This window comes from Erythranthe guttata, chromosome 2 (assembly GCF_056151865.1).
Source record: "Erythranthe guttata isolate IM_541 chromosome 2, IM_541, whole genome shotgun sequence".
NCBI classification, from domain to species: domain Eukaryota; kingdom Viridiplantae; phylum Streptophyta; class Magnoliopsida; order Lamiales; family Phrymaceae; genus Erythranthe; species Erythranthe guttata.
Window position 1 is genome coordinate 4007472 of NC_142534.1, and position 71894 is coordinate 4079365.

Consider the following 71894-nt stretch of genomic DNA (forward strand, 5'->3'; position numbering starts at 1 on the left):
ATACTGATACTAATACTAATACTCATACTAATACTAATGCTAATATTAATATTAATATTAATACTAATACTAAGACTAATGCTAATGCTAATGCTAATGCTAATGGTAATGCAAATACGCCAAGACTAATATGAATTTATAATAATAATATTAATAATGATAATAATAATAATAATAATAATAATAATAATAATAATAATAATAATAATAATAATAATAATAATAATAATAATAATAATAAAAAATAATAATAATAATAATAATAATAATAATAATAATAATAATAATAATAATAATAATAATAATGATAATAATAATAATAATAATCATGATAATGATAATAATGATAATAATCATGATAATGATAATAATAATAATAATAATAATAATAATGATAATAATAATAATAATAATAATAATAATAATAATAATAATAATAATAATAATAATAATAATAATAATAATAATAATAATAATAATAATAATAATAATAATAATAATAATAATAATAATAATAATAATAATAATAATAATAATAATAATAATAATAATAATAATAATAATAATAATAATAATAATAATAATAATAATAATAATAATAATAATAATAATAATAATAATAATAATAATAATAATAATAATAATAATAATAATAATAATAATAATAATAATAATAATAATAATAATAATAATAATAATAATAATAATAATAATAATAATGATAATGATAATAATAATGATAATAACTATGATAATAATATTGATATCGATACTGATAATGATATACTACTACTGATATTAATACTGATACTAATACTAATACACATATTAATACACATACACGTATTGATACTGATATTAATACCGATACCGATACTGATACGGATACCCATACTAATATTAATACCAATACTAATACCAATATTAATATTCATACCAATAGTCATACCAATACTCATACATATATTGATACATACATTGATACTGATACTGATACTCATATTCATACTCATACTGATACTGAGACTCATGTTGTTATTGATAATGATATTAATACTAATAGTGATACTGATACTAATACTGATATTGATAGCAATACTGATACTGATACTAATACTAATATCATACTAATACTAATACTTATACTAATACTAATACTAATATTAATATTGATACAAATATTAATACTACTATTAATACTAATACTGATACTGATACTGATACTATTACTAATACTTATATTAATAGTAATACTAATACTAATACTAATACAACGATAAATATTAATACTAATACTAATACTAATACATTGTTCTAGTACTTCACCCGTGCGTTGCACGGGGTATTCATCGTAAAAATAAATATTTTATTTAAAAAATAGTCCTCGAAATAGTAAGATCAATGATATGCAATACAAATTAGTAGAAAGTAAAAGAAAATAAAAAAAATTATTCTATATTGTGTAAGTAATGAATACCAGTACCAGTACCAGTACCAATATGAATACAAATACCAATACTATTACCGTTATCATTACCATCACCAATATCAATACCATTACTATGACCATTACCATTGCAGTTACCGTCATCAATACCAATACCATTACCATTTCCATTACTAATGCTAAAACTAATACTAATATGATAATAATACTATTATTATTAGTGTTAGTAATTCTAATGTTATTGCTAATCCTAATCCTAGTATTAACTATAATCTTAATTCTAATACTAATCTCAATCATTGTTCTAATCCAAATTGTAATCCTAATGGTAATGCCAATCTTAATCTTAACACTAATTTTAATCATAATCTTAATCCTAATAATAATAAGAATCATAATTCTAATCCCTATAAAAATGCAAATAATGCTAATGCTAACAGTAATCTTAATACCAATCTTTATATGCTAATGCTAATGGTAATGCAAATCCTAATTCTAATTATAATCATAATCATAATGCCGATATTAATATTAATTCTAATGATAATGCTAATTTGAATACTAATATTCATAAAAATATCAATTCTAATATGTTAATACTAATTCTAATCTTAATCATAATACTAAGTAATACTAATACTAATCCTAATATACTAATACTATTACTAATATTAATTCGCTAATGTTAATATTAATATACAAATGCTAATACTAATACTAATACTAAGATAATAATACTAATACTAATATACTAATACTAAAATACTAATATTGATACTAATATACTAATACTAATACTAATACTAATACTAATACTAATACTAATACTAATACTAATACTAATACTAATGCTAATACTAATACTAATACTAATACTAATACTAATACTACTAATACTAATACTAATACTTATACTAATACTAATATACTAATACCAATACTAATATACCAATACCAATATGTACCAATACCAATATCAATACTAATATCAATACCAATACCAATACCAATACCAATACCAATACCAATACCAATACCAATACCAATACCAATACCAATACCAATACACATACCAATACCAATACCAATACCAATACCAATACCAATACCAATACCAATACCAATACCAATACCAATACCAATACCAATACCAATACCAATACCAATACCAATACCAATACCAATACCAATACCAATACCAATACCAATACCAATACCGATACAATTATCAATACCAATATATACCAATACCAATACCAATATCAATATCAATACAAATTCAATTCCAATAACATTACCGATACTAATACCAATATCAATAAAAATACTAATATCGATACCAATACCAATACCATTATCAATACCATTATCATTACAATTATCATTACAATTATCATTACAATTATCGTTATCATTACTGTTACCATTACCATTCCCATCACCAATACTAATATCATTACTGTTACCATTGCCATTACCATCACCAATACTAATATCATTAGCATTACCATTATCATTACCATTACCATTACCAATACTAACATCAATACCAGGATCAATATCAATATTATAGGACCAATATCAATATTGATACCAATATCAATCATTACCATTACCATTACTAATACTAATAGTAATATACTAATATTAAGACTAATATGATAATAATACTATTAGTAATTGACAATCCTAATCATAGTACTAAAATTAATCATAATCCTAACAACAATACTAATACTAACCCCAATTGTAATCCTAATATTAATTTCAATCATAATTTTAATCCTAATCATAATCTTAATCATAATCCTAATGGTAATGCAAATCTTAATTATAATATTAATTCTAATTATAATCTTAATTCTAATATTAATTCTAATTATAAATCCTAATTCTAATAATAATACGAATCATAATTCTAATCATTATAGAAATGCAAATATGCTAATGCTAACACTAATTTTAATATTATTCCTAATATGCTAATGCTAAGGGCAATGCTAATGCTAATGTTAATTTTCAATAATAATTCTAATCATAATGCTAATACTAATATGGACCATAATCATAATGCTAATATTCATACTAATATGCATATTGATATTCATACTAATATTAATTGTAATATGCTAACGATAATGTTAATGCTAATCATAATCTTAATCCTAATGCTAATACAAATATTAGTATTAATAATAATACTAAACTAATACTTATATGTTAATTCTAATGCCAATACTAATGTTAATCCTAATATACTAATGCTAATGTTAATCCAAATATACTAATTCTAATCTTAATATACCAATGCTAATTATAATTCTAATTCTACTGCTACTGCTAATGGTAATGCTACTACTAATACTGATGCAACTCAAATAATGATACTAATATAATTATGACCGAAAATGAAGGGTAAATAAAAAGTAATTATATGGAAATTATTAAACAAAAAATCATTACAAAAACAATAATAAACCATCTACCAATTATTACCAATAATAGATTTTTCTACCCCTTTAGATTTTGGAATAATCTAAGAAACTATAAAAAAATATAGTTGAAAACATTATTGATTTAGTTTGATGGAAGTAATTTGTATGAAGATTATGAGGAGTAATTAAAATTAGGTCATAAAGCTATCCAAAATTTTAGTAATTAATTTCATATATAAAAACGAATTGCATAAAATTAGGGGATATGTATCCAACTAATAAAAATTTATAGCGATGAAACATGCGTAGTGCCATGAGTTGAAAAATGCGTACAAAAAAAGGTTTTACTTGATGTTTTAATATTTTATTTAAATTAAGCTTGAAACTGGATCTAATTTTATAAAATATCGGATCCTACAACTATAAATCTCATTTCAATAAAAAAAACATTAAAATTTAAAAGAAACGTGAGGAATATTAATGATATGTATTTGGATCGAGTGCGTGTTGAGGAAAAAAAATGGAACAAAAGAAGGTGGAGGTTCGAGTGCTGAAAATTACATATAATTATTAAAACTAGAAGACAATTACATATGATAATATGATGTAGATCATCATATGAAGTAGTTGGATCAAGTGCAATCACATTGTTGTGGGAAATTATATAGCATGGATTATTACGTAACTATGGAAATATTTTAAAATTTCAAAATTTGAATTCTAAAATGAGTGACAATCTAAAATTTTGAAATCATTGATTATATAATGAAATGATTTGATTTGAATTGATTTGGAAATAGTTAATCATGGCAGTTAATAAATATGTATTAAGTTAATTTGAAAATAATTAATTTTGATTGACAACTAATTGAACCACCTAATCCGAGAAAATTTAAGCCACAATAAAAGACATAATTTATCCTATTTTATGATGCATATAATATGGGAAAAAATATAATTATGAAAAAATGTAAAAATTGTCATGATTTGATATATACAGATAATCTTGAACAAAAATTAAAAAATAAAGTTGATTTGAATGAATCATATCTTAAAATAGAGATAATTGAATATATATATATATATATATATATATATATATATATATATATATATATATATATATATATTTGTTCATCTTCCATGGGATATTTGTTCATGTCCCAATCGAGATTAAATTATAACCTCTCCCTGTGTAAGATTGATTTTTTCACATAATTGTTTTTTTTTTTTTTTAAATTATAAGATTGATTGTTTTTTAGTACATATAACTCTGAGGACAATTGATAAACTTTAAAAAGATTTAAGACACTTGCCAACTTTAGAAAGAGAACAAAAAAAGATATATGTTAGTATTAAATTACTGGTAATACGAAAACCTTCTATTTTTCAAAACAAATTAGTATATAATATACCTAATGACGGATTATTAATAAATAAATAAATAAAGGATCAATGATTAAGTGGGTTTTTTTTAATATAAAAAAAGACTCAAAATCATAAATAATTGATGTGTAATTATCAAATGACCAAAATTAAGGAAACACATTTGCAAATGACCTTTTTCTTCCCGGGGAATATGACATAATTTGCTTGAATAATGAATCGCTGTCTGCCATAAAAAAAGGTGTTGACTCTTGACTCTTGAGTCTTGACTAATGGTCATTATTAAGCTAATAATAATTAATTATTTTAATTATTGAGCTTCCATCACTTCTAAATCTTTTCATCACTTCTAAATCATTATTTTAATACCTTCATATGCATGCTTTAATTTCTTCTATTAGATATACTCTTGATGAACTTTATCTAGTTATATTCTATCGTTGGTGATACGGGCCATTATGACGAGATGAACAAAATGCAAATTGAGAGAAGACAAGTTATTATAAGGCCCGATGTCGGACAGCGACCTCCGAACAACGAGCCGGCAATACCATGACTCGTATTCCAGTATAAACCCGACTTGGAGTAGGCCCAATAAGAGAGGCCCAAACATTTGACTTGAGAGGGGAGCAAACCCTAAAAAGGAAACCTTGGAGGCCAAGATTTCCTCATCTATAAATAGAAGGATCATCAAACACACACAGACAAGGATATACATTAATTACTGTTACATTGCATACACTTTTTCTCTCTTCTGATCACTGACTTGATCGTCGGAGCTCTCCCGCCGGGGACCCCTCCCGGCGTTGCAGGTATCTTCACCGGAGCACGGACCAAGTTGACTTGAAGGAGACGGAAGTCCCACGGACCAAATCAAGTGGCGCCGTCTGTGGGAAAGATCTAGAAATCTTGGAAACAGCTTCCGGGAAAATATCAGATCTACCCCTGGAAGTCCAGATCTGAGCTATCAACGTAGAGAACAATGGAAAAAGATTGCCGAAATCAGGTTAAGTCCTAAATTGATGAGATCAAAGGACGACCACCCATGCGGGTCCTGAAAAGATTCAACTCAAGTTCAGAAAGTACTTTGCTAAAATTCACTAAAGTAAAAGCAGCCCCGGCACACATGAAAAACAAAATTGAAACAAATAAACTTTCTGATACATTGAAACGCAAAAAGCGAAATAAGTTGTTCGGAATATATAAAGGAAAAATACGAGTACATGGTACAAGAAATAAGATACAAAAACGGGCGAAAACAAAGAGAAACTGGCTAAGCATTCTCGGACGGCACCACCCCGGTTTCGCTTTGATCCCCGGCGGGCGGAAGAGGAGATGAGGTAAGGTTGGGCGGTGTCTTGTTGAGATTCGCCATTGCATCAATGGTTTCGACATCTCCAACAAGATCGGTGATGATCACCGAGGAGCTTCCTTGACGAGAGAAGTCTTCAACTAACTCTCGATGCACCTGCCTCCACCACTCCAGGTCGGGGTCCTCGTTCACGTCCCCTTCAAAACCCGGAATCACGTCATCAGGCAAGTCCTCGGCAAGCTCATTTTTCAGCCAAGGGGAACTCAATACCAGCACCACTTAATCGTTTCCGGACAGCCTTCACTGCTTCCGAGAAAAAGAAGCGAGCTAAGCCAGATGCTTGTCGGGTGAACGTCGTCGAACGCCATAGCCGATCGAAAAAACGACTGACGAACGCCTCCATAAAACGCAGACCCTCGGAGGAACCCGGGAATAGCCTGTGTCCTTCCTTCACTCCCTCGGTGAAGTTAGAAGATGCCTGCACCCCGGCCGCAAATAGCTCGTTAGAAAGCCCTTTCGTTTTTTCCTCCAAGCTCGCATTATGAGATGCTAAGGAGTCCTTCTCTGCTTGCAAAATCTTCTCCCTCTCTTGCAGCCTCCTCACCTCGGCGAACAACCCCTCATTCGCCGACTCGGACATCGCCAAACTCTCCTTTAGACCTCGGACCTCTTTTCGAAGCTGGGTGACCTCCTTCTTCTGATTATCATACGCCTCACGAGAGACGTCATCCCACCCCAAAGGGCCCGAAAAAGCGATAGCGAATTGCTACACATACAAGAGACTTAAGTTAAACCAATTGTGACTAAGAGACGTAAAAACTAACTCATGTGTGCGAGATAAAACAAACCTGCGTTATGTTATGTAGAAGCAACTCGAGCCGATCACCCTTGCTCATTTGCCCGAAGTGAGCAACGTCTCGAGGAAGCGCCATAGCTCGGCAAGCAGCAATGGCATTCTCTGCGTTCTGGCAGAGATGAAGTGCAAAGTTAGGGGGCAGAGATGACCCAACTTGCCCCGAAGCTGACCCGGTCTGCCCAGGAGTTGACCCAACCAACCCAAGGGCCAGATCAGCCTTTCTTTTCTTCGAGGTGGGCTCTTTTTCTACCACTTCTTCGGCTGAGGAGGGTGGCGGAGAAGAAACTGCAACTATGGCCGAGGACCGACGAGGAAGCTCGGGATCCTCAGCATGTGGGCCACTTCGGGGGCGCGAAGCCCCAACATTCTTCTTAGAGGGTCTCTGCCTTAGAGCCCCCTCTTATGAGGACCGTTTCTCGGATTCAGCGGCTGTAGGGCGCTGAAACTCGGATGCCTGGAATTCCGGCTCCGATTCGGATGGGCGAGTTGCCGGCTTGTCACCTCGGAACATCCTCTTCATCCTTAAGTCTGTTCGTGGGATTAAGGAAAATGTGGTGAGCAAGTAGGCAATACATCAACAAACATAAAATATAGTCAAACGAAGAACAACAGCCCGAAATGAAAGCCAAACCAATACAGAAAATTGATATCGTATTTAAACCCACCTAAATCCTCTTGAGTTAGGGGATGAGTGCCGTTGTCATGGAAATAAAAATGACGAAGTATCGGCGGAAAACTTGTGAGATTCTCGGGCATACCATAACTTGGTTGAAAGTGAACAATCATTTTCAGAAGCCACTCATCGACCGCTAGAGGTTTCCCCCTCTTTTTCTCGGGCAAGGTGGCAAACCAAGGACACAAATAAGGAGTGTCAGTGGGGTCCCTCGCGAAAAAATAATGGCCCTGCCACCCGTCGGTTTTATTGGGAGGCATCAATATCTTGAAGCCCGGACGAGCCGAGATGGAAACATGGTAGGGGCTGGAGTTTTTTAATACCATAATACTTCGAAACCGGGCCGGAGTAGGGATTACACCCGACCAAGCACAGAGCATGCGAAACCCGGTCATAATGATTATGGCGTGAGGGTGAAACTGATTAAGGGATATGTTGCATATTTAGGCAATCTCGGAGAACCATGGCGAGATGGGGAAAGAAAGGCCGAAATAGAACTGCTCAGAAAACCAAGTGCTAAAACCTGGAGGGGGGTTTAGGGGGCGCTGATCTCGAGAAGGTAAGATCAGTTCGATGTCGGTAGGAAGACCTATATCGCGAACTAAGTTAGCTAGGTCTATATCGCTTAAAGTACTGGGCCCCCATTGATCGTCCTGATCTCGCCCCCCAGACAACGAAGGAGAGCCACTCCTCGCGGAAGACAGAACGTCGTCTCTCCCCCTTTTCTTAGATTTTTTCAGTAATTTACCCGAAGGGGAAAAGAAGGGCCCCTCCTCCGGAGAAGAAGAGAGGGTGAGGGTAGGATATTCGTCTCCCTCTCTGGAAGGCATTTTCTGACCAAAAGGGTCGAGGGAATTGGAAGACATAGGTTAAGGACAGTAAAAAGCAGGGGAGAAATGGAGTACCTTTGTCGAAGAAGAAAACAAGCACGGGATGGAAAGAACTCGATTCTCGGAAAAACAAAGTCGCCGGAGGTAAACAAAGACAAGGAGAGCACAGGAGTGAAGAAGAGGAAAAAATTTGAAAATTCGTAGAAGTCAGATACTTATAGGAGAAAGAAAGGAGGAAAATTCGATCGTGACCGTCTAATCGGACGGGCGAGATTCAAAGTAGATCACCTCGAATCCGGCGCAAGGGGTGTCGATTGGAATCCCTCAGTAATGACCTAGGGAAGAGGGGAAATCAATCATAACCGTCTCTTCGGGCGGATGGGATTTAATACCGGGCGTCTCGAATCCGGCGCATAAAGCACTGATTTGAAATTTCCTCATGATAACTTAGGGAACTCGAATCGACCACACGGGATGTCAGAATCATTAAATGGAGGAAAAAGTGAAAAGATCGAGTACATCGGACAGATATGAACCAAGGTCCAAGCCTACACCTCGTACTCCGTACTTATAAAACGAGGTAAGGAAAAACCAACTCATCTTATAAATAAGGAGTAGGGGGGAGTAGTTGATACGGGCCATTATGACGAGATGAACAAAATGCAAATTGAGAGAAGACAAGTTATTATAAGGCCCGATGTCGGACAGCGACCTCCGAACAACGAGCCGGCAATACCATGACTCGTATTCCAGTATAAACCCGACCTGGAGTAGGCCCAATAAGAGAGGCCCAAACATTTGACTTGAGAGGGGAGCAAACCCTAAAAAGGAAACCTTGGAGGCCAAGATTTCCTCATCTATAAATAGAAGGATCATCAAACACACACAGACAAGGATATACATTAATTACTGTTACATTGCATACACTTTTTCTCTCTTCTGATCACTGACTTGATCGTCGGAGCTCTCCCGCCGGGGACCCCTCCTGGCGTTGCAGGTATCTTCACCGGAGCACGGACCAAGTTGACTTGAAGGAGACGGAAGCCCCACGGACCAAATCAGTTGGCTATATTCTGCTGAACTTTATCGAATTATATTCTATCATGCACGTGTATAGATTATGGTGATGTATATAAACATTTAATTTATATGTAAATAATTAAAGATAAAAAAAAAGTTACCCAAGTGTAACAATTATAAGAATCACATGCATGCATATTCTATAAATCTCCACAATAAAATATAATAGCAATCCCTTTTAATTTGTCCCAAATTCATCATGTACCCAAATTTTGGAATATTGAAAATTCTTGTTATTAGCATGAGATTCAGATTTCTCAAGAAATTGTGAGATTTCTCGTATAATTTATTACTCTTTCGGTACCAAAATATTCATCGCTTTGAGTTGTTGCATACATATTAGCAAAACCAACAAATGCATATTAATTACAGCTAAAAATATTAATAAATTTTCATCTATTTCTATTTGAGTTATACAAGGCAAAAATAAGAAAACTGCAATTAATAGTATCGTCGAGGAATTTTTAACCGACAAATAAATTAGTTGAACAAAAAAAGGTAAATTACGGCAAATCCCCTTAAGTTAAGGTCAAATTACGAAATCCCCTTTTCTATTGGGTAATTACAATCACCCCTTGATTATGTATTATTATTTTACATGTCCATTCTTACGGTATCAAATTTAACCTACTGATTGAGGGTTTTTTTCTCCTCTTAATTGCAATTATCTAAACGTTATTTTTTTTCTCCTAATTTAACCTTCTCTCAGAGAGCTGAACGTAATTTACCAGAAAAAAAAAATTTGTGCAACCGCAAACATTTGGCATGTAAAGAAAGAGTGTAGGTTTACCCAATGCACCTATATTTGGTAAGGGTGGCCTAGCGGTTGGAGCAAGGGAGTTTGAGTCAATTGACCCAAGTTCGAATCCCCTTGTCAACGGTCGCTAGGTCGAGCTTGTCACACATGGTTAGCCTAGTGTGGTTTACATCTCTCGTATGGTTTGCAAGCTATTATACGAGAGTGTAGGTTTACCCCAGTGCACCTATATGGTTGGCTGCGGGTTCCTGCATTACCAAAAAAAAAAAAAAAAAAAAAAAAAAAAGAGTAACTCGATCTTATCTAAACTGGCAAAAAAAATCATATATAGTCCAAACACAAAATCTCATCCTCTCAATTTTCTTCAATGATTAATCATTTATTAATGATTGTGTGCATTTATTTAGTAGTCAAACACAACAAAATATTTTCTACACTTTTTCTCTCTAAAATCCATCCATAAAACCAAGAAAGCTAGAGAGAGAGAAAGATAAATAAAAGAATCATCATGAGTGGTTACATCAAGATCAAAACCTTAAACACCATTAATGAATCATCATCTTCATCAACATCAGATTCTGTTTCTCTCACTAGAACAACCAAACACAAGATCGACGACGAGCCGTCTTCGGAAAACGATTCGACGGAGAAGGTGTTCGATTTCGGTGCACCGAAGTTCGACAGAAACTCTTCGGTGTCTTGTTCTAAATCGAGGCACGTATCTTCGTCTGTGAAAAAGGTTTTCTCAATGAGGAGATCTTCGTCTGTTTCCGAGAGGTATTGTCGGATCCATGACCAGCATGTAACTTTAGCAGATGAAAAATTTGAATTTGGTCGTAATAATACCAATACTAATAATACTAATAATAATAATAAACGTGGAGGGATCTTCAAATTATGTAAGCGCGTTTTCGGAATCTAAAATTGTCGCACCATGCTTTATGATTTTTCGTTTCTTTCTTGGATGTCGAATTGCGATTTTGGACTTTGTTCGATAATCAAAGTCGTCGTCATCCAATGTTGAATGACCAGATCATCTAAAAGTTTAAGTCGTTAGTAATTTGAATCATTTAATGTTTTATATATAAATAAATAAATAACACCACCAGAAAATTAATAAATAAAAAATCCCTGCAATTGAGCAATCAATCTCATAAAAAAAATGGCAGAAAATTATTACAAGCAAATATGTTTCAGCTAAATTACCAGCAGGCCCTTCTTCTTTTTGCTTTTTACATAATTAGCCCCTCGCATTTCTAGTTCCACTTACATGTAATCCTTTAATTTACCAATCACAATTCAGATCAGAGTTTAATTAATTCTTGTGGTCAATCCAACAAGGATGATCTCAGCTGTACAAATCTCTCAGCCTCCTCCGTTCGACCCAAACGAGTGAGAAGATCAACGATGCTACCGTAATGTTCTTCCGACGCTTTAATTCTATATTTCCGACTCATTAAACTGAAAAACCTCAGTGCATCTTCGGCAAATCCACCTCGTTCGCAAATACGTAGCACCACTTTAAAAGTGAACTGGTTTGGCGAGAAATCATCCGACACCATTTTCTTGAAAATCCGTATAGCTTCTTCATATTCGCCGTTGCACCCGTAAGCCTCGATAACCGCAGTCCACGTCATCGACCCTTTAACCGGAACTGCATCGAAAACCAACTTCGCCTTACTAATTGCACCGCAGTTTCCGTACATTCTCACTATTTCTGCAGAAACGAAAGGGATCGAAGTCAAATCCTTCTTCAAAGCCTGTCCGTGGATTTCTCTCCCGAGCTTTTCGTTTTTCAGCTGGCCACAAACGCTCGATATTCTCGATATCGTGACAGAGTCCGCCCTGTGCTTAGACAATTGCATTAATCGAAAAACACCAAGTGCTTCGTTCAAGCACCGACTTTCCATATAGCATTCAATCATGGCAGTCCATGCAATCACATTCTTCCTCTCCATATTATCGAACACTCTTAAACTGTAGTCCAACGCACCGCACTTCGAGTACATCATCATCAAAGAAGTTGAAACAGACACGTAGGGAAGAATCCCGTTTTTAACCGAATAAGCGTGAATTTCCTTGCCTTGTTTCGACGCCCTCAATTTCCCACAAACTGGAAGAACTGTAGCAACTGTCACGATATCAGGTTTGAAACCTTCTTGTTGCATCCAAACAATCGATCTTAACGCCTGCTCGAGCCTCCCGTTTGCTACGTAACCGGATAAAAGAGCGGTCCACGAAATAGTGTTTCTCACAGCTGTCCCGTAAAATACCTTCCGACCTGAAATCATATCTCTGCACTTGCAATACATGTCGACCAACGCAGACTGAACAAACGAATGCTCCGAGTACGCTTTTGTTTTTATCACGTAAGCGTGAACCTCCTGCCCTATTCTCCGAGCAAGAACTTCTCCAATAACCGAGAGAATGCTCGTCACTATAACGGAATTTACTCGAATGCCCTCCCTTACCATCCATCTCGTGTATTCGAGTGCCTCCCATTGCAACCTATTATGAGCAAACCCTGCTATCATTGCTCCCCATACCACCACATCTCTTTCCTCGACATCCTCAAACACGGCATGCGCCAGCTTAACCTTGCCGCATTTGAAATACATATCAATCAAACTAGTCTTGAGTATGTCACTCTGCATTAAACCATTCTTTATCAAGATACCGTGCGTTTTCAGGCCCTGCCTCAGAGCTCGATTTCCAGCCAGGCTCTTGATCAAGCAAGAAAAGCTGTAAACATTCAACTCCACACCAGAAGCCTGCATTTCCAAGAACGAACCCAACACTTCACCGGAATTGCGATGGCCCAACGTCACCTTACCCTTGAGCAGTGCATTCCACGGGTACACGCTTCTCACAGACATATCGTCGAACACCTTCTTCGCATCCTCAATCGACCCACAACCCGCGTACATGTTGACTAGCTTCGTCTGCAGGAACTCGTTCTCGACGAGGCCGTTTATTCGTATGTGCGCGTGGACCTGTCTCGCAGCCTCGATCGATTTCGCTCTCGTGCAAGCGGAAATCAAGGAGGAGAATGTGGTGACATTGGTCGGAATGCCACGGTGGTCTAGGTAATCCAATATAGCAAGAGCTTCCTTGAGCTTGTTTTCAATGGCGAATTTCTGGATATCTCTGTAAATGGCGTGTGGGTTTTTTCTGTGGATGGGTATGGAGTTTGGGAATGTATCTTTTTCGTGGAATTTTTTCGGTTTCTTCTTCGGAGATGCGAGTGGGTAGATTGGCGCCGGTGATGAATTGATTTTGAAAGAATCATTTTCGAGGGTTTTAATTAGGGTTTGGTGGAGAGGGTGAAGCAAATTTGGAGGCTTTGGTCGGGGTTTGGAGGTGAAGTTGCAGCTGCTCATAGCATCCATGGCAAATCAACAATGTTTCTGCAAAAATTGAATATATTATTTGAATTGCTTTTCTCGTCGATAAAGGAACAAACATAAGCAGTGAGTAATGGAAATACTTGAGAGTGAGCGACGGCAAATCGGCGGCGGACCGCCGGAATTTGAAGAAGAGAGCGGCGGAGAGGAATGCGAGCGCGAATTTCAGATAAGATATGAAATGCAGTGTGGATATTCTGATTTTAATGACGTAGCCTTTGTATTAAATATTAAATTCTTTTTAATGTTTTAAAAAATAATAAGATATTGCTTTTTAATCATTGTTATTAATTTGCAAAGTCTTTGTTGTTGTTGTCGTTGTTTTCGATACGTTTTATAATCAATTTCTTTTTTTCCCGTTTATTTTTAGGGATGATGATTCAATGAGGATTAGAGAAGGATCCTCTTCCACTTCAATGGAAACCTCCACTTGAGAGTTCAATAAAGGTAAACTTCGATGCGGCATTACCCTACGGAGAGAACTATCATGCAGTTTCAATGATTGCACCGATCGGAAGTTTTCGGACAACCACATGCGGTAGATTGTGAAGCGTAAGCGGCGCTTGAAACTATCTCGTGTTTTTTCTGTAGATCTTTGTGCCTTTTTCTTTTGTCAAGCAAAGTAGTAATTTAATGGCACACATTCTTGTGACGAAATTTGGAACAATCTCCAATGGAAGAATTCTTCTTCTCTATGATCTGCCCTATTTGGCCTAGTAAATCCATTCTGGCTAAAAAAAAATGGTGTTAATTGATTCATATTGCCGGCGAGTATTTACCAATTAGAGGTTACATCATAAAAGTATTTGGAATTAGCTTTTATTAGAACCAACCATCATTTCGAGAAAAAGGTAGATAGAATGATGGATATATGATCTAAACCATGGTAGTTAATCTCGCGATATACCGCGATATATATCGCGATACGGTATGGTTCCAATTAAAACGATACAACTCGGGTTATGTATCGCCGATTGATAAATAACGTTAAATATCGCGAGATATCGTATCGTGTCGCTGTATCATGATACGATATGATATTGACGATATTAGTCAACCTTTAAAAAAATGAAAAATACGAAGAAAAAGAAGAAGAAATGCAGTCTCTGAAAAACGATTTAGAACAGATTTCTTCAATATCCCAACCTTAAGTCACATTTTTCTCTTCAATTTCTTCACCAAAACTCATAATATTACAACCCTAATTCAATTTCTATAGATTCTTGCGATTCAAGACCAATTTGAGGCGTTTTTTTTTTTTGCTGGATTTTGCGATTGATGATGATGAATGCAATCGTTTAAAATTGGTAGATGATGACGATTTAAGTGACATTGATCTTCAAAATTATGAGAATCGTATATCTTAGAAATTAGGTATTCGGATGTGAACTTACGGACAATTTGGTTAGGCTTATTTTACACAGTTGATAAACTCTTACATTTGATAAGTTGTTTTAAGAGCTGATAAGTTGTTACGTCTTACTTTTAAAATTATTTTATTCAAGTGTTTGGATAGTGATCTTACAAGCTATTTTACTTATTATATGACCTTAAATAAATAGGTGGGTAAAAGTACTTTTAAAAAAAATATTATTTGCTCTCCAGTAGCCTATAATATTTTGACTTTTTAAGATATTTTAAAAAAAATTACCTAACACACTAGATAACTCTTAAACATCTTATAAACTCGTTTTAACGTCTTATAAGTCTAGCCAAACACCCTCTTAGATGATGTTATTTGATGAACATATATGATTTTTGTCATGTTTTATAATATGATGTTGAAACTTGAATTTACACCTATTTTGAAATAAGTAGTTATATTAAATTTTACATATTTATAATATTTTTATAATGTAGATATATATTTTGTACTAATTTAATAGTTGGTTAAATATCTTACGATACGGTACGATAACGATACGATACGAGACATGGAGAAAAACGATACGAGTTATTTTTACGATCCGATAACCATGGACTAACACTTTTGAAAGAAAAAAACTTCAATAAGTGAAAACTAATTTCCATTTCGTTTAAAAAAAACTCAAAAAAAATTGAAAATTGAAATGAAAAGGCTTGTTCGGAAATCTGAAACTCTTGGATCGGGATTGACGGATTTTGAAAAATTCAAATTTTTTTTAGTCATTTTAAATATTAAATACATAATAAAATTAATATTATAAGTGTAATTTTCGGAAAAAAAATGGATTGGAAACTAAGTCGGATCGATAAACGAAATTCAATTCCACTATAAAAAATAAAAAAAGAATAAAAAAATTCGTTCCTAAATAGGGAAAACTTCGGACCAAAATCAGCATAAGTCAGAAAATTTCAAACAAAAATCAGAATAAATTGAAAATTTCGTTCCATGGTAAATAAAAAGAATTAAAGAATATTTTTTTATTAAATAAGGAAAAAATCCTCTTTAATTTTGGTTCTTACTTCTTGCCCGTTGGATAAGCCTTGAATGTATAGAATTTACTGATCTGCCCTTATATTTTCCCTCTTAATTGCAATTTGCAATACCTAGGGTTTTTACAATATCCCGCCATCATCTTCCCATTCCCAACGAAGCGGCGCAACATCTTTTACTCCCACACTCTGCAGTAAAAAATGGAAGGTAAATCTAATATTCTTATCCAATTTCAGTTTTAATATATTATTAATTGAATCAAACACAATAAATAGATTTTTTGTTTGTTTTTTTTTTTTTTTTGGTTCATATTTTCTAGAGTATATTACACCTGCACTAAATGAAAAAATCAAAAGTGCGGAGGAAGAACTGGCTGCATTTCGCCACCATGATTTTGAACTGCGGAAAACGCGCAACGAAATCACGCTTTCTTTGAAAAAAAATTTAGCGGTGGGTATGGCCATCGTTACCGGCGCGTGGTATTTGGCGTCGGCGCGTCTGCCGGTTCATCTCCGCTACCGTGCGGTTGTTCCACCTGCATTTTCGTTCGTCTGCGTATATTCATTGTGGGCTTACTTGGCCTTTCAGAAAATGAGGCGGGCGGGATACCATATGCGGGTGCACATTTGGAGAAGAACGGTTGTTGCGCGCGTGATCGGTTCTCTGACTGAGGAATTTGATCGAACGGTTGGCGTGCAGTTGGATCCTCTCTTCCCGTCGATGGTTCGTCTCCCCAAAGCTAGAGCTCGAGTGGCTGACATGGCGGAGGAAATCAATGCTGCTCTTCAACTCCCTTCTCCTAGTACAAGATTGCACATGTTTGATTTGATTATCACTTCTGTAGTTGCTTTGCTGTTTATCGTAATCGTCGTATGCTCGACGTGTATTCAAGGTATGTTTTTTTTTTAATTATTGTTATTAATTTGCAAAGTCTTCATTATTGTTGTTTTTGATACATTTTATGATCGACTTTTTTTTCCGTTTATTGCTAGGGATGATGTTTAGAGGAGGCCGATATGCGGAGACTACCTAAACGGTATACATTTCTATTAATTTGAGTTGTAAGCATTTCTTTTATTCCCGTGTCAATAGACAATAGTAGGTGGTGTTCGATGTTCTATCGTATTTCAGAGGCAACTAAGAAAAAACGAACTTTTAATTTTATTTTTCAATTTTATTTGAGTACATCATGATATCTTTCTGGTTCTAAACTTTCAATCCTCTTCCAATTTCAGATTACGGAGGGCGCGGCGAAACTTTTGAGCTAATCCAACCGATGCCACTTTTTGTGTGTAGATTGATTACATTTCTAACTCTTTACTCGGCAACTTTTGACGGATGGAAATAGCAATTAATTGACGACGCAGTTTGCTACTTGCTACTCTTTTTGTATGTGAATGTAGTTGTAAAACTTTCCTTTCTCCACATGTGGTTGGGGTGAAGTAGTTGAATACTTTGCTACTTGTTTTGTTTGTGAATTGTGATGCTTTAATGAAATAGCAGACTTCTTCATGGAACAAATTATCTAACAATACTTGCACTCAAGTGAATGAAACTCCTGCAAACGGGGAAAGTGTTTGCAAAATTCAAGGTGGCAATAGAAGATTGATTTTTGGTAGGTGATGCATGTTGATCAAACGAATCGTTAGATCGATTTGTCAAAATTTAATATTAGGCTATTCGTGGAGAAGGCCTACCGAGGCTATTTACTACTAGAACCAGTTTAAGTTGGTACGACGTAGAATGCTGTAGATGATCCTTAATAGAATGCCTAGCAATACTTTAAGAGCATTCAAAAGAAGTTTATCCTCGAATATTTATTACTTCACGAGTTTGCAGTTCATGCATATGAAAACGGACTCTTAGTCCACAAGCAACATAGGGTCCTGTTTACCGGCTTTTGTCGGTGGAGTAGCAACATTTCTCAAGGTAACGATGATTATGCCAAAGAACTTCGTCGAAGATCTTGTTGCAAGATTATTTCAGGCATGCGCAAGTTCTACGTTTTACACACACGACACAGTAAAAAAATTCGGGTTTTTTTTCCCAAGTCAGCTAAAGTGAAAGCTTAATTTCTAGCAGGAGAGACCTTCCTAAAATACCTTAACAAAGTTGATATTAGACTATTCACGGAAAATACGACCTGCTCAGAAAATTACTATGATTACCACTACAAATATATTGAAGCTGTTATAACCTATAATGCTCTAGATGATCCTTAACGGCCTTTGTCCGTATATTTCTGAAACAAATAGTCCATGATATATCAGATGAATCAAGGAACGGAGTTTCCCAAGAAGCAACAAGTAAAATCAAGAAGCAGTAATAACATAAGCATGAAACACTTCCCGTTTCAAGCAAAACATCAAATTCAGAATTGTCACCCCACGAACGAAAATACAAATTGAATAACAGACCACTTAAAAATCAGGATTCATTTGCATAATGGTCATATCCACGGGGTCATATTTTTCTCTACAATTTTATCAGCACATGTATATATGGATATCCTATGCAAGTGGAAATCAGCAAGTAAATGTTCAGTTAACCTTTATTATATAAGAAAATTGACAGATTACCTACAAATCGATCCAAGGTAGCTCGTTAAGTTGGTGGCGACATCGTGACAAATCCCTTGGTACCCGAGTTGAAGAACCAAAACACCAATGCAGCAAATACCCCCATCGTAACAATCAGCGAGACCAGATTGCCCTTGTTGGACGCAAGTTTATCGAGCCATTCGTTTTCTTCGTACAGACCACCATAGAACTCTTGAATGACAGTCTTTATCATGGCATCCAGAAGCTTCTTTGAAGGGCCCAAATCTTTCGATTTCATAACCTGAATTCGAGCTTCTCTCAGATGCTTTATCACTACCTCTGCTTCATAAGACTCTATCTTGAGGTCAGAACCTATTTCAGCATCTTCAAGTTTGGTGTCTCTGGCATTAGTCAAGATATGCTTGTCGGAAGTAATTTCGGAGGATGGGGATGAGGTCAGATCCGAGATAGCAACTGTTTTCAATGAATGAGTGTCGACTGGATATGCTGCAATGAAGTTCTGAGAGCAGAAACATACCGTTTACTTAGATAAGCATCAAAATGAGAAAATTATGTTCTGTAACAGAGTGAACGATCTATAATCCAACATGGAAAATTTCTTAACTTCCTAAACTGAATCATCAAAGAACAATCAAATAAAATTATATAAGCTTCCTACTGGGCAGAATCATTTCATAAAAACTGAAGCAAAACCCTTCGATTTGATCTCTAAAAACACAAACAGATGGAATTGAAGAATCACGGCAAAATCCAAAGCAGGAACGAGAATTTTTCGCCATGGAAATTAGTTTTAAAAATTCTCTACAGAAAGAAATAAACAAGTGATGCATATAATCAGAAGATTAGTCAAACGAAGATCATTCCAAATTGAAATCAAATTGAAAAATTACCTCAGATAAAGCATCAAAAGAGAAAATTATGTTCTCCAACAGACTGAACGATCTACAATCCCACACGAAAATAACTTCCTAACTGAATCATCAAAGAACAATCAGGTAAAATTATACAAGCTTCCTACTCAGCAGAATCATTTCATGAGAAACCGAAGCAAAAATCCTTCTATTTGATCTCTAAAAACACAAACAGGTGGAATTGGAGAATTACGGCAAAAATCCAAAACGTGAATGAGAATTCCGGTATGGAAATGAGTTTAAAAATTTCTCTACAGAAATCAATAAACAAGAGATGCATATAATCAGAAGATAATTCAAACGAAGATCATTCCAAATCAGACGAAAAAACAAATCGAAAAATTACGGCAAAGTCCAAATCACAAATGAGAATTTCAAAAAAAACTTAATTTAAGACCTTCTCAACAGAAATAAATAAACAAGAGATGCATATAATCAGAAGATAAGTCGAACGAAGATCATTCCAAATCAGACGAAAAACCAAATCGGAAAATTACCTCAGCGGATTCACCGAACTGATCGTTAACCGAAACCTCAGGAAATTCCTTCAGAAACTCCGTCACAGTGAGATCTTCCTCCGAAACAGCTTTGAATGCAGGATTCAGACACTTCTTCATGGCCTAAAAAACACCATTAAAATGAGTTCAGAAACCTAATTTCATCAAATCGATGTTGAATTAGGCAGATTTGTTACGTTTTCCATGATTTAGATCCTTACTTTGCGCGGATCTGAACTGAGATTGGAAGAAGATTTGGATTTGGTTGAGCGATTTGCAGAAGATTGGTCTCTCTGTGGTGTTTGAATTTCTCTCATTTTTTCTTCACTGTGTATTCAGCAAATGGGCGGGTCAAAGTTCGAAGTGCACCCCCTTTATATAGAGATAAATAAAATTAAATATTTTTAAGTTCCCGCTCGTGTGAAAAATGAAAATGTCACCCGTGTGTGTAATTCAAATTTTCTGATGAGTAACAATTTCCAACGGCAAAAAAAAAATTTAGTGGAAAATATATATAAAACAAACACGTTTTTGAGCAGCAAACGCAAATAATTTTATATGAAGTCAAGATCAAGAGTATGGTTCCTTTGTTTAATGGTAAATTTCGAAAAACCCCTAAACGTAGGCTAAATAACAAAAAACACTTCTACATATTCGTAATTAATTACCAAAAATCCTCTCTGATCTAATTTTTTAACAGAAAATGTACAGTCTATTATACCTTTTATTAAATAGTTGAGAAATAAATGAAAATATATGAAATTGTGTAAATTCTAATTCCGCGAATAAAAAATCCGTGAAGAGTCATACTGTAAGGGGATTGGTGTAAGACATAAACAAACCTTAGGGGAGTTTTGGTAATTATGAATATGTTTGGGTATTTTTTGTTATTTAACCTAAGTTCGGGATGATTTACTTAATTTAGTCTTGTTTTAATAATCATGCTTCATTTTTTGAGAGGGTGTTTTGAGTAATTTTAGCAGCTTTGATAGGATCAGGGCTAGTCCAACCCATGATTAAGATGGACTCAAACCCCCATCAATTACTAATTATTTCATTATATTATTTTTAGCCAATTTTTATTATTTAGTTAACTTAAAATTCAAAATATACTAAAAAAAATATGCATTTGAATTTTGAACCAAATAAACTATTTTTTACATTAAACACTAATATTTTATTTGAAGAGAACAAAGTAGGAGAATGAAGAAAGAAACAAATCTAATAAAGATATAACTAGTTAACTCATAAGGTTAGGGGGGTGCTCAATCTCATCAATTCAATAAACTCATCGAACCAAACTTAAAATCCAGTCTGTGCGAAATACCGAAAAAAAAACTCAGTTCAATTTTCGTAATTTCTTTTTCTCAAAATTTAGGTATTCGGTACGTTAATGATAATTTATTACAGTTTACTGTACCGCACCGAATACAAAAATTATATACATTAGTATATTATACAATTTCAAATATGTAGTTTATAATAAATATATAAGGTCTGGGTCCTTTTCTTTTAAAGTGAAAGTACAAGGACTTGATGATAAAGAGAAAAAAACGCAAGGACTTATTTGCAATTTTAATACGTTACAAGAGCTTCTTTCATCTCTCTTTATACTACCAGTAGCTACCACCAACTTCCGCCGTCACCAGTTCTACTGAGTCACCAGAATATTCCATTAATCGAGCCATCATCGAAGAATTCGTTTACTTACTGTTTGCTGAGTTCTTTTCTTTGGACCACCCAAATGTAATTTTTTTTTTCCAAAATTTCAAGATTTTATTAATCTTATCCGACCGGTGATTAATAATTTGCTGTTAATCTCTCTTTCTAGTCACGGAAATATGATTCTGTTTCGTGTGTATCTTCGGAGATGGTGAGTTTTGAAGGAGAAATGCGCCGTTTGTTGTTTAACAACGCATTGCACTGAACCTGTTTGATGAAATGCCTAGGAGGCAGTTGACATGAGTATTCTGCATTGATAAGACATTTTCTTTCTATCTTGATTTTTCTTGGGTTTTTTTGACTCCATCGTCGTTTTCGGATCGAATATGGGAGGTAAAATTAACTGTTCTTTTACCTCAATTTTTCATTTTTACTGTTTTACTTTTAGAAACCAGAGATGATAAAGAATGTATTTTTTTTTTAAAGATTATGTGGCGCCCATCCTACACGAACGCATCAAACGGGTTGAGGCTCAATGGACTTCTTTTCAACGATTTGAGGTTGAAGTGAAGAAAAATTGTCTCGGAGAAACAACTATTTTGTTCAAAAAATTTTCAATGAGTATGGTGATAATGGCTTGGGGAACAATTTGGTGGATAGCTCGTGTGCCGCATTGTTTCTACGAAGTTCTCGTAGTTTTTTCACTCGTATTCTCCGGTTTCATGGGAGCATCTTGTCGTTCTGCGTACAAGGAAATATCGAGGATGCAAGAGATGATAAAAGTAGACAGTTGGAGAAGAACGAGACTGATGGAGGCACTAAGCAATTTGGGTGAGGAATTGGATCGAACGCCCGGCGTGCCGTTCGATGCTCGGAAGCCGATGGTTAGACTTGCCAACGCTAGGGATCGAGTGTGGGATATGAAATATTCAATTCGTCTTCCTTTGGAAGTTTACCTGAGTATCGTCATTGGCATTCTCGGATTTTCTTCGATGTTTCTCATATTGTTCGTATGTCTCACTGTTTTCGGAAGTATGGTTTTATTTTTCCCCTAAATATTGCTCTTTCGTGAATTTTGTCTTGTGATTTAGTATTAATCTGCAATTTTTTTTTTTTTTTTTGATAGAGGATGAGTTGCTGGTGTCTATGGGAGTCGAATATACTCCTGCACGCAAGGTATGTATGAATTTGAGTGTTTGGTTCGTATGTTATTTGTTTAATCCAATTAGCTATATGAATTTAAATATAAGAACGAAATTCGACATTTTATTGGATTAATTGCTTATTCTATTTTTTTAAATAATTCCAGTGCCGCATGATGGTTTCTAAACTATAAATCCTCTTTCAATTTCAGATTATGGAGGTACCGACGTGAAGAATGTAGTCTTTTGGTGGTACATGTTGCTACGAAACTTTATTGAGCTAACCTAATCGATGTCACCTTTTGTATGTAGTGTACATTTCTAACTCTTGTTCGACAACTTTTGGCGAATGCAATCGGAAATTAATCAACTATGTAGTTTTGCTCTTGCAAATTCGGTTTCCACACGTGGTTGTAATGAAGTAATCGAACTTCTTGTTTTTGTTTGTGATGCGTTAATGAAATAGCCGAACGCATTCCGTTAATTTGTGTGTCGTTTGCTTTGACTAAAAGGTGGCATGAAAGTTTGCTTTTGGTTGTTTTAACTTTTGATAATTAAGAATAGGTGGGGGTATATTTAGCTTAAGTTCTGGGAGGTTTTCGTAATTTACCATTTTATAAAATATCTCAAATGTCCTTTTAAAAACCCTAAAAAAATTTAAAACCTACAAAAAAAGTTGTTGCCTGAATACTTTAGAGATTATAGGTTATAGTTAACTAGGGTAAATTACAACTGTCCTGTTGAGTTAAGGTTTATTTATAAACCTCCCTCATCTTTTCATAATTACATCCATCCCTGCAAATTTTAAATTTCTTACATTAACACCCTTTTTGTAGGGGGTTGTTGTAACAAATTTACAAACTGCAGGGGTGGATGTAATTTTTCTCAAAATGAGGTTTTTTTTTTTTCGTAAATAGACTTTACCTCAGTTTGGTGGTTGTTGTAATTTAGGGCCCGTTTGGTTAAACTTATTTTAAAAAGCCGATAAGCTCTTACGCATGTTAAGATGTTTTAAGAGCCGATAAACTGTTACATCTTATTTTTAATTTTTAAAGTGTTTGGATGATGATCTTATAAGCTAGTTTTACTCATTATAAGATCTTGAATAAAATGGTAAATTACGAAGCCCCCATGAACTTAAGCTAAATAACGAAAAACACCCCACCTATTCCCCTGAGGTTTGTTTTCGTTTGACACCAACCACCGTACAGTGTGACTTTTCACGTATTTTTTTTGATTTCACGGTATAGACTTTACACAATCTCATATACTTTCTTTTATTTCTCACCTATTTAGCAGAAGGTATAAAATAGACTATACACATTTTCTGTTAAAAAACTCGATCAACGGTTAATCAGAGGGGGATTTTAGTTATTACATATAGGTGGGGTGTTTTTCGTTATTTAGCCTGAGTTATGGGGATTAATTTATCCTAAAAAAAACTTAAAACACGAATTATAATAAAAAAAACACACCATCTCTTACAAGCCCAATATTTATCGGCCCGGCCCAATATTTATCAGCCCGGCCCAATATAATATGTCAAACTGATTTCAGCTCTAAATCTCCTTCCCTAAAACCCCCACACACTGTAAGCCGCCTCTCTCTCACACACTCCCTTCGGTTCCAATGGCTCCCACCGCCGAAACCGCCGCCGCCGCCGCCGCCGCTCCCATCACCGCATCAAGGGTGGAGCAATCAAAAATCACCGCCGCCGTAACAGCCCTGCTGAAGCACAAAGCCGCCGCCGCCGCCACCTCCGACAAGCTCCAGCTCCTCCCGCAAGACGACTACATCTACCTTAACCTAACCCTAAAGAAAATCCCAACAAACCCTAGCACGAAGCCGTTCAAAATCCCGCTCACCCACCCAACCCTCGACCCGAATTCCCAGGTGTGCCTAATCATCGACGACAGGCCGCAAACCCCGACCCCGCCCTCCGACCAAATCAAGAAGCTAATCAAATCTCAGTGCATCCCCATCTCGAAAGTGGTGAAGCTATCGAAGCTGAAGACCAACTACAAGCCGTTCGAGGCGAAGAGGAAGCTCTGCGACAGCTTCGACATGTTCCTCGTCGACAAGCGGATTGTCCACTTCTTGCCGAAGCTGATCGGAAAGGAGTTTTTCAAGAAGAAGAAGCTGCCTTTGGGTGTCGATTTGGGGAAGAAGAATTTGAAGGCGCAGGTGGAGAATGCGTTGGGGAGTGCGCTTTTGTATCTGAGGAGTGGGACTTGCTCGGTGACGAAAGTCGGTAGGGTTGATATGGAGAAGGATGCGATTGTCGAGAATGTGTTGGATGCGATTAATGGGGCGGTCGATAGGGTTTCGAAGAAGTGGGATGGTGTGAGGAGTCTGCATTTGAAGTTTAGTGATTCGGTTGCGTTGCCTGTTTATCAGGCGATGCCGGATGTGAAGTTGAAAATCGAGGGTTTGAAGGAGAGCGAGAAGAGAGCTGAGGTGGCGGCGGCGAAGAGTGGCGATCACGAGAGTGTAGAGGTTGAGGGAGTGGTTAGTGGGAAGACGGAGGGTAAAAGTGGAAAGAGGAAGAAGGGTAGGATGCACGAGGTTCGTTATATGGATGTTGGAGAGAAGGAGGGTGACGAGAGTGAGGAAAAATCGGAAGCGAATTTGATGGAGGAAGTTGACGATGAGGTTGAGAATAAACCGAAGGCGAAGAAAAGGAGCAAGGTTAAAAAAGATTCGAAGGAGGATGTTTTAGTGGTGTTGAATGAAGAGAAATTGGTGAAGAAAAAGACAAAGAAGCCAACGAAGGGCGAGAAAACGAAGGACGAGACAATGAAGAGCGAGAAAACGAAGAGCAAGAAAGCGAGCGAAAGTGTTGTCAAGGTTAAGGATGGGAAAAGCAAGAAGAGGGGTTCGGCGAAATGACGATCGAGAAAGGTATTTTTGAGTTGTTTTTTTCGTGGATTAATTGCGGTGTGTGTGTGTGGTGGTGGTGAAAAATGGCTATAAATTTTTGTTCGTTCGTTGCGTAGGGGTAACTATAACTACTAGTGTTTCGATTGTTTTGGAGAATTTTTATTTACTTTTTTGTCATTAATGGTTAATGTTGTTGAATCAATATGAAACATTCGTCTTCGTTTTATATGCACTATAAATTTCGAGTCTTGAATTTTGTGGATTTTGGCTATTACTAATATTGCACGTATTTTCTTTTACGACTGTTGATCCCTTCTACAGTGCAGTGCTTTAAATAATTTAACTTCATAATTTGTTGAACAATGCGAGTGCTTTTTCATTCGGTTTGCGTGTTTGCGTTTGGGCTCGTAGATAAATGCGTTTGTGCTCGTATGTAAACGCGCTTGTCATTAAAGGTTAATGTTGTTGAATCAATCTTTGGGTAGTTTATGAAACATTCGTCTTCCTTTTATATGCATTATAAATTTGGAGTCTTGAATTTTCTCGATTTTGGCTATTTCTAACATTGCATGTATTTTTATTTACGACTGCTAATCGCTTGTACTGTGTTGTGCTTTAAATAATTTAACTTCATAATTTGTTGAATAATGCAAGTGCTTTTTCATTGGGTTCGCATGTTTGCGTTTGTGCTCGTAAATGTACACATTTGTATTGCATATGTAATATCGAAGTTGCACATATTTTTTAAGTGTTGTTGATTCATACATGGCGCTGTTTTCTTCTTATGGTTGTAACATTTTATTCCGAAATCATATATTTCTGGGCAATATTCTCGCCTTCTGTAAAATTTCGGCTGATAATTCCCTTATTGTTAGAGATTTTTCGAAAAGCAAATACGGGTTATAAATGAGCCTAAATCGAACTGAAGCGTATTTATTTCGAGTTTGTTTGAGTTTTTGTTTAGCTTTTGAAGAAGTGTTTTAGCTTTTGGTTTGATAAACAATCGACTTAATTGGCCGAACATGCATCGAACTCAAGTAACTTGACTTTTTGTCTCATTGTGTTAACTAATCGAGTTCGAAATTTTTTTTAATGAACGGGAATGATTTGACTATCGAGTAATTTTGTTTAATTTTCTAGCTATTAAGCCAAGTTTAATTAAAGGAAATTCATTATTCACAATTATTCGTACACATTTAGAGAGATTATCTCCATTTTTTTCTCTCCAATTTACTGTTGCGGTGATTGGAGTTAATTTATTGTTGACCGCATCGGTCGTAAACAAACTTGTATATTACCATGAACTAATTTAGTGTTCTTAAAAAAACCGAATATATTATTTTGAGCATCATTCACAATCGTTCGATTACGATCAATGGGTATGTATCGAATCGAACAAAGCTTAATCGTGATCACTATGAAGTATGAACTTTATAAGTATAATATAAGACCACATTAAGATGAAATTACGAAATAACCCCTCTTGTTATCTGTGTGTCAAGTTTTTTAACATACACAGTAAAATGTCTTATTGCCCTTCATTCCTTCAATAAAAAGAAAAGAGAAAAGTCGAAAAATTAAAATTGCAAATAACCTTCTAAAGTATGCCTAAATTACAAATATCCCCTTTATTTGTAAAAAGTTACATATACACCCTCGAACTTAATAATAATTCAATTTTTTTTCAAGAAAATGATGAAATAATTGTCCTTGAAAAAGTTTAAATTACCTAAACAATAAAATAAAATAAAAATAACCCTCAAGGTAATTACCTCATACTGGGTAGATATGTAAAGATCATAAATACACGGCTTAACTAGAAGCTAAGACACATGTCAACGTCTATACGAATGGTCCTGAACCGAAACCGAATCGAAAAGGAAACTGAAATCGAAACCCGAAAACTGGAAATCTCGAAACTAGCAAGACACCTATCAAAGCAGATTTTGGACCTATCACAGATGATATAAAACGAACGGGTGCAACCTTCGATATTTTTAAGGTTCAACACGTTTTGAGAGAAGGCAACAAGGTAGCGCATGATTTGGCAGCTCTATACAGGAGAGTTTCGTTTCATCTAAGCGTATTACCATCTAGTATTCAAAGTATAATTTCATCCGAGAAGGTTATATGAATAAAACATTCGTTTAGTTTCTCAAAAAAAAAAAAAATTAAAATAAATTTAACGATTACAATTAGGGGTGGGTTCGGTAGGTAACCGTATTTTGCTTGTAGTTTCATAGTATAATGGAGTTAAGCTTGAGTGACACAAAGTGGTATTTATATTTATTTCAAGGGTAAATTACAAATACCCCCCTGAGGTATGGTCAAATTACAAAAACACCCCTCTTGTTTGGATAATTACAACCACCCCTCAATTCCTCAAATTTAGTGGAATTTTCGAGATTATATGGAATATTATCACTTTTGTACCCGTTTTATCCTATTCAAACTCTACATTATGAAGCAAGATGATCATAATATGTGATTTTTAGCAAGATGATTATGTTGAATTTGGCACCATAAGGGTGGAGGTGTAAGAAAAAATCATAGTTGAGGGGGGTATATGTAATTATCCAAACAAGAGGGGGGTTTTTGTAATTTGACCATACCTCAGGGGGGTGTTTGTAATTTACCCTTATTTCAATAATGACCAAATAAATCTGGATATTTTTTTTTCACATTACGAAAAACATGAATAATACTGCCGAGCAACTCAGTTATATCTTATAATTATGTATTTATTTATTAATTATTAACAAATAAAAAATAAGTACATGCTTAGTAAAATTATAAATATGCATTTGTAGTACGCTACGATGTCTACAGTGGTAATAGAAATGAAATACTGTTACCGTATCTTATAGTATTGGTATGTACCGTATCTTATAGTATTGGTATGATTGATACTAATACAACATTGAATTATGCTCAAAGGTGATCACCATTCCTTTAGTAAATTTTCGATAATTTTCGGTTCGTCTACCATGGTACATGGTAATAATTGGTACTAATAGTTTTCCGACCCTAAGTGTCGTTTTTTTTGTCATTATGACAGTAAAACGAATTTAATATCTTATAAAATCAAAAAGTAGCTTATAAGCTTCACTTCCAAATACTTTGAAAAAGTTTAATTGTTGAAATAAGATCTAGATCTTACAACTTATTAGCCCCTAAAATATCTTGTCAGCCGTAGGAGCTTACTAGATGCTTTTAAAAAACTCCGAGTTCGTAATGTCAACAGCAATGTGAACAACAATGTCAGCAGCAAGGACAATTATAAGACCTGTACATAAAACATTAACGATCCGACCAGACATTTCCTTTTTACCATCACCGCAACGATTCTGAACTTCACGGAGTTGTTGAGCAAAACCCTCGTTCATCTCTCATCTGTTGAGAACAATAATTAAAAAAAAAAAATTAGATCGTATTTCAAAATAAGTAAATATAAATTAGATCGTATAATTTTAGAAAGATGCCCTCAAATATTGAATATCATCTTGGAGTCTTTGAACCTATTTTACAAATTACAATATCAATTATGTGCTTTTCAATCTTGTGTTGCATCTCCTGCATCAGGAAAAACATAAAATTATTTGGTATTCTTTATTTTTATTGTCACTTAATTTAATAACAATTTAATAGGATTTATTAGATTTATTAAAAGCAATTAATATTATTAGATTTATTAAAGTCAGTTTGAAGTCAATTACACCAAATTAAAGGTTACAGGAAACAAAAGTATTAGGGGAACTAATTAATCACTCCGTTCGGGAGCAAAAAGACAAATTTAAACAAGTGTATTAATTTTGAAATTAAAATCACATAAAAAAATCGCAATCTAATATGTATTTCAATTCACGTGAAAAAAAGCGTAAAAATTGGAATTTGTGATGAAATTTATTATTCTAAGGTCGGATTTATTCGAATCGAAATCGTCGAAATTTGGAATATCTGTTATAATTAGAAATAAATAGAAAAATAAAGAAAAAGGAGAAAGTTATCAGATTTTTATCGGATCCATTATTCAATTGGTGATCGAATCTATTTGAGGAGAAGAATCTATTAGAATTCACCGAAGCGCAGTTGGATTTCAAAATCCGATTCTCAATCGTATGATTGAGCTTGTTTGAGGAGAAAAATCTACCGAATTCCGAGGTGCAGTTGGATTTCAAAATCCGGTTCGCAATCGCACGTGCCGCCGCCATCAAATTCTCGTTTGTTTGTTCTTTTTTTTGGTTATTGCAAATATATGTTTGTAATCATCTGCACCTATATAACAATTGATGAATTGTTCGAAACTATGTAAATTGGTGCACACGCCATAAGTTACCAAGTATTGTTAGGATTAGGAAAGTGTTTTAATAAATTAAAATATTTTTTTTATAACAAAATATACTTTCCCGATACAAACATGGTCTTGGATAGACTTATTTTATTGGATAAACACTAATTAGTCAATTAAATCTAAGACAATTTGTTGTGAAACTTTGAGCTCGGAAAAGACAAAGTAATGACATATATGAGTCGAGTTGAACCGAATGCATAATTGTTCAAATTTATTCGATTTTCTGCCAATCTTTCGAAGTTTCATTTTAGCTTGGTATGGTAAAGAAAAGTCGAGTCGAATGAGAACGAGTTTTAATGGAACCGGATTTGAATTGGCTCGAGTAATTCGACTTTTTACAAGTATTTTATCATGTGTTTCTAATGGAGCCGCATTTCATTGATCATTAATATATATATATAACTATATATATATTCAAGTTTTTCAAGTTTGGTTCGTAAAGTTAATAAGCAAATCGAGTACAAAACAACTTTTAACAAACGAACTCTATCTCAAAAAGTTGAATATTGTAACAATTAACAACTTTTATACATCATCATCACGTAATATAACGATTAACGATCTTAAAAAGTCGAACATTGTACCCATATGAAACAAAATAAAAAAAATAGAATTTTCAAATTATTTTCAAAAATTAAAATTGGTTCGAAAGTCAAAGTTTAATATATATTCCAACCATATCAAAAAAAAATCAAAAAAATCGAAAATTTGTAGGGATTCATAATGAAACAAAAAAAAAAAGTTTTAGTTCCAAAATCATAATCGCAAGAATCAGAAATTTCGTCCCAATTTTCACCCGATGTGTACACCGAAATTAGACTAATAAAGAAAACTCATTTATAATTTATTAGTTTACTGAAAGCATATTAAAATAATAATATTAATTAAATAAGAAAAAGAAAAAAAAAATTATCGAGAGGTTACAGTTATGCACGAGAAATCCTTCTTCTCACGGAACTCAAATTCTTGGCCGTAAAATAAAGCCTTCACACAGTTCACAGTATTCCATACCTCTCTTCTCTGCTCTAGGGTTTTGACCTTTGAATTTTGACTTCATCTCATCATCTTCTTCTCAAATATGGGAGGTAAAAATAATTTAATATTTTATTAATAGAAAACAGAAGATTACGAATTTTAATTTATTTACTTAATTTTTATTTTTTTTTTGTATTTTCAGATTACATCGCACCGATTGTAAACGAAACGATCAAAAGGGCGGAGGAAAACTGCGCGGCGCTACGCCGCCGTGATTCCGAACTGCGGAAGACCGGCGACGGAATAACATGTTCTCTGAGGAAAACACTGATGGTGTGTCTAGTCACCCTGCTGGCGGTGGCGTGGTTGGCGTCGAAGCATCTCCCCGTTCGTCGCGGGAACGCTGTTACCGCTGTATTTTCAGTTGCGTACGCTCTCGTGTACGGCGCGTCGGCGTATGTTCAGTTCCGAGAAATGAGGAGGACCAAACGCATGATGGATGCACACCAGCTGGAAATAACCCTTGTGTTGAATCAGCTCAATTCTCTCACTGAGGAATTGAATCGAACAGTTGGCGTGCAGTTGGATCCTGTGGCGGCTCCATACTCGTTGGTTCGTCTCTCGAAAGCTAAGGATCGAGTGGCTGCGATGGTTTCCGAAATCACCTCCCAACGGACTTCTCGTAGTGATGAATCTTACTTTTATGATCTAATCGTACGGTCAATGGTTACCCGATCGAGGTATGATTTCCCATTGTCGTTAATCTTCGAATTTTTCGTTGTTGTTTTTGATATTATTTGTAATCAATTTTTAATATTTTTTTTGTCATTTTTTTCGTTAGGGGATGATTCGGTGAAGGGATGATTAGGTGATGTTTAGGGGAGGCGGGAGATATGTGGTGATTACTCGAAAGGTATACACAAATTCGAGATTCTTTATTTTTTTTAATTTTTTTTTACAATTTTCTGTTCTTTGGAAATAGAGATAAAAATATGAAAATTACATAGAAAATATGATAAGCTATGATCAAGATTCAAATTCAAGATGATCAAGAATTCAAGATAGTAATGTGATTTTTGACTTGCTACCCCGTGTTCTGTTCTCTCTCTCTATACACGTGCATTTGAATTTGGTTTGATCTCCTTTTAGACATTTGCGAATAAGCTCAAGTCGATCGTCACCATGTCAATGATAAGTCGGGAATTTGCTTCTATATGCACTTCCATTAATGAATGCAGTCTTCCAAATCTGCAACATATGATTAGTAGAAAAATATATACCCTTTATCTATTGTATTGTCAAATCAAAAACGGTTTTGCTTCTTCGCATGTTCAATGAAAATATACAGGACGAAAATTTTCCAGTTTCGAAATTTTGTGCATAACAAAACATCTAATAATAACATAGAGGATTATTACAAGCCTCGCTTTCGGGCTTTCGGGCCAGCAAAATTCGTGGTTCCTCTTGGTTCATATATGTGACTGATTCCTCATTTTTTTTGGATTAATTGCTTCTTTGTTAATAATGATTTTGTTTTTCAGTGCATCGTGATGGAATATCTTGGTCTTTCGGGTTCTTAACTTTTAATCCTCTTTCAAATTTCAGATCATGGATGTACTTTCTTCTACTGCTGGGAAACTTTTGAGCTGACCTAATTGATGCGACTTTTTTTGTCTAGTTTACGTTTCTAACTCGTTCATCCGGCAACTTTTGACACAAATGTAATTAGCAATTAACCGACTATATACGTAGTTTGCTCTTGGAAATACTTTGATCCACGTGTTTGGAATGTAGTAGTCGAACACTTGAACTACTTGTTTCGTTTGTGATCCGTTAATGAAATAGCCGAAAGTTGGATCTTATTCCGTAATTTGTCGTGTGTCATTTTCTTCCCTGAAATGATGGCATCAAAGGTTTATTTGATTGTTTTAACTTTTGGTAAATGAGTTATTAGATTGTTGGTTATTAGTTTTTTTGGTTGATAAATAAGTTGGCATGAATGTTTGATTTTGAATACTAATTATACGTACATGAAATGAATGATGAAACCTAATCAATAGGGTAAATTTATAGCCGACCCCCTGAGGTAAGATCTATTGACGAAAAAAGCGCCCTCGTTTTTCATAATTACATTTACCCCCTATAATATTATTACATTAATATCATTTTGTAGGGGTAAATGTAAGAAATTTACAAATTGTAGGGGGCTAGATGTAATTTCTCAAAAAGAAAGGGTCTTTTTGTAATTACACTGTACGCAATCAAATAATCCTACATTTTTTGCATTATGTAATATCGATGGCAATGAATTTGATATTTACATAAAATCCTGAAATACTTTGCTGCAAATTTTAAAGTTATAATAAATGATTCCGATTGTTTGATTTTTTTGGCGGGTAACTATATAATTGTTGCAAAGTAATTCAAATTATGAAGATTGGATCATGAGTGATAATTTATACGAAATGCTCTACAATTTTATGTAATTTTCCTTTCTCTCTTTCCTTTGTGTGTGTGTGTGTGTGTGTTTGTTTTTAAATCTATAATAATGGAATTTTGGGTCATTTATATATAGGCATACGGTGAGCTATTTACTAACAAATAAGTGTACCAAAAAAATTTCCGCCGATTCTGATTCGAAAAAGTTCGTTCTTGGAACGATTTTTCATTACAATTTCCTAAATTTCAATTTTTTATTTTCTCTACTTTATTTTTGGAACGGAATCGGAATTAATTTTTCATTTTTCCAAAAAATAATTTTGTTTTCTTTATAATTGTTTATTTTGGTTCGATCTATTCGATTTCCATCGCTAATGCAATTTAGTGCATTGTGACTAAATATAAGTATATAAATCTTAATACGTGAAAAACGACAATCATACCCAAAACAAAAATCATTTGAATAGCAAACTACTACGTACATTCACAAATTGATAATAATGAGGGTTTGATGATTTGTAAATGCAAATTTATTTTACTTTTTTTTTTTTGGGGGCTTAAAGTTAAAAACATACATACGATGCATATGAAAAAAATATTCTAATAGTTACTAAATTTGGAAAGAAACTTGATTATGGTCAACAGGTCAAATGTCTAAGTATAGCATAAGAAAACGTGAAAAAAAATTAGTATGGGTATAATTGTCATTTGAAATAATTGTAACGATCCATGGCTTTAGTTCGTATTTAAAACACATTTTTTTTATGAAATAAAATAAAATGAATTGTATGTGTAAGAGAAAAAAAAAAGAAAAAAAAACTTTATTCTGCCATCACAAAACAAGTTGCTAAAATTTCATACAACCTAAGAGACAATAAAATCTTGTAAAACTTCGTGAATCATACAAACGATGATCTTAACAAATTAGAACACTAGTGGAGTAATGTGGGTCAAAGTAGGGGCGGAAATCGGACGAATCAAATCGAATAAATTATTTTTTCGGAAAAAAACTTGATTATTTTTTGAAGTGAAAAATCCATTCCTATTCCATTTAAAAAAAACGGAAAAAAACGATAATTGGAATTTCAGAAATTGGAATGAAAAAACTTGTTCCGAAATCGGAAATTTTCGGATAAGGTCGACGAAAATCAAAAAATTCTAATTTTTTAGTCTCTTTAGATATAAAATGTACAATAATATTGATATTATAAGTGTAATTTTCTAAAAAAAAAGTCAGAAATTACATAATTATTTTCGGAAATTGAAATTGGATTGGAAATCGGAATCTTATATATATTCCAACTCCGATCGAAAAAAAAATCAGAAAAAACCGGAACCGAGTTTTCGGAATTTGGCATGAAAAATATTGTTCCAAAATCGAAAAGATTGGATCATAATCGGCTAGAATCTGAAATATTGTTTCAGTTTTCATCCTTGTGTTGGAAAAACCGATAAACAATATTTTTCAATTACAGTAATGATTGTATTATAACATAAATTAAATACAAAACCAACTAACAAACTTATCATAATTTAGGGGAACACTAACCCACTACTGAAAGTAAGTAAGTATCCTACAATCACAAAATGCTATTTAGACTTATTATTTTACTAAACTAATATTAATCATTTAATTAAATAAGCAATAAAATATTTTAACACCCTCCCTTGAACTGATTTCTACGAAAAACATATTACAATGAGATTTATTTCTTCTTCAATATATACCTCTTTAGCGAAAAAAAAAACATTTATCAACTTCCACACATCGAGAGCCAATGCCTCAAAACTCCATCAACTCGGACAAACACGTTTCGAACGCCTCCATCAATCTCCACTTGTTGATACTCCATCCATCCAATTACGAGAATTCCTAATTTCGTTTGCGAAAGAAATACATTAACTACAGCTAATCGAACACTTCAACTTCAATAACCCATTCCACCATATTCTCGTGCTAAAATTGGAAACATCAGCTTCAGGTGATTCTATCATCTCTTGAGGCAACATTCCTACTCTCGTATGTGTATTTACCAAAATCACTTTCAAGGCTGCACTTAATTCTGACATGTGCATTCAACTACAACAACTTCAAAGAACAACTTTGAAATGAATTAACAATTATATCCGCCTAAGTCATACTTAGCCAAAGCAAATTTAGCTTATCCCAATTATATCGCCTTATTTATCTCAATCATTTGAGTTGGTTCATCATAGTGTGATTCATCACAAAAACTCTTGCGGAGGTCTTCTTCTCCGTGAGCCAATACCATAACAACCTAATTGATCATGAATTTCCACCATATACAATAATCTCAAACAAACAATTTGTGTTTGCAGCAAATTAAAACCATGTTCTCCAAATATTACCACCATCACTAAGGACGAACTACCAAAATTGCCTTCTTTAACAAATTTCCCTATCGAAGAATTCGTTGCTACAATATTCTCTGCGCGCATCATATCCTCCATCGCAAATTTGACTTGGACTGAGGAACTCTTTGGTGGACTTCTCCTCCTTGATTTTCGCTTTATTATCTCCTCATATTCGCAACAGTAACTTTACTAATCTTTCCGGCGAGTTTGTAGGCCAGGCCGAACATGCTCTCCTTCGTCGGAAAAGCTTGTGTCGGCTCTTATCAGATAGCACATTGGCTTGCCTCGTAGCCACCGCCGAGTGTACGTCATGTCAGGTGCCGTTGTTGAAGTAGTTTTTAAACTGAACTTTCATTTGCCTAAAATAGTTGTTTCGCCTATGTGTTTGTGTGACTTTAATCTTGTCATAACTGCCGCCACATCTCACTGCCCACAATCAATTGGGCAGCCTCGACACCGTCGGAAATAGTCCGATCCCCATCATTTTCGCCAGTGCAATGCTTATAGATATTTGAGATAAAAATCTACCACTAAATCTTATGGACTTAACCATATCTCCTAGTCCATTTTCATGGAGTTGCAGATGGAAGTGGTTGCTTGTGCACAATCATCAATCTTTCAATATTTTTATAAAAACATCAACAATAGAGAAGCTTTTGCATCCTCTATTCACTCACAAAAATAATAACTCTCTCGATCTCTCATTTTTTCTTTAACTCACATCACACACTAGAATAATAGAATCATTGATGAGTGATGTCGTAGAGAATATACCTTACACAATAAATAAAGAAAGAAAAAAAAAACAATGTTGAAAAACTATGTTTTTCAATCAAACCATGTTGGAAAAATCAATAAACATTGTTTTTCAATAAACGTAATGATAGTATTAGAGCAACTCCAATGGGGAGAGATAATGGAGTAACAAACACTTAATTGATACTTGATATAATACTTTGACACTTCAAAAAAATTTATGTGCTCCACAAATAGATATTATATAAATTATGATCCATTTTTTGTTATAATATTTTGAGATTTCATTTTTTTTTACGTTGAAATTGCAGGAACTATTTTTAAGGAATAAATGATTCCTCTTCTTTTGGCTGCATTTTCACACCTTGATGAGATGGAGTATCAAAAAAACCATCCATTTTATGCTTTATTTGAAAATGATTTTTGAGTTTTGGCGTATGAAAATGGTTGTTTTATCATTGATACTTCATTTAGTGTCCCCATTGTGGTTGTAATTTAAATACAAAATCAATTAACAAACTTATCATAATTTAGGGGAACACTAACTCCCTACTAACAACTAACTAAGTATCCTTCAATCACGAGATAATATTTTGACTAATTATTGTACTAAATTAATATTAATTATTTAATTAAATAACTAATAAATTTAACATTTTAACATCCTGGGTCAAATTCCAACACCAACACTTTCTCATTCAAATTAATATATTCAATTCAAATCGATCACTTGGATCACTTGCACAACAGCCATACAAACTGCCTAAAACTTCTCTCTATCATCCAATTCCCATTGTTGAATATCATCAGAAAAATTAAAAATAAAAATAATCACTAAAAGTTAAGAATATGACAAGAGAAAATATTTTCCATCAATTTTTTTTATGGAACAAAGTGATAATTTGACTTAAAATCGTGAGGATCTTAAATATTATGTGTGGAACAGTGTCTTGAATGTGAAGAATTAAGTTATTTAAACCTATCGTTTCGGATTTTAAACATTTAGGGTAAAAACTAGTATCTAATCAAGAATTTATATAAACGAAAATGATAGATAAACAAACAACAACGAATTTTAAAAATTTTGAATGAAGTATTTTCTCGACCACAACAATGTGGAATCCAAGCACTATCAATATTTCTTTAAAATCATATATATATATATGATGACAAAATCCAAGCTCTATCAATTTTAAGATCTATCTATGATGACAAAACCAAGCACTATCAATACTTTTTGAAAAGATCAATGAAAGGGGCATGTATTTTCATATTGTTAATGGTCTAACCCGTGAATCGTCGATTTTGACCATTAAACACCCAGTTTCAACCCATGAACTAGTGGTTCACGATCCATTCTCATGTAGGTCAAGGTGAAACTTGATAAACTCGAGAATTCCAATACATTGGTTGACACATATTATTATTCTTACAAATTATACATTAATGCTAAATTAGGATAAATCAGTGACTTGTGAATCCTTTTTCAGTCCCTACTTGCCATGTAAAAGTCATACTTTTTCAACTCGAGATTAAAGCATTATCTTTAAATGAGGGAATTGATAGTAATAAAACAAAATAAAGGGGGAACATATCATAGAAATATTACTTGAATTGCCTCGGTTGCTGAATATTTTCTGAAAATTTTCGATATCATGTATCCTTGCATTAACCATATGTAATTTGTCTTTTGCTTAATCTCCAAATAAGAATCAAAGAACCAATAAAACCGTAAAAAATGATATGGGATTTGCCATGTTTTGATCTTATGTCAATTTAAGTAGGTTTCAACAGTCAATCTAGACATACATACACTTAAGATCATTTAACACTACATATACTCAAACAAAGGGTATAACGACATGCCTTATGTAGGCACGTGTTGGTTGTCGCCGAAGTGGCTAAGAGTGAATACAACCTAGGGTTAGTGTGATATGTTTAAATCCGGGGTCAATATGTAATATTAAGAAAGTTAGAGCATAAATGATGGAATTGATAAGAATTATATTATGGAGGGTACTTTAGACTAAAGACATGGGGATGCCTTTATTTGAAAGACTATTTTTTTTGTGGACCAATGTGTAATTAAGTCCCTTGTGATTGGTCTTTTTGTCGTTCGCCCTATTATTTATATTTCATTATTAAATGTAAGTTAATTATAATTTATAGACGAAAGAAAAAAGAATTAGTATGAGTTAAAAATATTAGAATGGGGTTTTAAAAATAAAGTAGTTTAAGTCTAAGTAAAAAGAATTATATTTGTTTATATATAATGTTAAACTTAGAAATAGTGTTTAATGGTGAGAAACGGTCGGCCGTTAAAGACTTAGAGAGAGAGAGGGATTCGGGGATCATGGAGATGAATGGATTTACAAGGTATATTTGTCATACTAAACACCAAAATACAATACATTAATATTTATTTAGCTTGTCTAAAGTAATAATAGTTTTTTTTTTTTTTCTAAATTTCAATGTAGCTATCGAGAATCAAGCCAAAGGTCAATCTTCTTCAACAGGTAATTTAATATACTTGTTGTGTCGGTGATTTATTTATTTTATTTTATTTATTAAATGTGTATTCTTTTTTCTGTTCATTTAAATTGAAAAAAATTGTTCGCCCATTGTTGAGGAATACGGCCGCCAGAGAGATCACGTTGACAACGTCCATCCTAATACGAGTCACCAACCGAGTCACCACGAGATTGAGGAGGAGATTAACCCTCATCCTCCCCTTCCTCCTTATTCTTCCAGTAAGTAGTAAAGTAGTAAACACAGTATTAATATTATTAATTTCTCGACGAGCTTCTATTTTTTTTTTTATTATTATTATTATATTTTTTTTTGAAAAGTTTTTTATTACTTGGTGGTACAAAGGGTTGAGAAATTGGAATCAATTATTGAAAATATAAAAAATCAAAGATATGCGAATTACGAGACTCTCGAAAAACAGAGAGATGCACTTAGTGAGAGGGTTGACAATCTGCAGCTTACTGAGAGGGTTGAAAAACAGAGAGATGCACTTAGTGAGCGGGTTGACAATTTGACACTGCAGCTTATCGAGAGGGTTGACAATTTGGCACTACAGCTTACTGAGAGGGTTGAAAAACAGAGAGATGCACTTAGTGAGAAGGTTGACAATTTGGCACTGCAGCTTACTGCGAGGGTTGACAATTTGGCACAACAGCTTACTGAGAGAGCTGACAATCTGGAACATCAAATTGATTGAGAGAGTTGACCATAATTCTAAGAATGAGAATGAGCAGAATCACTTGCTCAACATTGTTTCTCTAGTCCACCATACATCTATTGATAATTAGTTACCAATCTATGTTTCAATTTATTTGTACATTATTTAACATTAATATATGTGTACATTGTTTGAAAATTTCAGCCGGCATATTACTATATCTGCTGAGGAGGATTGAAGGTTTAGAGCTGTGGAGGACTACCTTCGGTAATGAAGAGACTTCTGCAAAAGATCTTTGCAGAAGTGTGTACGCACTCTTCAACAGTTGTTTAGTGGCTTTTCTGACATTCATTGCAGCCATGTCCGCACTCACATCGAGCGGAGTTCTTAAAGACTACTTTTGGGCTCTGTATGTTATTTTTTGCTCTTTCTAGTCGCCTACGTCACCCTAGCTACCTTTGTTCACACGATGGCACAGAACGAGTGCAGAACCATATCTCCTAGTCCATTTTCATGGAGTTGCAGATGGAAGTGGTTGCATGTGCACAATCATCAATCTTTCAATATTTTTTTAAAAACATCAACAATAGAGAAGCTTTTGCATCCTCTATTCACTCACAAAAATAATAACTCTCTCGATCTTTCATTTTTTCTTTAACTCACATCACACATTAGAATATTAGAATCATTGATGAGTGATGTCGTAGAGAATATACCTTACACAATAAATAAAGAAAGAAAAAAAAAACAATGTTGAAAAACTATGTTTTTCGATCAAACCATGTTGGAAAAATCGATAAACATTGTTTTTCAATAAACGTAACGATAGTATTAGAGCAACTCCAATGGGGAGAGATAATGGAGTAACAAACACTTAATTGATACTTGATATAATACTTTGACACTTCAAAAAAATTTATGTGCTCCACAAATAGATATTATATAAATTATGATCCATTTTTTGTTATAATATTTTGAGATTTCATTTTTTTTTACGTTGAAATTGCAGGAACTATTTTTAAGGAATAAATGATTCCTCTTCTTTTGGCTGCATTTTCACACCTTGATGAGATGGAGTATCAAAAAAACCATCCATTTTATGCTTTATTTGAAAATGATTTTTGAGTTTTGGCGTATGAAAATGGTTGTTTTATCATTGATACTTCATTTAGTGTCCCCATTGTGGTTGTAATTTAAATACAAAATCAATTAACAAACTTATCATAATTTAGGGGAACACTAACTCCCTACTAACAACTAACTAAGTATCCTTCAATCACGAGATAATATTTTGACTAATTATTGTACTAAATTAATATTAATCATTTAATTAAATAACTAATAAATTTAACATTTTAACATCCTGGGTCAAAGTGGGTCAAATTCCAACACCAACACTTTCTCATTCAAATTAATATATTCAATTCAAATCGATCACTTGGATCACTTGCACAACAGCCATACAAACTGCCTAAAACTTCTCTCTATCATCCAATTCCCATTGTTGAATATCATCAGGAAAATTAAAAATAAAAATAATCACTAAAAGTTAAGAATATGACAAGAGAAAATATTTTCCATCAATTTTTTTTATGGAACAAAGTGATAATTTGACTTAAAATCGTGAGGATCTTAAATATTATGTGTGGAACAGTGTCTTGAATGTGAAGAATTAAGTTATTTAAACCTATCGTTTCGGATTTTAAACATTTAGGGTAAAAACTAGTATCTAATCAAGAATTTATATAAACGAAAATGATAGATAAACAAACAACAACGAATTTTAAAAATTTTGAATGAAGTATTTTCTCGACCACAACAATGTGGAATCCAAGCACTATCAATATTTCTTTAAAATCATATATATATATATGATGACAAAATCCAAGCTCTATCAATTTTAAGATCTATCTATGATGACAAAACCAAGCACTATCAATACTTTTTGAAAAGATCAATGAAAGGGGCATGTATTTTCATATTGTTAATGGTCTAACCCGTGAATCGTCGATTTTGACCATTAAACACCCAGTTTCAACCCATGAACTAGTGGTTCACGATCCATTCTCATGTAGGTCAAGGTGAAACTTGATAAACTCGAGAATTCCAATACATTGGTTGGCACATATTATTATTCTTACAAATTATACATTAATGCTAAATTAGGATAAATCAGTGACTTGTGAATCCTTTTTCAGTCCCTACTTGCCATGTAAAAGTCATACTTTTTCAACTCGAGATTAAAGCATTATCTTTAAATGAGGGAATTGATAGTAATAAAACAAAATAAAGGGGGAACATATCATAGAAATATTACTTGAATTGCCTCGGTTGCTGAATATTTTCTGAAAATTTTCGATATCATGTATCCTTGCATTAACCATATGTAATTTGTCTTTTGCTTAATCTCCAAATAAGAATCAAAGAACCAATAAAACCGTAAAAAATGATATGGGATTTGCCATGTTTTGATCTTATGTCAATTTAAGTAGGTTTCAACAGTCAATCTAGACATACATACACTTAAGATCATTTAACACTACATATACTCAAACAAAGGGTATAACGACATGCCTTATGTAGGCACGTGTTGGTTGTCGCCGAAGTGGCTAAGAGTGAATACAACCTAGGGTTAGTGTGATATGTTTAAATCCGGGGTCAATATGTAATATTAAGAAAGTTAGAGCATAAATGATGGAATTGATAAGAATTATATTATGGAGGGTACTTTAGACTAAAGACATGGGGATGCCTTTATTTGAAAGACTATTTTTTTTGTGGACCAATGTGTAATTAAGTCCCTTGTGATTGGTCTTTTTGTCGTTCGCCCTATTATTTATATTTCATTATTAAATGTAAGTTAATTATAATTTATAGACGAAAGAAAAAAGAATTAGTATGAGTTAAAAATATTAGAATGGGGTTTTAAAAATAAAGTAGTTTAAGTCTAAGTAAAAAGAATTATATTTGTTTATATATAATGTTAAACTTAGAAATAGTGTTTAATGGTGAGAAACGGTCGGCCGTTAAAGACTTGGAGAGAGAGAGGGATTCGGGGATCATGGAGAGGGATGGATTTACAAGGTATATTTGTCATACTAAACACCAAAATACAATACATTAATATTTATTTAGCTTGTCTAAAGTAATAATAGTTTTTTTTTTTTTTCTAAATTTCAATGTAGCTATCGAGAATCAAGCCAAAGGTCAATCTTCTTCAACAGGTAATTTAATATACTTGTTGTGTCGGTGATTTATTTATTTTATTTTATTTATTAAATGTGTATTCTTTTTTCTGTTCATTTAAATTGAAAAAAATTGTTCGCCCATTGTTGAGGAATACGGCCGCCAGAGAGATCACGTTGACAACGTCCATCCTAATACGAGTCACCAACCGAGTCACCACGAGATTGAGGAGGAGATTAACCCTCATCCTCCCCTTCCTCCTTATTCTTCCAGTAAGTAGTAAAGTAGTAAACACAGTATTAATATTATTAATTTCTCGACGAGCTTCTATTTTTTTTTTTTTTATTATTATTATTATTTTTTTTTTTTGAAAAGTTTTTTATTACTTGGTGGTACAAAGGGTTGAGAAATTGGAATCAATTATTGAAAATATAAAAAATCAAAGATATGCGAATTACGAGACTCTCGAAAAACAGAGAGATGCACTTAGTGAGAGGGTTGACAATCTGCAGCTTACTGAGAGGGTTGAAAAACAGAGAGATGCACTTAGTGAGCGGGTTGACAATTTGACACTGCAGCTTATCGAGAGGGTTGACAATTTGGCACTACAGCTTACTGAGAGGGTTGAAAAACAGAGAGATGCACTTAGTGAGAAGGTTGACAATTTGGCACTGCAGCTTACTGCGAGGGTTGACAATTTGGCACAACAGCTTACGGAGAGGGCTGACAATCTGGAACATCAAACTGATTGAGAGAGTTGACCATAATTCTAAGAATGAGAATGAGCAGAATCACTTGCTCAACATTGTTTCTCTAGTCCACCATACATCTATTGATAATTAGTTACCAATCTATGTTTCAATTTATTTGTACATTATTTAACATTAATATATGTGTACATTGTTTGAAAATTTCAGCCGGCATATTACTATATCTGCTGAGGAGGATTGAAGGTTTAGAGCTGTGGAGGACTACCTTCGGTAATGAAGAGACTTCTGCAAAAGATCTTTGCAGAAGTGTGTACGCACTCTTCAACAGTTGTTTAGTGGCTTTTCTGACATTCATTGCAGCCATGTCCGCACTCACATCGAGCGGAGTTCTTAAAGACTACTTTTGGGCTCTGTATGTTATTTTTTGCTCTTTCTAGTCGCCTACGTCACCCTAGCTACCTTTGTTCACACGATGGCACAGAACGAGTGCAGAACCATATCTCCTAGTCCATTTTCATGGAGTTGCAGATGGAAGTGGTTGCATGTGCACAATCATCAATCTTTCAATATTTTTTTAAAAACATCAACAATAGAGAAGCTTTTGCATCCTCTATTCACTCACAAAAATAATAACTCTCTCGATCTTTCATTTTTTCTTTAACTCACATCACACATTAGAATATTAGAATCATTGATGAGTGATGTCGTAGAGAATATACCTTACACAATAAATAAAGAAAGAAAAAAAAAACAATGTTGAAAAACTATGTTTTTCGATCAAACCATGTTGGAAAAATCGATAAACATTGTTTTTCAATAAACGTAACGATAGTATTAGAGCAACTCCAATGGGGAGAGATAATGGAGTAACAAACACTTAATTGATACTTGATATAATACTTTGACACTTCAAAAAATTTATGTGCTCCACAAATAGATATTATATAAATTATGATCCATTTTTTGTTATAATATTTTGAGATTTCATTTTTTTTTACGTTGAAATTGCAGGAACTATTTTTAAGGAATAAATGATTCCTCTTCTTTTGGCTGCATTTTCACACCTTGATGAGATGGAGTATCAAAAAAACCATCCATTTTATGCTTTATTTGAAAATGAATTTTGAGTTTTGGCGTATGAAAATGGTTGTTTTATCATTGATACTTCATTTAGTGTCCCCATTGTGGTTGTAATTTAAATACAAAATCAATTAACAAACTTATCATAATTTAGGGGAACACTAACTCCCTACTAACAACTAACTAAGTATCCTTCAATCACGAGATAATATTTTGACTAATTATTGTACTAAATTAATATTAATCATTTAATTAAATAACTAATAAATTTAACATTTTAACATCCTGGGTCAAAGTGGGTCAAATTCCAACACCAACACTTTCTCATTCAAATTAATATATTCAATTCAAATCGATCACTTGGATCACTTGCACAACAGCCATACAAACTGCCTAAAACTTCTCTCTATCATCCAATTCCCATTGTTGAATATCATCAGGAAAATTAAAAATAAAAATAATCACTAAAAGTTAAGAATATGACAAGTGAAAATATTTTCAATCAATTTTGTTAATGGAACAAAGTGATAATTTGACTTCAAATCGTGAGGATCTTAATGATTATGTGTGGAATAGTATCTAGAATGTGAAGAATTAAGTTATTTAGACCTATTGTTTCCGATTTTAAACATTTAGGGTAAAAACTAGTATCTAATCAAGAATTTATGTAAACGAAAATGATAGATAAACAAACAACAACGAATTTTAAAAATTTTCAATGAAGTATTTTCTCGGCCACAAGAATGTGGAATCCAAGCACCATCAGTATTTCTTTAAAATCATATATATATGTTGACAAAATCCAAGCTCTATCAATTTTAAGACCTATCTATGATGACAAAACCATGCACTATCAAGGGAGAACATATCATAGAAATATTACTTAAATTCCCTCGGTTGATGAATATTTTCTGAAAATTTTCAAAATCATGTATCCTTGCATTAACCGTATGTAATTTTTCTTTTGATTAATCTCTAAATAAGAATCAAAGAACCAATAAAATCGTAAAAAATGATATGGGATTTGTCATATCTTGATCTTATGTCAATTTAAGTAGGTTTCAATAGTCAATCTAGACATCCATACACTTAAGATCATTTAACACTACATATACTCAAACAAAGGGTATAACGACATACCTTATGTAGGCATGTGTTGGTCGTCGTCGATGTGGCTAAGAGTGAATACAACCTAGGAATACCCCATTGGATGATAAGCATCCAACCTAGGAATACAATAAAAAAGATGAGAGGATCCACACAACATACCAGATGACGGTCCACATCCTTTTCATACTGACCCTATGGAGGAACATGGTCGACCATTTATCATCGGCATCATTGAGTTCCGACTCATTGAGTCGTGATGCATTAAGTTCCGCCGCATCAGGTTTCCGCCTCATTTGATTTCTTAAAATTCACGTGCAATTTTTTTTTTCAATTCTCCTTCACGGTGTGTCCTCCTTGATTAAGGATGATCTGCTTTGTTGGATCACCATCAACGTCCATTGGAAATTCTTGAACTAGTTGTGTGACATTGAATGAACTAGACCGTTACAGTGATGTTGGCAATTACATAAAGTGTTAGGATGACGTAGAGAACTCAAAAAACCTCTTTTAGAACCCCGCTCGACGTGACCTCTGACTGGCAGCCATGAAGATGAGACAAGCGATTAGACAGATGTTGAGCAAGGTGTGCTTATGTCTATAATGTGATGATATCTCTTCCTTGCTAAAGGTGGCCCTCCTCTTGTCCAGATTGCCAATCAGAATATAGATAGACTTTTGTCCAGATTGCCAATCAAAATCTAGATGGATAAGTACTTACCAATCGAAATATGGTTGTCAGTATAAATAGGATCGATAGGATGATGCTCCTCATTCTCCGTATCTCTTCGTTTTTTCAGATTTTCGACCCTCTCAATCATCAAAAAGAAGGAATGTTAACTGATATGAACATTCATCAGTAGCCACGTCACATAAGATGCATGAACAAGTGTAAATCAAAATACACAACAAAATTCTGATATGGCATATTTAGTTGTGGAAGATGAGTAACTCAAAATGTTCTATTGTTTATTGTTTTCTATGTTGTTAATAAATAAGGAGAGCTTGTATTTAACACTTTTAAGAATTAGCAAAAGCATGTGGTATCGTAATTGTTTTGAATAATTGATAAGTAACGTCAAATTGGATTTGAATTGCAAAATAAATATTTAGTTCGAAGAAGTGTTATTAATAGGCATTGGTGGAAATATCGAAAGAAATTATGGAAAAATAAGGGTTTTTCACGAACTTAAATTGTATTTGAGTACAAACGAACTCTATCTCTAGTGAAACGGCGCAAGGAACAAACCTCATGAGCAAAGCTCATGAATCACGTCAAGTGTCAGCAATCCAACGTCGTTTAGACTCTTAAAAGTTCGTTTTTGCTATTTTAGGCAAGTTTTAGAAAATTAATATCAAATCATAGAAAACTTGGATTAGGATTCTGTAAATTGGGTTGTTCCCAAAATTACGAGATCTACTAGAATCAGACTCTAACTCATTTTTTGCCGTTTTTGGTAATTTTTAGTATTTTCTTAGTTTAATTATGGTTTCAGTTTTTAGTATAAATAGCTGCCTTAGGACTTTATTTTGAGAAAAAATTCGAATTTTAATAAAATCGTTAGAGTTTTCTCTATTTTCTGGTGGATTCCAGAGTTTTCGGTGGATTCCGAATGTTATTTTGTTCTATAGGATTAATTCGTAAAAATTAATTCTTTATCGTGCTTCTATTATGCGCCAATAATAGAGATACACAATGATTTAAGACTGTTCTTGCCAATAATAGAGATACACAATGATTTAAGACTCTTTGAGTAATAGGACCAGGGTTGCAGTTGGTACATGAAATTTGGAGACCTAGTTCAGAAAACTTTCATATAGGAATTGATCATGTTGTCAGTTTCATATTTTTAAATTGAATATGGTAGTGTTTTACTTTTTTTATAAACTTAATGTACATTGTTGTCTTTTTCCCCTCTCAAGTGCAATAAGAAAATGATTAAATGCAATTGTGTTATTAAATAAATTATAGAGGTTCATCACATTAGAGGTGGTAAAATGGTGTTAATTTTCAAATGTGATTGATAGTGTAAAAAAATAATTAGAAATTAGGAAGGATAGAGATTGAAAAATTATAGTGTGAATGTGTCCAAAACTTGGTATAGGTACCAATCATATATTTTAGCATATCAAGTAAGACAAGCGTCTTACATTCAAGATTTATAACTTGAATAAAATTGGTGGGTAGTAGAAAAATACAACCTCGTGGTTCATATGATATTCTTAACAAAAATGATGTAGAACCAAAAGTTCTTGAAGAGCTTTATCAAGAGGAAGAACCCGATTAACGTTCATTCCATAAATATAAAAGAGTAACGATACAAGTTATGACTTTGTTTGTGATGTTAATGCTTTGCAACAATTAGTGGGACATGAGATGATCAGCTTTATTGAATTACCATCAATGTCCATTCAAAAGTCTTGAACTTCTTGTGTGCCGTTGAATGAACTAGAACAACTACAGTCTTCAACTTCTTGTGTATCGTTTGGTTGTTTTAACTGGTAAATGATTAGTTTGTAAGTTATTAGATTTTTTTAGTTAATAAATAAGTTGGCATGAATGTTTGATTTTGAATGCTAAGAATAAGTGCATGCGATAAATGCTGAAATATAATCAATAGGGTAAATTTACAATCGACCCCTGTGGTAAGATTTATTTATACACACAAAAAAAAAAAAAAAAAACTTTATTTTCATAATTACATCCACCCCTACAATATTATTACATTAACAGCATTTTGCAGGAGGTGGATGTAAGAAATCTAGACACAGTAGAGTGTTGAATGTAATTTCTCAAAAAGAGAGAATGTCTATTGTAATTATATTTTACCTTATGGAGATGATTGTAATTTATCCAATCTAATAAGTGCTGCAAGTTAAGTCATATTTTACTTTAACCGATTTGAAAATTGAATCATTAGTGACCAATGAATGATTGACACGTGAGAAATGTGACTAATATTCAAACTTAGCTAATAACTACATATATGTATGTTTATATCATGATAAAGAATACTAATTAGAAAATTGATGGACTTTCCACACAACAATTGTTATACATTTTTGTTGTTACATATACACAATTGAGTTCAAGATGGAATTTTCGGTTGCGAAATTCGAGATTTGGGATTTGAAATTGCACCTAAAATTCCATTTAGATTATTAAAAATCCAGTATTTTAACAGATATTTTCTGCTATTCAGAATCAGGACAAGAAATTCCAGGACTTTTAAGGTCATTGAATTAGAGAATCGATAACAAAAGGGAATGTTTTAGTATTAGAAATTTAGTTGTTCAATTGAAATTATTAATTTTATTATACATTCAAAAGAAACTTTTTCCGGTTCTCAAATCTGGAACGTACCAACCATTGTTCTATCAAGTTTAAGCTCTGGAACCAAAAAAAATAAATCGAATCGAATAAAAACAAGATCGAATGAAAGCGAAACGATAACAAGCCGACATAAAAGTTTATTTTTCCTCCCTCGATATCGGTTGCATCGGTACATATTCGATATAAAATGGAACCGTACCACGCATACCCTATCACCATCAAGTAATATAATAATCGTAAAAAGTCTATAATTAAGAACTCTAATTATCACAATGCAAAATAATATTCCTACATAAAAGGAAATCATACTCTTATATGCCCAACTAATTTACTTTTTTTTTTCCCCTTTTGGAATTTAAAAATTTATAGGGATTTTTAATTGGATTTTGCCGACAAATTAGATCTTTTGAAAATAAGTCCATTGTGTCAACAAGTATACAAATAAAGGCAACCATAATTTTTGCGGACTTAATGAATTAGTAGTGAGGTAATGCTACTTAATTCTTTGGATAATTGGCACTTTTCACCTTTAAATTACATGGGGTTGGTACTTTGCACCCTTCAATTGTAAACTTTCAATTGGCACTTTGCACCCTCCTCCACTTTTTTGCCCAGAAACGTGATGGGCAATCAGTTCCAATAAGTTCTAGTAATTGTATATTTGTTTCTCTTATTTCTCAGTTAATTAAAATCGTTGCACCTTTTTTTTTTCATTCATATTATTTCTCTGCAATTTATCCTCAACTTCTCAACCGAAATACCTAGAAAATTTTTTTCTCTTCTGCTTCTCTTCTTCATGGGTAAACCAAAGTCATCATTCCGCAACAGTTCCATGTTTCGGTTTTTTTAGTGGGAAGAAGAGGACAAATTGCAGAGAAACGATATGAATGAAGAAAATAGCTGAAACGATTTTAATTAGCTGAGAATTAAGAAAATGACAAATATTCCCTTATGGAACCGGTCGCCCATCACGTTTCTGGCCAAAAAGTGGAGGGTGCAAAGTGCCAAGAAGTTTGCAATTTGAATGGTGCAAAATGCTATTTTTCTAATTTAAGGATACTAAATGCCAATTACTCTAATTCTTTCCTATGATTAATTTATTTTCACTTGGGTTATTCTGGTGTACAATAATACTAATTGAGGAGGTTGTTATAGTTATAATATAGTGACTAGATTCACACCTATGATTGCTCCGCAACTTTCTAATGGCAATTAACTATAGCTTGAATACTTAAACTATTATTGTGTTTCTTCGTAGTTGAATTATTGTGTTGGGAATTTAGGGGTGGTAATTTGAACGAAATATCTAATTTCCGCCTATTCTTTTATGATATTTTTTCGATTTTGGAACAATATTTTTTATTCCGGATTCCAAAAGTTCGATTACGATTTTTTCGGACTGGAATATATATGAAATCCTAATTTGCAATCTGATTTTAATTTTCAAAAACGATTCTGAAAATTCTGATTTTTTTTTTTTTTAATTCGAAAACTACATTTGCAATATCAATGTTATTATGCATTTTATATTCTAGGTGACTGGAGAATATGAATTTTTCAAATTCCGCAAATTCTGATCTGAAATTTTTTGGTTTCGAAACGATTCGGAAATTTCGATTTTCAATTTTTTCAATTTTTTTCAACATAATTGGTATGAGTTTTTCGATTTGACAATGATTTTTTTTCTCAAAAATGCTCATTCCGATCTGATCCGATCCGTTCGGTTTTCATCCATTGTACAATGTCATGCATTGAAATTAAATACAACTATATAAGTTATAGAAATTTCTACAATCATACCCAAAAATGAATTTAAAAAAAAAAAGGCAAATTACGACAACTCCTGAGGTAAGGTATAGTTACGAAAAAAATCTCTCTTATTTGCATAATTACAATCACCCATCAACTATGTATTATCTAACTAAAAAATTCCCCTCTCTCCCTCTCCCTCTCCTAGTAAATCATGTACACTTGATATGCTGCCAAACCAGTGATACTTAAGCATCCGACGAATACTATACAAAGCTTGATCCGAGCAAACTTTTCCTATTCCAATTCCGATTCGCTACGAGTCTGAATTTCAGAGCGTTGATGAGCAATAACCTCATCCACCTGACATCTGTTGAGGAGAATATGGTCATTTAACTTCGAAAATAATTAAGTAATAATTAAATTATATCATTTTAGAAAAGAAGACCTCAGATCTTGGATCTCATGTTGGAGTCTTTGAACCTCTTTTACAAGACCATTTGTGAGTTTTTCAACGTTGTGTTGCATCTCCTGCATCATTAACAGCTTAATTAAGCATTACTAATCACTCATCAGTGTTTAATAATTAAGAGCATCATAATAAATGAAGAAAGAAAACATAGGAAATAAACCATTATTTATCGTTTGTTAATCACCCAAACATCCTAGCTAGGATGGAAATCAGACGGATCGGAAGTAGCACTTTTGGAAAAAAAATCAATTTTCTTTTTTTCGTAAGAGAAAAACTAATCCCAATTCTGCCCCAAAAAATCGGAAATCAGAATTTGGGAAATTGGAACGAAAAAATTTGTTCCAAGTCGGAAATTTTCAGATTGGAATAGCCGGAATTTAAAAATTTTTAACGTTTTATACATCTAGAAATTTAAATGTGTTATAATATATAAATTATATGAGTACATTTCGGAACAAAAATCAGAATTTTTGAATTCATTTTGGAAATTAAAATCGAATCGAAAATTAGAATATCTTATATATTATAATTCCATTCCAAAAAATTCGGAAAAATATCGAAATCAGAAATCAGAATTTCAAACATTCCTAGATGCTAACAATTATAAAGAACAAAAACATAGAGGAGGAACAATTCACACACTCACACACACACACACACACACACACACACACACACATATATATATATATATATATATATATATATATATATATATATATATATATATATATATATATATATATATATATATATATATATATAAACGACAAATTAAACGAGTGGATTAATTTTGATTCCTATGCTTGTATAAACAAAATGCCTTACTTATCAATTTCCATGCATCTCTAGTTGCACAATTAATTAATTAAAGATGACAACATTATCTAGAGTTATTATCATTCACCTAAACCCTAAACCCTAAAATCCTGAAACCCTAAAACCAATTGAGAACACCATTGTCCTGCGGTGTATTAGGTGCCTAACCTTAATCCATAGATGACCCGTAAATGTGAAATACCAAATTTACCCTATTATCGAAGTCTCATCGGAATTTTGTCATTTTTCTCGTCAATAATGAGAAAACAGCTCCATACTTCACATAAGAAATAATTCATTTATAAACAAGCGTGCACACATCTTGTGCATGCTTAATCACACACACATATACACACCGTTGCAGTGACGGAGCCAGTATAGAACCAAAGGGGGCCATGGCCCCCTAACATTTCTTAAATCCCCATTATTTTATATAAAAACATAAAAAATAATCGCGTATAATAGCATTAAACGCTCCTTCTACCTAAAATTCTGACTTCGCTAATGCTGAGAGTTGTCTATACAATATTTTTTTTCCCCACAATATCAGAAACAGTAATAATAATCTGTAGTGAGGGAAAAAACATATCATTGAAACCTAATTTCTCAATATTACCATAACCATAAACAATTTTAAAAAAAAAATTACCAAAAAGCTCGATTCTAACCGAAGGAGAAAACAAGGAGAAAGTTACCAGATTTTTACTGGGTCCATCATTCAATTGGTAATCGTAATCGAATCTATTTGAGGAGAAGAATCTACTGTAATTCACCGAAGCGCAATTGGATTTCAAAATCCGACTTCCGATTGTAGGATCGAACCTATTATTTGAGGAGAAGAGACTACAGTAATTCACCGACGCGCAGTTGGATTTCGAAATCCGATTTCCAATCGCACGCGCCGCCGCCATTAAATTCTCGTTTTGGTAATTGCAGGCAGAGATAGTCGTCTTTGCGTGAGGGACAATCAGAGGTTTACAAGCGGGGTGGCGGCGGCGGGTGGGTTAATGTTTATTAGTTGTTATTAAACTCTTGAAATATATTTGGTATTTTCTTTTAATTTATAAAAATCTTAATTTTTTTAAAAACAAGATTTTTTTAGGGGATAAAAAAATAATAAGTATAATAATAAATAAATAACAAGGTTTTGGAGAGCACATAAACTGGGGTAGAAAATGGTTATTTATATGCTACACCCTGGTGAAGACTAAATGGGGTGATTTTTTATCGTTGATCTACGCACACTAATACGGATGTGGGTAGTTTTTTATGTGTATATGAATGGAAAATATCTACCCAGACTGTCGAACATTCTTTATCCACCTTTTCTACTTAAAACTATAACATTTAAAATGTTCATAATTTTCCAAATATAAGAACATCCACGTCGATAAAAGTAAAACTAATAACTACTAAATTTCAGTTCAAAAAATAAATTAATATAAACACAACATAATATCTAATAAAACTTCTAACAACAATTCATTATGTCAAAATCATGAAACAAAACTTAAAGGTGTATTTTTCGGAAAAATAAGTATTATATAATATTTATTATTTATAGGTGTATTTTTCGGAAAAAATCGGAATTTTTCAGAATCAAATCGGATCGAAAATCGGAAATTCCAAATTTATTTTATATAATTCCATTTCCAATCCAAAAAAATCGGAAAAATTCAGAAATTGGAATTTCGGAAGTCGGAATGAAAAAAGTTGTTCCAAAATCGGAACCGGCGGAAATTTGAATTTCCGTTGCAACTTGCACCCCTATGTATATGAATGGAAAATATCTACCCGAACTGCCGAACATACTTAATCCACCTTTTCTACTTAAAACTATAACATTTAAAATAAATAAAAATACTTTAAATATTTAATTATATTACATCAATAATTCAATACCCTCCCCCTCCGCATTCACATTTTTTCTTTCAAACAACATATTTTCATAATCGAGCATCCTATTTACTGAAAATATAATGTAATATAATTAATTATAAGAGTGAACTATCGTAATGATTTTTTTTTTTTTGTTTGTTTGTATTTATTTTACATGCTCATTAAAAGCAAATAATAACGAAATACAATTAAAAAGGCAAAAACAATCGATGCGTATATTATTATTGTCACATATACCCCCAGACCAATAGAATCTTCCATTCCGAACAAGGTCACCAATTCCGGAGGAAATTATTTCGGAAGAATGTCTTGGGTTAATTTTTAAATTTCAGCATTGTTCATTTCAGTTTATTAAACGTTCTGGTAATGAGTTAGCTCACGCCATTGCTTCCCTTTTCGGCCATGTGGATCGTGAAGGATATGTCTTGCTATCGGCTTTAGCAGATTTTGCTTAATAAAATTTCTTATTTCTCTTCAGAAAGGAAAAAAAAAAACATATTGTCATAGCATGACAAAATACAAGTGAGGATGCAATTAATTAAAATAATCATCAAAATATGTAGGATTATCAAAAAAATAATTCTCTTAAAATATGTTTTGTGTTTTTTTGCTTCCTCATTTTCAGGATCAGAGTGGAATCAGAATCGTTTAAGAAAGAGATCTAGGATTGCAGTGCCTGATGAGACAAAAAAAAAATCTAAAAATTTAGAGAGTAAACATTGTAACGTAGATAAGTTTTTGAAGTGTTGAAAACTTCGTATTATAAAACAACTTTACAAATAAATATGCGAAAATAAGGATAAAATTTAATATATGGGTAAAAGAATATTATCCTCTTACAAATTGACAGGTGCAACTATAACTTTTTGTCGAACAAAAAGTCATAGTTGCATTGCAACACAAAGAATGTTCCTTGAATCGACACATGGACGACAAGCTAGGGCTATCTAAGAAATCTTATTATCATATTTGTAAAAAAAATTTAAAATCAATTATTAATTCTTTTTCATTTTCTATTTTCCAGTCATTTTTAGTTTCATAGTAAATCAGATTTGCAAATTGGCTAGCAGATTCTAATGTACTCGGATAGCGTTTTGTTCTATTGTTCTTTTTAAGTTTTGCAATTTCTTTTTAAATCTCTCTCTTTTGAACGCCGCACTGATGTGGAATTTTTTTTATTTTAAATATCGGAAGAGTAAAGCAAAATCTCTCTAGCTCACATACACCAACGTGGATTTTTTTTTCAAATTTTATTGTACTGCCATTTTATATTTTTTATGTTATTTTGGTAATTTAAATTTCACTACTAATTACATTAACATTGTGTGATTTAATTGTTCTAATACAACTTAATTATTATATATTTAAATTTTCCTTTTTGCAATGCTACTTTTCGTTTAATCCAAGAAAATCTAATTTTCATTTGCTTTAAATTCATTTATATAAATCAATTTAAATTAATTAAAAAAAAAAAAAGATGTTCCAATGTATTTTATTTGAATTTGATGTCCACAAGATATTTTGAATATTTACCACCACAATATGTTGCGCTCGCGCTTCACAGAGCACCACATCATCATCTTCCTTGCTCTAAATAAGAGAGAGAAAAGCCCATCACTCACACTCTCTCTCTTACACACACACTTTCTCTCACACACACACACAAACTTTCGTTAGCCATCATCCATGGCGGCATTAGGAGTGAGTGGTATTGGAATTGGCTCCAATTTTTCTCAATTCCTGCAATCCTCTTCAATTTTCAAGTCCAAATGCAGAAGAACAACATCAACAACAGCTGTTTTCTCCCGGATTTCCAACAATGGCTCCGAACCCTCATCCAACGGTTATCCCTCTCCTACGCTTACTCAGAATTTCACAGGTTTTTTAATCTCTCTCTCTCTCTCTCTCTCTCTCTCTCTCTCTCTATATATATATATATATATATATATATATATATATATATATATATATATATATATATATATATATACATTTTTGTTTGAGGACTTGTGAAAATTAATCATGTTTATTTTAGCTGTTTGTGATTTACTAATATTGTTGGGTAAATGTTCCGACCTAAAAAATTACGAATTGGATGAAAATTGTATAATTTGTGGTTAGAAATGGGCACAAAATCATTGTGATTAGGTTTTTCTGAATAATGATTGCTGAAGAGAATAGATAATTTCTGCGATTTAGTTGGAATTAATTGGTACTTCTCTTGTAATTTTCGGACGAAAAATATTTTCCTTGTCGTCTATGTAATTAATGGATTTCTTACTACACATAGATTACATTGATTAGTGTAATTGAGATGCTGTGAGCCAGCATAACACTGTCCAAGGTTGAGTGTTGAATGAATAAATTCTTGGAATATATATAAATAATACGAGTTGTTATCCGGTGATTTGGGTTCTAAGTTCTAACTCCATAAAAGCGTTATAATGTGATTGCAGAAATGATGTGCAGGAAAATCCGAGGCGGATGTTATAGTGATCGGGAGCGGCATTGCAGGGCTATGTTGCGGTTCACTTCTAGCTAGATACAATCAAGACGTTTTGGTTTTGGAAAGCCACGATGTGCCAGGTGGCGCTGCCCATTCCTTTGAGATTAAAGACTACAAGTTCGACTCCGGTCCGTCTTTGTTTTCCGGTTTTCAATCGAGGGGTCCTCAGGCTAACCCTCTTGCACAAGTATATATATATATTATTATTTTTTTTAACTTTTTTTGTTTTCTTCATCTTTTGTTAATTTGTACTGTTTTTGCGTATCGTAAAATGTTTAGTCAATATCTTGCAGGTTCTTGATGCACTGGGTGAATCAATTCCGTGTAAGGAATATGATTCTTGGATGGTGTACATACCAGAAGGTGAATTCTTGTCTCGCATTGGACCGACTGATTTTTTTAAGGTAAATGTTATTTGCCCGTATCTCAGTTTCTATTGATAAAGAAAACCAGTGACATTAGATCAATTACGAATTTTATGCTGTTGCACTTTGTAAGTTTGTTGACAATTACCATAATAAACTATATCCAATACTACTTTTCGTATCATTTTCTTTTCAGGATCTACAGACATACGCCGGTCCGAATGCTGTACGAGAATGGAGAACACTTCTCGTGAGTATCCTTTTTCGTCTTCGATTTTTCTGAAAAACAAGATGCGTTAATATAAAAGAAAATTCGATGTGAACTTTATATATATGTTTTTTATCATGACAGGATGCAATACTTCCATTATCTACAGCTGCAATGGCACTTCCACCATTATCTATACGAGGCGATTGGGGTGTTCTTTCAACTGCCGGTGCTAGATACGCGCCCTCTCTTTTGAAGTCGTTTGCTCAAATGGGGCCCAAGGGTGCCTTAGGTGCTACTAAGCTGCTCAGACCATTCTCAGAGATAATCGATTCTTTGGGGATAAAAGATCCTTTTATACGAAATTGGGTGGATCTTTTGGCCTTTTTGCTTGCCGGGGTCAAATCTGATGGTGTACTGTCGGCAGAAATGGTAACCATTTTTCTTTTTACCAAGCCTTTCAAGTACATTGGATAAAAAAAAAATCCGATTCTGCAAACTAATGAGAACTTTTTTCTATCGAGAAGTGCTCTATGCTTGATTGGCTGATATTTCTGAATCTTGAAAGCGACTGTGCTTTAATATGAGTTTATTACATGTAGTACCCCATCGTTATATCGAGTTGCTAAAATCGTCCATGTGTTATTAATATTAGCAGAAATTCTTAAATGCGCACGTCCCCATACGGTTTTAGGGGTAGTTTGCTAAAAAGTTGCATTATAAGGTGGATTTTCGCTAATTTTAATCAAGTAAATACATGGGTGCTGAATGCAATAAACCTGCTTTTATATTCTTGATTTCGTGGAACCTCAGTTATCTTGCAATCTAGATCTCTAATCCTGGCATTGACCATTTTGTCAACATGTTGATATTCTCTTAGGCCTCGTTTGGGAATTAGGATATGACTTAATAGACAATATAGTCAAGGTTTGTCAAATGTTTGCGGTTTAGGTTTCAGAAGCATGATAAAAAAGACGGGGTTTTTATTTCTCAATCCTTTTTTTTTTCTAGATATACATGTTTTCGGAATGGTACAAACCAGGATGCTGTTTAGAATATCCTATTCACGGAAGTGGAGCTGTGGTTGATGCGCTTGTTCGAGGTTTGAAGAAGTTCAATGGACGTCTCTCTCTTAAAAGCCATGTGGAAAATATTGTCGTCGAAGATGGTCGGGCTATAGGAGTGAAGCTAAGAGGCGGACAAGTGAGTAATGAAAACTCGAAAAACAATGAAAACTTATATTTGTAAAAAAAATCATTTAAACAATTTTCTTGATTTCTTTTTTTTTTTAATTGTGTTTCGTTCCAGTTCGTACGTGCTAAAAAGGCTGTTGTCAGCAATGCATCAATGTGGGATACGGTGAATCTGCTGCCAAAGGAAGTTGTTCCAAAACCTTATCAAGAAAAGATTAAAGCGACCCCACAGTGCGAATCGTTTATGCATCTGCATTTGGGTTTTGATGCTGAAGTGAGTCTTTTTTTTTTTTTTTAATAATGTGGTTTAATTTATAATTATGGTATCGAATAATTGTGATGGTGGTATGATTTTAGGGTATACGGGAAGATTTGGGAATTCATCACATAGTTGTGAATGATTGGGAGAGAGGAGTTGATGCGGATCAGAACGTTGTTCTGATATCTGTACCGAGCGTACTGAGTCCCAATCTTGCGCCACCTGGCAAACACGTGTTGCATGCCTATACGCCAGGAACCGAGCCTTTCGAGCTGTGGGAAGGTCTCGATCGCAGAAGTAACGAGTACAAGGAACTCAAGGCTCAAAGAAGTGAGGTACTATTCTTACTCATGTGTCACTCGTTTGCTAATTTTTTTTTCTTTTTTTTATTTCAAATTAAAATGACGGTTAAAATGTGAAACAATAGGTAATGTGGAAGGCTGTTGAGCGGGCCCTCGGGCCGGGTTTCGACCGTGAGAAATGCGAGGTTAAATTAGTAGGAACTCCGCTCACACACCAAAGGTTTCTTCGAAGGAACAGAGGAACTTACGGTCCAGCTATTAAAGCAGGTAAAGGCTCGTTTCCAGGCCACTCTACTCCGATATCGCAGCTCTTCTGCTGCGGCGATTCCACTTTTCCGGGTATTGGGGTACCCGCAGTTGCTGCCAGTGGTGCAATAGTCGCTAACACGCTTGTCTCGGTGTCTCAACACTCGGAACTTCTTGATGCTGTTGGTATTTAGTTTAAATAAGGTGTACATGCTCACTGTTTCATTTAAATATTGGTGTTTGCTTCGTAAGGAATCGAGTGAATATATACTATATTGATAATTTTGGTATTTATGGTGAATAATTAAAAAGGAAAAATAAGATTGTTTTGTACAACATATTTTCAGTTTATATAGTCTCCTACGCCATTTTCTTTTTTTTTTTTGTAATTCAGGAGATCTGTGATTGCTGTATAGTGGAGCTGAAATTCAGCTAAACTCATGTTATTTTTATTTATCATCCATGATAATGTATTATGCAATATCTTTTTATACGAGAGGTGTTTTTTATGATATTTAAAACCAGTATTCCGAAAATCCGTCGAGGCGGCCGATTAATCCGTCTTCGAAGTGGAGGTAGGACTAAAACCTTTATGATTTTGGTATAAAGGTTTGAAAAATTGGTCTTTGTCCGTGAGTAGACATGACCACCGGTTTGGTTAGAACCGGAACCAAATTGGGGTCAACGGTTTTTTAACCGAACCGGAACCGGTTTGACTAGAACTGGAATCAGAATCGGAAAATTCGGTTCGGTTCCGGTTCCTCCAAAACCGGAACCGGAACTGAAACCGGAACCGAATCGAACCGTAGTCATGTCTACCTACGAGGTGGTCAGATGTGCGTTGAGGCGATCAAACCTTGGAAGCGGGTCAAATTTTGTCGGTAAAAATCAATCAAAAACTGTTTTTTTATTATTATTTTTAAATCAGAAAAAGAAAATTTGGGCTTTTAATCGAAAATGAGTTCATGCTTTATTTTATTTTATATATTTTAATTTTTATTTTTAAATGACCTAATGATATATGCTTTGCTTCAAGCATAATTTTCGATTCATGAGATTTTCGTTTTATTTTTATTTGTAAGGATTTATTTATTATATTATGATCTTATGATTATTAAATTTCTATTATGTGAATATGATATATAAATAATGGGAATAAAATTATGTTTAAATATCTTTTTATATATGATTTGAGTATTTACAATTAATATCTAAAATTATGTTACATTAAATTTTAAAAAATCGATTTATTTTCTATTTATCGCCGATCAATTACTGCCGCACCGATTAATCGAGAGGCGGTGCCTAACCGCCTCGTACCCAATTCCCGTCTTTTACAACCTTATTTAAATACACACAAGTAAAGGGCATTCAGGTCAATGAACAAGTGAAGTAACAAGAAACATAATAACAAAACAAGTAAAACATCTTAATTAAAAAATGAATGTAAGAAGTAAGAACACATGAAATCATTTTTTCAAAAAAGAAATTAAAGAAAAAAAAAACATTTCTTATGAAATAATTTACATTCTTTGTATTTATTATTATATAAAAATAAGAAATATACATCCAAAATCTTAGCCCAAATACTTTCAGAATCAATCAAGCCCGGCCCAGAATCCTCCATATCCAACGGCTCAGATTCCGCCTCCCTCATCTTCACAAAACAAAATAGACGTTTCTGGAACGTACACGTGTCCTCACCTAACCCTCACTCTACCTTCATCTCACAGTACTACACAGTTAAACCCCCCGTCCCTTCTCTTATCTTCCTTCCAACAATATCTCACCTCAAACGCCACCACTCCCCCAATTTCTAGGTTTTTTGAATTATCTGCCTTCCCATTTCAATTCTCTCTCATAAACCCTAGCTCTCTCTCTCTCTCCCTCTCTCTCTCATCAAATCAAATCGCTAACGAAAGACATACGAATCGAGTCTGAAGCTAGGGTTTTTTTTTTTTTTGATTCAATCCATTTTACTATTCGCGAAATGGCGTCCTCAACGGCTCAAATCCACGCGCTTGGTGCCACAGCTCATTTCGCATCCGTAAATCCCGCCAGAAGCAACCCCACAAAGACCGTCTTTTTCGGGACGAAGCTCAGCAATACGGCGTCGTTTGGACTGAAGCTGAAGAGTAAGGCTAGAAGCAGCGGCGGCGGCAGCTCCCGCCGCCACTCCGCTCTCCGCGTTGTGGCGGAGAAGGTTGTCGGTATTGACTTGGGGACGACCAATTCGGCCGTGGCGGCAATGGAGGGAGGAAAGCCCACCATCGTGACCAACGCCGAGGGCCAGCGGACTACACCTTCTGTAGTTGCTTACACTAAGAGTGGAGATAGGTTGGTGGGGCAGATTGCGAAGAGGCAGGCGGTGGTGAACCCCGAGAATACGTTCTTCTCGGTGAAGAGGTTTATTGGGAGGAAGATGTCTGAGGTCGACGAGGAGTCGAAGCAAGTGTCGTATAATGTTGTGAGGGATGAGAATGGGAATGTCAAGCTCGAGTGCCCGGCGATTGGGAAGCAGTTTGCCGCTGAGGAGATTTCAGCTCAGGTTTGTTTTACTTAGTGGTTTCTATTTTTTTATTTCCAGCTTTTTGTTGTGAATTTTGTTTTGGTCTTGTGATTCATGTAGATTTGCTTTGATTGTGCAAGAATGATAGAGATTTTCGTAGAATTACCCCCAAAAGTTTTGTGCTTTGACTTTCTAAAATGATATTACCATGCAAATATCTATGGAGCAAACATTCTGACCCATCATATTTGAGATTCCCCAAACGGTTCTCCAGCTAACTACACTATGAATACTTTCCTAATTCATTGTAGACAAGTGCCGTGCAAATATCATGTGTTAAAAAGAGAAGGAAATAAAATGGAAAGGCGTTGGATTGTGGCCTTTTCAAGTTTTCTTCTCTGAAATCAATTCCGAGGCACCTTCCAGGCTTCCTGTTTTATTTCTTAAACAGTTCGCGTCTATTGGTGCATACATGAATATATACCAAATTACCAATCTTTAAAGATGTGAAAATTTCTCTCGTTTCATTAATCTATTGATATTTTTTATTTCCATCTTGAACTTAAAAGATGTTCTTTTACCGATGAGTATGTTACAAGTGACTTAGTGTCATTAAGATGGTATATCGGCATTGCGTCGCATGATTTTTTTCTCTTTCTGGTTATAGGTTTTGAGGAAGCTCGTGGATGATGCATCGAAGTTTTTGAATGACAAGGTTACCAAAGCAGTAGTTACAGTTCCTGCTTACTTCAATGATTCTCAGAGGACTGCAACCAAGGATGCTGGTCGTATTGCTGGTCTAGAGGTTCTCCGTATTATAAATGAGCCCACTGCTGCATCTTTGGCCTATGGCTTTGAGAGGAAAAGCAACGAAACTATTCTGGTTTTCGACCTTGGAGGTGGCACTTTTGATGTTTCAGGTATAACAAGCAGCTATTGTCTTTCTCAAACTCATACTTCCCTGATTAGTTCATGATATAATGGTGTATGCTTTGAACGAATCTTTCATCATTAATAAAATGATTTGCATGCTTGGTATTCCTCTTCACGGCCTTCTAAATTGCTGTGGAATGACTTTCTTTAACTTTCCACCTTAATGGTAGGGAGAGTGCATGCTTGCCCCATATGGGACAATTTGTTGGGCTGGCAATATATTTTCATTGCATTTGAGTATGGTTTACCTGTTACAACAGTTGATGAGTGATGCTTGTACCATTTATGGGGTGTTATGTTAATTGGTCTTCGTTTTAAGTTAGTTTTGCTATCAGAATACATACATCTTATAGCTGTGTTCTCTATTGGGTGGGGTTTAATAATTTTGTTCTTGCTTTCACATAGTTCTTGAGGTTGGTGATGGTGTGTTCGAGGTGCTGTCTACATCCGGGGACACTCATCTTGGTGGTGATGACTTCGATAAGGTTCATTATTCCTAGCTGCTAATCACTGAATTTGTCTTGCTCTCTTTTTCTCTCTCTCTCTCTCTCTCTCTCTCTCTCTCTCTCTCTCTATCACACACTCACACACACACACACACTATATATATATATATATATATATATATATATATATATATATATATATACGCGCACACTATATATATATTCAATTGGTCACATATCTTTTTCATTTCATCCAGAGGGTTGTTGATTGGCTTGCTGCAAGTTTCAAGAGGGATGAAGGGATAGATTTGTTGAAGGACAAACAAGCTCTTCAACGTTTGACTGAGACTGCAGAGAAAGCTAAAATGGAACTTTCATCTTTAACTCAAACCAATATCAGGCATGTTTGTAGTTTTTACTTTTTACTCTCTTTGCAGAAATTTACAATAATACATGCTTACCATTCTTTTTTGCTTTTTTGTCCAGTTTGCCTTTCATTACTGCCACCGCTGATGGCCCCAAACATATTGAAACCACTCTTACACGAGCAAAGTTTGAGGAATTGTGCTCAGATTTGCTTGACAGGTAAGCTTGATGCATCTTGGCCCCCAGAAATCTAAAATTTTCGTTTATGTATCTACTACTATTTTTCAGCTTTCTTATATAATTTACGTTCCCTTTCCAGACTGAAAACACCTGTTCAAAATTCATTGAGGGATGCAAAGCTCGCTTATAGTGATTTAGATGAGGTCATCCTTGTCGGTGGTTCAACACGTATCCCAGCTGTCCAGGAACTTGTGAAGAAATTGACTGGGAAGGACCCAAATGTTACTGTCAACCCCGATGAAGTTGTTGCACTCGGAGCTGCAGTTCAGGTTGTTCGTCGCCCCTTTTTTTTTTTTTTTTTTTCTTCTAGTCAATTTATTTACGCTTTCTGACCAGTTTTCTTGCTTATTTTATTATTTGCTTAGGCCGGTGTTTTGGCTGGAGATGTCAGTGATATCGTCCTTCTAGATGTGACACCACTGTCTTTGGGATTAGAAACGCTTGGTGGAGTGATGACTAAGATTATTCCCAGAAATACCACATTGCCCACTTCAAAATCAGAAGTGTTCTCAACCGCTGCTGATGGTCAGACTAGCGTTGAGATCAATGTTCTTCAAGGCGAAAGAGAGTTTGTTAGGGACAACAAATCTGTGGGCAGCTTCCGACTCGATGGAATCCCTCCTGCTCCTCGTGGAGTTCCACAAATCGAGGTCAAATTCGATATTGACGCAAATGGAATCCTCTCAGTTGCTGCTATTGACAAGGGAACTGGGAAGAAGCAAGACATCACCATTACTGGTGCTAGCACATTACCCAGTGACGAGGTAATTTTCTCTAGTCCCAATCACTCGCTTAAATAACTGCATGCATGTTTGGGCTGGAACCACTGAGTTTAAATTTTAGTTCCAATGTACTATTTTCTTGGTTCCTGGGTGATCTTTGAATTATTTCAGGTTTAAGGACACCAATTTGTAGGAGTGTGATAACCGTTTTTTCGTTAATTAGGGCATCCTTGATGATTTTTTTTAAACTGATTCTAAATTTAGGAATTGTTTTCAAGACGCTCTAAAATCCCCATTGGAGTTGAATTTTTGGCTAGGTAAAATGCAATTATGGAACTTAGGAGCCTTTAGAACATGATTTGTTTGCGAAAAGTGCGCCACATTTCAGTTCAACCCTTATATTTGCAACTACAATCACATAAAACATTCTCTTGTGAACATAAAACCACAGGTGCAGAGAATGGTGAGTGAAGCCGAGAAATTTGCGAAAGAAGACAAGGAGAAGAGAGATGCCATAGATACCAAGAACCAAGCTGATTCCGTAGTTTACCAGACGGAGAAGCAACTGAAGGAACTCGGCGACAAAGTCCCCGCCCCAGTAAAAGAGAAGGTCGAGGCAAAGCTTAAAGAACTTAACGATGCCATCTCCGGTGGCTCAACACAAGCTATAAAGGATGCCATGGCTGCATTGAATCAAGAAGTCATGCAGCTTGGACAGTCGCTGTACAACCAACCAGGTGGCGCTGGACCCACGCCACCTGGCGGAGAAGCTGGTAGCAGCTCTTCAGAAACATCGGACAAGGGTCCGGAAGGTGATGTTATCGATGCTGACTTCACAGACAGCAAATGAGAGAGAGGAGTGAAATTGTTATTCAATTTAGTTAACCATTTTTCGTATCCACCTCTTCCTTTGTGAATAAGGAATAAATTTTTTTGTCCGGAATTTATCAAGTGAGTAGAAGACGAGTAGTTATTTAAACAGTAGGTATTTATTTTAAGCAAAGATTTTGTACTATTTGTCGGCGTCTTCAAGAGTTTTTTTTGCTACAGGGAATCTACTTAACACGATTTTAAAATGCTACGTTATCCATTGATACTATTGCTGTTGTCTTAATTTTATTATTTCCTGTTTTAAAAGGCGTTCTGCTTGAAATTGTCTGTCGGTTTGTTTGTTCTTCGACATATTTGTTGATTATGGAAAGGCGAGATGTTATTGATGGTGTTTGTTCTTGTCCAGTTCTTCCATCCTACGAAATTGCTTTCTCTATACGAAACAAAAATCCCACCAACTTGAGTGAAGCAACGATTAGATTTGATTCTTCAGCTAATTTTTGTTTTTGGGAAAATCCGATATAATTTTTGTAGCTATATATATATATATATATATATATATATATATATATATATATATATATATATATATATATATATATATATATATATATATATATATATAATATATACACATACATAAAAGCTGATGTTTAGCTTCACAAATGTGGACCGCTATCTCTTAGTGTGTCTTGTGGTTTCATTGATATGCTTTATCGTAATCCTCGGTTGGGTAAATTCTCTTAAAACACTTCTTTTATAATTACACTTTTAATTATTTATTTTTATTGATCATTTTTAACTACTTCTTACTAAATTAACGACACGGATGATGCTCAAAAGAAGTCGCACGGATTCACTCTGGGCCAAATGTATCACGGCCTACACATGCCTACATAAGGTATGATGTTATAATTTTGTTGCTATTCAACATACTTGAATAGCATTGAGGTAACATATGATCTAGATATGGTGTTGTTTGCTCTCTTATTTGGAGTTAAGCAAAAGAAAAATTAAATGACTTTAATGAAGGATATGCGATTGTTGATGGAAGTGGCAAGGATATGCGATTGTTGAAGGAAATATAATATTCATAATATTACTGTCCTAAACAGTAATATTACTGTCTGAGACAGTAATTTAGCAGCAAAGATAGTAATATTAATTAAAATAATTTTTTTTAAGAAAATACAAAATAAAAAAATAAAAGTCAACGACGGAGACCGGCCGGAAAATATAATTTCAAAAAAACAAAAAAAGTCAACGCCGGAAAAAAAAAATTCAGAAAAAAAATTATTTCTGAAAAAAAATATTGTTTCAAAAATTTGTTATTTTGGGGGTTAGTGTGATATATTTGTTTAAATTCGGGGTCAATGTGTAATATAAAGAAAGTTAGAGCATAAATGATGGAATTGATAAGAATTATATTATAGAGGGTATGTTAGACTAAAAAAATGGGGATAAGTTTATTTGAAAGAATGTTTTTTTCTGAACCAATGTACATTAAGTCCTTTGTGATGGCTATTTTTGCCATTCGCCCTATTATTTATATTTCATTTTTAAAAGGGACTATTAGTGAAAGTGTGAAACCCTCCTCTAGCATTTTTTAAATAAGGATGGGTCCAGGCCATTTTCATTTATTAGTGATAGACTCATTCCTTCATTTATTTCCTAATTTACCCTCCATCTATTCATTATCCATTATCCACCATTTTAGTGCATTTTTTTTCTTTTTTTTTTTTCGTTTATTTATTTAAAAAGTATTAAAAAGTTATAAATAAATAAATAAATATCACGTTTTTTTTTACTTCAGAATTAAATAAAAATATTCTGAAATCAACTACATATTTCCGAAAAACAACTATAATATTTCCGAAATCAACTACGATATTTTCAAAATCAACTAATTTATTTTTTCATTTAGGTCTTCAATTTTTTCAAATTTTTTTCTATAATTAACTAAAAAATTACTGAAAACAACTATTTTTTTGTTTGTTTCCCCCATAATCAATTATACGAAAACTGTAAAACATCAAAACAAAATAGTTGTTTACAAAAAATAGTTGTTTACCAAAAATAGTTGTTTAAGGTCACATGCTCATAAAAAATATAATCAACTAAAAATTAACAAAAACGACTAAAAATTAACGAAAACGACTAACAATTAACGAAAACGACTAAATGTTTCGAAACCAACTACAAAAAATGACCAAATTCAAGCGAAATCTACTATAAAATTCAACAAAACCACTATGTAAAAGGATGCAATCTTTTCTTGTTGTTCCGTTTCGTCTTGTTGGGGGCTTGTCGACATTGGCAATGGCCTGCATACGAACGCAAAATTACATCAAATAAATGACATTAATCAAAAGTTTTCCAAAAAAAATAAATGAAAAGAAAACTACAAACCAACTACAAATATAAAACTTAAATCATATTATGAATTGAGCAACCTGAATTACACTAAATTTATTTGCATTATCACAAAGAATATTACATTTCAAACCTAAAACGGGTCTGCTATTCTAACCTAAAGTCATATTCATAATTCGATTGTATCCAAATATAATAAAAATTGCAAAATCATATGCACATTTCACCAATCTATAAGACTTCAACATATCAACATAGTGGATTGGTTTCAAATTCCGAATAAATGGAACAAAATTAAATATAATAAAAAGATAAGAAACTAAAAAGGAAACAAGGACATAATAGAGAAGCAACATACATATAGGCGGCAGATCTGATGGGTTTGGATTGAAAAGCTTCAGAATACCATCAACAATGGAGGACAACAACTTCTCGATTTGGATCTGAACGTTTTGATAGAGGACATGTAGCTCTCGTCTCCGCGGGTCTCCTCCTCTTACTTGATTGGTGACGTTCTTTTAGTCGACAGAGATGAGGTCCGCTTCTCGACGTGAAGCAGGGCAGAGGTGGGGCGTGGTATGGTGGCAGGGGAGAGCAAAAATTGAGAGAGACGGCTGGTGAAGAAGAATGAGAGGGGAAATAGGGTTAGTAAATTTAATATAATAATTAAGGGTAATTTAAGCATATCACTTAAAATTTGGATTTATGGTAAGTTAATATATCAAAGGGGGGTTCTCACTAATATGTAAAATGAGAATATATCCATCCTAATATATGTTAATGTATCGGGGGGTTTTCACTAATTATCCCTTTTTAAAATGTAAGTTACTTATAATTTATAGACGAGAGAAAAAAGAATTAGTAAGAGTTAAAAATATTAGAATGGGATTTTAAAAATAAAGTAGTTTAAGTCCAAGTAAAAGAAATTATATTTATTTATATATAATGTTACTACTTGAAAGTTCAAACTTAATACAAAAATTAAATTAAACGAGCAAATATGAAAAGAGAAAGGGAAAAGATTTTTTTGGGATAGTTGCTTTAGAAAAAAAAAGGAAAAACGAAAATATAGAAAGTTAAAGCTTAATATTCAAGGGTTTTAGATTATATTGGTGGGAAACGATCGGCCGCTAAAGACTTGAAGAGAGAGAGTGATTCGGGGATCTTGGAGAGGAATGGATTTACAAGGTATGTTTGTCTTACTAAACACTAAAATACAATACATTAATATTTATTAAGCTCGTCTAAAGTAATAATAGTTTTTTTTTTCTTTTCCTAAACTTCAATGTTACTGTAATCAAGCCAAATGTCAATTTTCTTCAACATGAAATTTAATATACTTGTTGTGTCGGTGATTTATTTATTTTATTTTATTTATTAAATGTGTATTCTTTTTTCTATTCATTTAAATTGAAAAAGATGGTTCGCACATTGTTGAGGAATACGGCCGCCAGATAGATCCCGTTGACAACGTCCATCCTAATACGAGTCACCAACCGAGTCACAACGAGATTGAGGAGGAGATTAACCCTCCTCCTCCTCCTCCTCCTCCTTCTTATTCTTCCAGTAAGTAGTAAACTAGTAAATACAATATTAGTATTATTAATTTCTCAACGATCTTCTAATTTTTATTTATTTTTTTTTTAGAAAATTTTCAGATTACTTAGTGGTACAAAGGGTTGAGAAACTCGAAGCGGTTATTGAGAATATAAAAAATCAAAGATATGCGGATTACGAGACTCTCGAAAAACAGAGAGATGCACTTGGTTAGAGGGTTGAGAATTTGGTACTACAGCTTACTGAGAGGGTTGACAAACAGAGATATGCACTTAATGAGAGGGTTGACAATTTGGCACTGCAGCTTACTGAGAGGGTTGACAATTTGGCACTGAGGATTGACAATTTGACACTGCAGCTTACTGAGAGGGTTGAAAAACAAAGAGATGCACTAAGTGAGAAGGTTGACAATTTGGCACTGCAACTTACTGCGAGGGTTGACAATTTGGCACAACATCTTACTGAGAAGGCTGACAATCTGGAACATCAGCTGATTGAGAGAGTTGACGATGATGCTGAGAATGAGAACAAGCAAAGTCACTTGCTCAACATTGCTTCTCTTGTCGACCATAAATCTAATGGTAATTAGTTACCAATCTATGTTTCAATTTATTTGTTGATTATTTATCATTAATATCTGTGTACTTTGTTTGAAAGTTTCAGCCCGCATATTACTACATATGCTGACGAGGATTGAAGGTATAAAGCTGAGGAGGACTACCTTCGGTAATGAAGAGATTCCTGCAAAGGATCTTTGCAGAAGTGTGTACACACTCCTCAACAGTTGTTTAGTGGCCTTTTTGACATTCATTGCGGCCATGTCTGCTCTCACATCGAACGGAGTTTTTAAAGACTCATTTTGGGATCTATATGTTATTTTGTTGCTCTTTCTAGTCGCCTACGTCACCCTAGATGCCGTTGTTTATACGATGGCAGAGAACGAGTGCAGATCATTTGAATGGAAATTAATTTTATCAGAGCGGAGCAGATCATCGTTGAACATTGTCCTGAACCAGCTTGATAGAGTATTGGATAACGTTAATACAATTCACAAGAATTTAATGGGACCCAATGCGGTGAACGATGAAGTCGGACAAAATTTGTCGCGAGACAATGCTGCGAAACTCGAAACGGCCAAAGATAAAGTGCCGATTTTGCTGAGTACACTTGAGCCTGGCCCATTTAAGGAGGATGTGGACCGCTATCTCGTAGTGCGTCTTGTGATTTTATTGGTATGCTTGATCGTTTTCCTCGGTTGGATGTTTATCATCCATTGGGGTAAATTCTCTTAAAACTCTTCTCTTATAATTACACTTTCAATTATTTACTTTTATTTATCATTTTTAACTACTTCTTATTAAATTAATGACACAGATGATGCTCAAAAGAAGTCGCACGGATTCACTTTTGGCCAAATGTATGACGGCCTACACATGCCTACATAAGGTATGATATTATAATTTTTTGCTATTCATTATACTTGAGGTGACATAGGATCTAGATATGGTGTTGTTTGCTCTCTTATTTGGAGTTAAGCAAAATAAAAATTAAATGACTTTACACATTGGGGAATATAATACATTAATATTTATTTAGCTCGTCTAAAGTAATAATAGTTTTTTTTTTCCTAAACTTCGATGTAGCTGTCGGGAATCAAGCCAAAGGTCAATCTTCTTCAACAGGTAATTTAATATACTTGTTGTGTCGGTGATTTATTTATTTTATTTTTTTATTTCAATGTGTATTCTTTTTTCTGTTCATTTAAATTGAAAAAGATGGTTCGCCCATTGTTGAGGAATACGACCGCCAGAGAGATCATGTTGACAACGACAATCATAATACGAGTCACCAAACGAGTCACCATGAGATTGAGGACGAGATTAACCTTCCTCTCCCTCCTTCTTATTCTTCCCGTAAGTAGTAAAGTAGTAAACACAATATTAGTATTATTAATTTCTCGACGATCTTCTATTTTTTTTTTTTATTGGAAAATTTTCAGATTACTTGGTGGTACAAAGGGTTGAGAAACAGGAAGCGGTTATTGAGAATGTAAAAAATCAAAGATATGCGGATTACGAGGCCCTCGAAAAATAGAGAGATGCACTTAGTGAAAGGGTTGACAATTTGGCACTACAGCTTACTGAGAAGG

At 33.9% G+C, this 71894-nt stretch overlaps 7 protein-coding genes and 2 long non-coding RNA genes across 10 annotated transcripts; 6 read left to right on the forward strand and 3 right to left on the reverse strand.

Moving 5' to 3' along the window:
• Positions 1-11889: 11889 nt before the first annotated feature.
• LOC105970137 (Pentatricopeptide repeat (PPR-like) superfamily protein) lies at positions 11890-14397 on the reverse strand. The gene is made up of 2 exons (XM_012994936.2): positions 14264-14397; positions 11890-14183 (listed from the first exon to the last, which is right to left on the reverse strand). Exon 2 carries the CDS (start codon positions 14163-14165, stop codon positions 12105-12107), a length of 2061 nt encoding a protein of 686 aa, XP_012850390.2. The 5' UTR covers positions 14166-14183; positions 14264-14397; the 3' UTR covers positions 11890-12104.
• A 2314-nt stretch (positions 14398-16711) lies between these two features.
• LOC148772152 (uncharacterized) lies at positions 16712-18117 on the forward strand. The gene is made up of 4 exons (XM_088825461.1): positions 16712-16803; positions 16916-17488; positions 17589-17632; positions 17832-18117. The coding sequence occupies exons 1-3, from the start codon at positions 16797-16799 to the stop codon at positions 17627-17629; spliced, it is 621 nt and encodes a 206-aa protein (XP_088681587.1). The 5' UTR covers positions 16712-16796; the 3' UTR covers positions 17630-17632; positions 17832-18117.
• Positions 18118-18947: 830 nt separating this feature from the next.
• On the reverse strand, positions 18948-20913 carry LOC148772153 (uncharacterized). Its single transcript, XM_088814901.1, has 3 exons — positions 20787-20913; positions 20566-20688; positions 18948-19656 (listed from the first exon to the last, which is right to left on the reverse strand). Exons 1-3 carry the CDS (start codon positions 20880-20882, stop codon positions 19201-19203), a joined length of 675 nt encoding a protein of 224 aa, XP_088671027.1. The 5' UTR covers positions 20883-20913; the 3' UTR covers positions 18948-19200.
• A 1229-nt stretch (positions 20914-22142) lies between these two features.
• On the forward strand, positions 22143-23853 carry LOC148772154 (uncharacterized). 2 transcript variants are annotated; one of them, XM_088825464.1, is made up of 5 exons: positions 22143-22311; positions 22397-22620; positions 22714-23237; positions 23354-23403; positions 23582-23853. In XM_088825464.1, exons 2-5 carry the CDS (start codon positions 22614-22616, stop codon positions 23646-23648), a joined length of 648 nt encoding a protein of 215 aa, XP_088681590.1. In that variant the 5' UTR covers positions 22143-22311; positions 22397-22613; the 3' UTR covers positions 23649-23853. The 2 variants fall into 2 exon arrangements, with proteins under 2 accessions (XP_088681590.1, XP_088681593.1); XM_088825467.1 differs by having other exon boundaries at positions 22155-22620; positions 22714-23259.
• A 1040-nt stretch (positions 23854-24893) lies between these two features.
• LOC105970155 (uncharacterized) lies at positions 24894-26502 on the forward strand. The gene has a single exon (XM_012994954.2). The coding sequence runs from the start codon at positions 24999-25001 to the stop codon at positions 26256-26258; it is 1260 nt and encodes a 419-aa protein (XP_012850408.2). The 5' UTR covers positions 24894-24998; the 3' UTR covers positions 26259-26502.
• Positions 26503-32287: 5785 nt separating this feature from the next.
• Positions 32288-33437, forward strand: LOC148772155 (uncharacterized). Its single transcript, XR_016030055.1, has 3 exons — positions 32288-32315; positions 32417-32488; positions 33181-33437. It is a non-coding gene; the product is annotated as an uncharacterized LOC148772155 (long non-coding RNA).
• A 22783-nt stretch (positions 33438-56220) lies between these two features.
• On the forward strand, positions 56221-60104 carry LOC105970157 (FAD/NAD(P)-binding oxidoreductase family protein). The gene is made up of 9 exons (XM_088825474.1): positions 56221-56568; positions 57159-57382; positions 57489-57599; positions 57757-57810; positions 57913-58200; positions 58780-58971; positions 59077-59235; positions 59319-59555; positions 59648-60104. Exons 1-9 carry the CDS (start codon positions 56376-56378, stop codon positions 59960-59962), a joined length of 1773 nt encoding a protein of 590 aa, XP_088681600.1. The 5' UTR covers positions 56221-56375; the 3' UTR covers positions 59963-60104.
• Positions 60105-61430: 1326 nt separating this feature from the next.
• LOC105970039 (stromal 70 kDa heat shock-related protein, chloroplastic) lies at positions 61431-66083 on the forward strand. The gene is made up of 8 exons (XM_012994816.2): positions 61431-62316; positions 62945-63197; positions 63616-63695; positions 63914-64056; positions 64143-64241; positions 64342-64531; positions 64628-65026; positions 65436-66083. Exons 1-8 carry the CDS (start codon positions 61759-61761, stop codon positions 65832-65834), a joined length of 2121 nt encoding a protein of 706 aa, XP_012850270.2. The 5' UTR covers positions 61431-61758; the 3' UTR covers positions 65835-66083.
• Positions 66084-67861: 1778 nt separating this feature from the next.
• Positions 67862-69234, reverse strand: LOC148772156 (uncharacterized). Its single transcript, XR_016034335.1, has 2 exons — positions 68547-69234; positions 67862-68139 (listed from the first exon to the last, which is right to left on the reverse strand). It is a non-coding gene; the product is annotated as an uncharacterized LOC148772156 (long non-coding RNA).
• Between the last annotated feature and the right edge of the window lie 2660 nt (positions 69235-71894).

What these genes read in the sequence shown, in the direction of transcription:
- LOC105970157 (XM_088825474.1), top strand. Translation starts at nt 56,376, where the DNA reads ATGGCGGCATTAGGAGTGAGTGGTATTGGAATTGGCTCCAATTTTTCT. An exon ending in GCTTACTCAGAATTTCACAG is followed by an intron (nt 56,569 to 57,158) that starts GTTTTTTAATCT and finishes AATGATGTGCAG; the next exon opens with GAAAATCCGAGGCGGATGTT. An exon ending in GAGAATGGAGAACACTTCTC is followed by an intron (nt 57,811 to 57,912) that starts GTGAGTATCCTT and finishes TTATCATGACAG; the next exon opens with GATGCAATACTTCCATTATC.
- LOC105970155 (XM_012994954.2), top strand. Translation starts at nt 24,999, where the DNA reads ATGGCTCCCACCGCCGAAACCGCCGCCGCCGCCGCCGCCGCTCCCATC.
- LOC105970137 (XM_012994936.2), bottom strand. Translation starts at nt 14,165, where the DNA reads ATGGATGCTATGAGCAGCTGCAACTTCACCTCCAAACCCCGACCAAAG.
- LOC148772153 (XM_088814901.1), bottom strand. Translation starts at nt 20,882, where the DNA reads ATGAGAGAAATTCAAACACCACAGAGAGACCAATCTTCTGCAAATCGC. An exon ending in TCAGTTCAGATCCGCGCAAA is followed by an intron (nt 20,689 to 20,786) that starts GTAAGGATCTAA and finishes GGTGTTTTTTAG; the next exon opens with GCCATGAAGAAGTGTCTGAA. An exon ending in AGTTCGGTGAATCCGCTGAG is followed by an intron (nt 19,657 to 20,565) that starts GTAATTTTCCGA and finishes TTCTGCTCTCAG; the next exon opens with AACTTCATTGCAGCATATCC.
- LOC105970039 (XM_012994816.2), top strand. Translation starts at nt 61,759, where the DNA reads ATGGCGTCCTCAACGGCTCAAATCCACGCGCTTGGTGCCACAGCTCAT. An exon ending in TGGCACTTTTGATGTTTCAG is followed by an intron (nt 63,198 to 63,615) that starts GTATAACAAGCA and finishes GCTTTCACATAG; the next exon opens with TTCTTGAGGTTGGTGATGGT. An exon ending in GTGGTGATGACTTCGATAAG is followed by an intron (nt 63,696 to 63,913) that starts GTTCATTATTCC and finishes CATTTCATCCAG; the next exon opens with AGGGTTGTTGATTGGCTTGC.
- LOC148772154 (XM_088825464.1), top strand. An exon ending in CGATGTTTCTCATATTGTTC is followed by an intron (nt 23,238 to 23,353) that starts GTATGTCTCACT and finishes TTTTTTTGATAG; the next exon opens with AGGATGAGTTGCTGGTGTCT. An exon ending in AATATACTCCTGCACGCAAG is followed by an intron (nt 23,404 to 23,581) that starts GTATGTATGAAT and finishes TTTCAATTTCAG; the next exon opens with ATTATGGAGGTACCGACGTG.
- LOC148772152 (XM_088825461.1), top strand. An exon ending in ATGCTCGACGTGTATTCAAG is followed by an intron (nt 17,489 to 17,588) that starts GTATGTTTTTTT and finishes GTTTATTGCTAG; the next exon opens with GGATGATGTTTAGAGGAGGC.